Raw genomic sequence first — 72,089 nt, forward strand, 5'->3', positions numbered from 1 at the left:
ATGAAAATCTTAAACCACCTTTGGTAGAAAGCGAGGATGAGGGCACAATACCACTCCATACTTGTGCATGATTAAATAAGGCTCTTTACAGGAAAGAGCTGCTAATTCTGATACTCTTCTAGCAGAAGAAATGGCTACCAGAAAATTTACTTCCTTGTCAACAGGACCAAGGGAATTTTACATATTGGTTCAAAAGGCTGTTTCTGTAAAACTGACAGAACCAAAAATTCAAGTCGCAGGGGTTTAGGGGCACCTTAACCGGAGGATTAAGACGTGTTACCACCTGCATAAAGTTTCGGACTAAAGAATGTGAAGCAAGTGGCCGTTGAAATAATACTGACAAGGCTGGGACCTGGTCCTTGATGGTACTCAAGGCCAGCTTCATTTTTAATCCCATTTGCAGAAAGTTAAGAATTCTACCTATGACATATTTTCTGGGATGCCAACCCCTGGATTCACACCAGGAGACATAAGTTTTACAGACTCTATTATAAATCATTCTGGAAGCTGGCTTCTTTGCATTGATCAAGGTAGAGATCACAGGACCTGAAAGCCCACGACTCTTCAGAATGTGGGTTTCAATAGCCAAATCTAGCGTTTGTAAGGCAGGATGGAACACTGGACCTTGGGATAACAGGTCTGGACGTGACAGTAGGGTCCATGGGGAACCTACTGTCATTTTTACTATTTCTGCATAACAAGCTCTTCTGGGCCAAGCTGGGGCCACCAGAAGTACCGACTTCTTTTCCTGCCTGATCCTGCGAAGAAGTCGTGGCAGTAGCAGAAGAGGGAATGCATAAATCAGTGAGAACCGATGCCACTGAGTCACCAACCCATCTGTCCCGCATGCAAGAGGATCCTTTGTTCTTGCCACAAACGTGTCGATCTTGTTGTTGAATCTGGATGCAAAAGAGATCTACATCCGACACCCACCATCTTTGGCAAATGGCCAAGAAGATGTCGGGTTGACGAGACCATTCCCCCTGGGACAAAATGTCGGCGACTCAAGTAGTCCGCCTGCCAGTTCTCTATCCCCAGAATGAAAATTGCCGATATGCATGGCACATGCTTTTCCGCCCAGATTAAAATCTGGTTCACTTCTCCCTGAGCTGCACGACTCCTGGTGCCTCCTTGATGATTGATAAAAGCCACTGCTGTGGCATTATCGGACTGGATCCTGACAGGGCAACCCTGTAGCCTGAGTGTCCAGGCCTTTAGGGCTAGATACGCCACATGGATCTCCAGAACATTGATGGATAGGGTCCTCTTGGTTTTGGACCATCTCCCTTGGACAGTTGACTGTTCCAGAACTGCTCCCCAACCTGAAAGGCTGGCATCCATTGTTACCACTGTCCAGGTAACCGGTAAAAAGGAGTTTCCTTTTGCAGATTTTCAGGTATTAACCACCAACTGAGGCTCTGACGCACTGTAGGAGACAGACGCATCAGAAAATCTAACGCCTGCACCTTCTTCTTCCAGGCAGACAGGATACTGTGTTGCAGCAGTCTCGAATGAAACTGAGCATAGGGAACTGCTTTGAATGAAGCCACCATATTTCCAGGCAGCCTCATACAAAGGCGAATAGAGGGACCCTTCTTTTCCCTGACTACCTGAATCAGTTCCTTTATGGCACTGATCTTTGCCTGGGGTAAAAATACCTTCTTCTGGCTTGTATCTATGACCAGGCCCAAATATTCTAGTCTTCATATTGGTTTTAAAGAAGACTTCTCTAAGTCGAGAATCCAACCTAGGTATTCCAGGTAGACTGTGGTGACCAAGTTCTGGTCCAAGCGGCCTACTGACCGGTCTATCAAGAGCAGGTCGTCTAGGTATGCTATTACTGTTATACCTTGGGCCCTTAACCTAGCCAAAAGGAGGAGCCAAGATCTTTGTAAACACTCGAGGTGCAGTAGCTAGCTCGAAAGGCAGAGCTATAAACTGAAAGTGGCGTTTTTCTACAAAACGCAAGTACTTTTGATGAGCAGGGAAAATAGGTACATGTAGGTACACATCCTTGATGTCTATTGACGCCAGAAGTTCTCCTCCTTGTAGGATGGAGACTACAGATCAGATTGATTCCATGCGAAAGGACCGAATCTTTAGGAATCGGTTTAGATCCAGAATGGGTCTGACATCTCTATTTGGTTTTGAAACCGTGAAAAGGTTTGAATAAAACCCCAATCCCTGCTCTTACATGGGAAAAACCACGATAACTTTTTTGCGACAATAGTCGCTCCAACGCCAGAAAGAGAGACTTTTGTTTCTCTGAGAACATTTGATCTGAGGAAACAAGGAATGGGGAATTCTCTGAACTCTAGTTTTTAACCTAGAGTTAATGTGGAGATCACCCATCTGTCCTGGAAATCCTCCTGCCAGAGCCTTGAGAACTGTAGCAGTCTTCCACCCCCACCCGAGCGAGCTAGGGCGCTCCTTCATAAAGAGGCTTTAGCATCTTGTCTAGTAGGCTTCCTCCCCCAGTACTTCTTTTGTCCCTGGGGTCGACTCTGAGATTTATTTCTTGAGCCTGAAGGAGGAGGCCGTCGCGACTGCCTGGAGGCTGATGCTCCTGGCACTGGGGACAGAGCCCGTTTAAAAGAGGGACGTTTAACTCCTTTTCTTCCCACTAGAGATCTTTTGGATATAATTGTTCAAATCCTCTCCGAACAGCCTTGCACCACGAAAGGGAAATCCAGCCAGAAGCTTCTTACATGGTGATTCAGCTGACCAATTTTTCAACCATAAGATTCTACGCATATGCAGCAACCCAAGCGTAAGACGAGAGGTTTGGATGATAAAATCTCTGATTGCGTCAACAGCAAAACACAAAGCCGCTGTTAGGTTGGCAAACTCCCGGGCTTATTGTTCAGGTAAAACTTTGAGGATCTGTTTAACATGGTCTCTGAAGTATTGACAAACTCCGATTGCTGCCACTGCAGGTTGAGCCACTGAACCTGCCAAGGAGAAAACATTTTAACAGGAATTCCAATTTCTTATCAATTGGATCCCTAAGCATCTGAGCGCTGTCGACAGGTTAAGTCAGACTTTTATTTACGGAGGAAATGGCGGCGTCAATTGCCGGTATACCCCACATCTTTGTAAATTTTTCCTCCACAGGATAAAGTGTTGAAACTTTTTAGGTGGGAAAAAAAAAAAAAAAAAAAAAAAAGTTTATCGGGTGATCCCTCTCAGAATAAATAAGCTTTTCCAGTAAACTATGAACAGGAAAGGGATGTGTAGTTTGAGGAGGCTTCAGTGAACCCAAACAAGAGGAGGGTTCTTTGACTCAGATACAGGTAACTTGAATGTGGAGCGGACCAATCCAGCAAGAATTTGCACTAACACCTTCTCATCCTGAGAAGCTGAAGAGGGCCCTTCTCCACTTGACTCCTCAGAAGAGGAATCATTAGTCTCATCCCAATCCTCTGAGAGGGATTCCTCTCCTCCCTCTCCGCTCAGCGCATCTTTACTCGTGACCAACACCCAAGACACTGGCGAAAAAAACTGAGGTATTCCCAGTAATGGGAGGGATTATATAGCGGGTTGAACTTCCTGTCTAGGGTGTGCCAGTGTCCAATCACCTAGTGATACCCTATATAACCCATCAGTAATTACTGAGGCTCTTTGTCCCGTGACTCCCGGAAGTGTGAACAGGATACCTGTCTTTGACAGGTATCCTGTCTCCCCCCCCCCCCCCCCCCCTGAAAAGGTGCCAATTTTGGAGGGGGAGGGGAGACAAGTGAGTAGAAGTTCCACGTTTGGGTGGAACTCCACTTTAAGCAACCGCATTGTGCTATGACACCTGACCTTCTGACATTACTAAATAGGGGATAGAATTTGCCTTCTAAAGCTTTTATAAAGGTTACCTAGTAGACTGACAGAATTGATGTTGTTCACAGATGAACATGGTTTTGTATCAAAACAAAGATCAAAATCAGTAAGAATAAATGCATACAAGCACATGGCATTAAAAATATCAAACTCATTTTGTAAAGGATGACTTTAATTTACAGTTTTTGATCAAAATTCTAAGTTCTGTGACAAACATCTTTGGAACTACAGTGGCAGAACATTGTAGAAACCCTTCTGTTGAATGCAAGGCCCTTAAGTGGTTTAAAAACAAAAAACAAAAAACAAAAATTTGAGAACATTTGTTTCTGCAGATGGTTTGTAAGCTTGTGGAAGAATATAACCCGAACAGAAAAGTTAATATAAAAGCTTTGTGAAGAAAAAAAAAAATTAAAATATAAAATTCTCAAATAATGAGCACACTGCAGGTCAATATGCACCAACAGTCACTATGGCATAAACCTTTTGCATACAGGTTATATAAAAAAAAAAAAAAAAAAAAACACCACAACAAGCATTACATTGCATTTGTGTGACAATGACTATTTACAGGAAGCAATTCAGACTAAATCTGAAACAAGATAGGGAAAAAAAAAAAAAAAATCTATTTCAGCAGCAACAGGTTTAAAAAAAAAAAAAGGTGGCCAGGTCAATGTGCAAACCATTAACAGACTCTCCAAAAAACACTTAAAGCAGGGCCAATTCCACTCAACAAGTGCATTTATGGAAAGTCTTCCCTGAAAAAAGTTCTCAAAAATAGACTCCTCATGGCAAAGAAACCTTGTGCCATGAATATCTCTGCCTCTGGTATTACGATGCCCTGAATAGAAAAGGTTATACTGAAAGGGCTTTGGGGATTTTTTTTTTTTTTCCTTGGGCGGGGGGTTGGAGGGAGGCATCTTAAAAACTCAACCACATAATATTTGTACTACATGGACAGACAGATCAATTGGAGAAACTGTTAAACAAGCAGAAAGTTAAGTATGTGGTAGTTGCACTCTACTTGCCGCCATGCGCACAATTAAAAATAAAATGATGTCCAGAGCACGCACAACCATAACACCTTCCATGTGCCAATGTGTCAAAGTATCTGCAAGGCCACTAAATATGATGCGCACATTATGTTCCTATGCTTTTTAGGACACTGTATACACCAATGGTGTAATGTTAAGATAGAAAAGATATGGACGGAAGCATTCAAAAGCGGGTCCTCTGCGAGGCATGAGGAAGAGCACAATTGAAGTCTTGTGGTTATATGTAAACTTACAGAAGATTTTTTTTTCTTTTTTATATAAAGAGGGTGAAAACTACAATCCAGCATATGTTCTGATATTTATGTGAAGGTCAGGCCAGCCTCATTGTAGACCTTGAACACTTTCTCAATGGCATTCACATAGGCAGCGGTTCTCAAGTCCAAGCCCAAGTTGTACTTCATTGCAGTGCGCATAATTTGCTGAAATAGAAAGTTACAGATTGTTAAATCACAATATAGGTTTTCAGGTCACACGCAAGACAGATGGGTATCCAGACAAGATAGTTAAAGGCTAAAATTCTAGGATTGCAAGAGGCTAATACAATGTCGAGACGTGAGAGTGCAGGAGAGCGAGTGCTCAAGAGTGTTTAGAATACAGAGCTCCAGTAATGAGTCTTTTAGATGCTCCTGGTGTTAACCTAGAGCAGGGGGTAGGCAATCTGGGGCCCTGTAGCTGTTGTGGAACTACATTTCCCATGAGGCATTGCAAGGCTGGCAGTTACAAATTACTCCCAGAGGCATGATGGGACTTGTAGTTCTGCAACGGCACCCCAGGTTACCTACCCCTGAACTAGAGCAAGGGTTGTTGGCATCTAAAGTGGCACAAAATATATATACACACACACACCTCTCATACTGTGTCTTCCCTGATAGGCCTTTCATGTGTACAGTGAGGTTTATGGGCCACTCTGAGTGCCTCATCTGATATTATGAAAAGTGTTGTGTGCAAAATCATTGTACACGACTAGTTCAGCTGCTTTGTTGTCACTTTATCATTAGCTGCTGTCTATGTAGTTTGTATCCCTTCTGCTTTATCACACTGTATGTATAGTCAGTAGTTTTAGTGAGAATAGCGATCTCCTGCCCAACAGTTATGTTTCAGCATAGTGTATAAGACAGCATCTGAGGAGCAGGTATTGAGGCAATTAAAACCACTGAACACCAATGCTGAGTTATTTGATGCACCAATACCAATCCCGGGGGTGGTAATGGTGATGGGAATGTTTGCTGCACTGACACCAATACTGGGGGGGGGGGGGGGGGGGTACTATTATTGCAGTAAATAGCAATGTTAGGACTTCGTAATAAATATACCCTTTTTTCTTCTCTATTACTGTAGTTTATAGCACAATTTACTAACATTTCATTTTGTGATTGAGGGTGTGAGGTAGGCATTTTGTTTTACATATTTGGCAAACTAGGATCAAGAGTCAACTTTCCAAGAAAAAAAATAAAATAAATGTGTTAAATTTCAACAATCCAAGGACACATTAGGCAGGTAGCGATTTGATATACAACTGAAACTGTAAATAAGATTCCAAAAACCACCACAAAAAAATATAAAAATAAAATTATATATAATAACCCACAGTTGCTACAGTGAAGTCACAGAAGACATGGGTCTAGACCTTTGGGCCCAAACTTTTTTTATAAATCAATCATACTTTAGAAATGCATACACGCAATACAATTTAAAAAAGGCACACTTACTCTTGCTGATCTTTCCATGGTATATGCCAAGCCAGAGTGGACAATATCTTTTTCAGAAGCACCCTGTCAACAAAAGCAACCATTATAAAAAAATCACATTAATGAAAAGTCATCTAATCCTTAAATCCCATATGCCCAAAAGCAGTTTTGTCAGCTTACAACAGGAAGCTTAAAAGCGGTTCCGCCAAAAAATTATTAAAAAAAAAAAAAAAAAAAAAAAAAAAACACTACAAAAAGCTACAAACACTGCAGCTGCTGACTTTTAAAAATATGGACACTCACCTGTCCAGGGCGCCCACGATCACCCAAAGCCAATCTGTCCCTCAGGTGGAGGCGCCGCCGTCTTTGGTAAGGGAATCAGGAAGTGAAGCCTTATGGCTTCACAGCCTGGTTCCCTACTGCGCATGCGCGAGTCGCGCTGCACGTCCTCACTGGTCCCTGCTGTCTTCTGGGACCTTTGTGTCTCCCAGAACACAGCAGGTGGGGGGGGGGGGCAGACATGGCAGAGCCTGCAGTTATCTATGCCCAGCTGCGTGAGCAATAACCTAGATTATACAGGCATCTGCTTCCCCCTCCCCCTGAAAGGGAGACAAATGTGACACCGGAGGGGGGGGGGGGGGGGTTGGTGGAATCTGATCAGCGGAAGTTCCATTTTTGGGTGGAACTCTGCTTCAAAAAAGGCGAAGTCCACCTTTTACAAAATAAATGCACATGTATCTGCAGGAAAAAAAAAAAAAAAAAAAAAAAAAAGTGCATGTATTTGCCCCCCAATCAGCCTGCAAAGCATTGCACCTGCAATCAGTAATTACAGGTGTAATGCCAGGCTTCTGCAGACTGTCTCCAGCATACAAACTCAGGAGCGGCTACGAGTGCAGTGAATGAGCTTGTATTACATTAAGAATTAAAAGTCTGTATGATGCCGTAGAAGAGGGGACTTTATTCATTCCAAGATATCTAAAATGAGCTACACGGCTGCATGGGGATGGAAGCCTCATTTGCACTAGGCTACACCCTAAATACAAGTATAACATGGTGCAAAAAAGGGGCGAAGTTTGACCATCTGGATTGGCCACTAACATCTTACACTTCAGTTTGTTGGTTAACGACTCCTTTACACGCAGTATTGCTTCCTGAAATTAAGAAAGATTTTTTTTAAAATTCCATCTGCAACAATAGGATAAGCAAACTGCAGATTAAAGCAGATTTCCACTCAAAAGTGGAACTTCCACTTATCAGTCTCCTCCCTGGTGCCATATGTGGGGGGGGGGGGGCGGCGGCTGTTTGATAGGTACCCATTTACCACGTCCGGGAGACCAGGCCATGCTCTCTCGGAAGTTCGGCCCCCTCCTCCTTCGCCAGACCAATAAGAAAGTGCAGCGCGCTTCACGCATGCGCAGTAAGGAACTGGCTGTGAAGCCAAAGGGCTTCACTGCTGGGTTCCCTTGCCAGGAATGGTGGCGGCTGCACCCAACAGCCGATCCGAAGATCGGCTGGGGTGCAGACATCGCGGGCTCCCTGGACAGGTAAGTGTCCATATATTAAAAAAAAGTCAGCAGCTGCAGTATTTGTAGCTGCCGACTTAATTTTTTTCGTGAGGGGGCTAAAGCTCCACTTTAAGACAGACAAAACTCAGGTATGCCTTTTACCAACACATATTGACAAACTACTTTGAAAACATAGGTCAAGAAAAAAAAAAAAAAAAAGCCACCACCACACACCCCACAGCCCCAACCATTCTGTAAGATTAGAAATGAGGTTTCTTTAAACCACCTATAGCCGAATGACCGCTACAGCGTGGACCTGCTTTGCCGGGACTACGTCCATTGACGTCGTCCCATGCACGAGCGGCCTGCGCAACCCCTGCAGGGCGTGCGCAGAGCTCTCTGTGATCAGGCAAGTCTATGAGACTCGCCTGATCACAGATCAGAGTAAGGGGTCGATCCCGACCCCTTACCACATGATCAGCTGTCAGCTGATCATGTGATGTCAACAGAGCCGGTAATCGGCTATTTTTTCTCCTCGCGCTGACAGCGCGAGGGAAAAAAAAAAAAAAAAAAAGTCGTTCACCTGCGGCCGTGAGAAGGACATCAGTCCAGATCACGGCAAGCTGCTAAAGATCCTCAGTGCCCACCTGTGCCCCCTGCCAGTGCCACCTAGCAATAGGCAGCAGTGCTGCCTATCAGTGCCCAGTGCCACCCATCAGTGCCCACAATCAGTGCTGCCCATCAGGGTCACCTACCAGTGCCCATAAGTGCCCATCTGTGCCGCCTTAACTGTGCCCATCCGTGAAGCCCATCAGTGCATATCAATGAAGGAGAAAAATTATCCGTTTATAAAATTTTGCAAAAAACTATGAAACATGATTTTTTTTTTTTCAAAATTTTCCATCTTTTTTTTTTGTTTGTTTAGCAAAAAATAAAAATCCCAGCTGTGATTAAATACCACCAAAAGAAAGCGCTATTTGTGGGGGAAAAAAAAAAAAAAAAAAAGATAAAAATTTCATTTGGGTACAGTGTTGTATGACCACGCAATTGTCATTCAAAGTGCGTCAGCGCTGAAAGCTAAAAATTGGTCTGGGCAGGAGGGGGGTTTAAGTGCCCAGTAAGCAAGTGGTTAAATAAAATAGGAAGTGGTTATGGGACACATGACAGCTCTGAATTTGAGAAGATTACATTGTTTTTTGCATTTAACAGACAAAAAAAAGGAAGCCAATAATAAGAAAAGGGTTCATTGATGGGGTTTACACTTTAATCACTGGTCATCCACAGGCGGTGTATAAAACAGGCTGGAAAAACCAACTCGTGGCTGCAGCAGCCTGCAAGCACTGCCTGTGCAACTTCTGGTTTTATGACCTAAAACATGGGCACTGCCAAGACCTGCTTTACCCTGCCATCCCCAATGTCTGCCTACACAGTTACTTTAACTTTACCCATAACATCTTGGTAAAAAAAAAAAAAAAATTCTTTAGCAACGAACATACATCCCATATCAATGCCATCAAAATATGTGTGCTGTAAATTGCCTCCAGTATTGTTCCCATTTCCTCTTGCTGGAGACTGCCATTTTGAAAAAGCCCAGAGCAGCAGTAACTTTTTAGGCCATCAGCAGATCAGCCTCTACAAATGCGACAGTGCCTAAAAATAGCAGCTGACACTGCTCTGCACATGCTATTACTGGATTTTAAAAACAGTATAGACACTTTAACATTTTACATAGCTATACCTTCAAAACAGACCAGCCTGAAGTGATCTAGTAGGACTTTATTTCCTTGCAAAATAAAATGAGAAAAAGCTACTACCCCCCCCCCCATTGTGTAAACATGTGCACAAGTAAGAACAGAATATGGCTTAAAGTTGTGGCAAACGTTATTAAAGAATCACATACAGATATCCTAGCCTGAAACTCTGCTGTTGGCACCACTGGAATAGCTCCACCATGTTTCCCAAACTTCCTCTCCAAGCTCTCCTGGACAGACACTAAAAAGAGAAATTAAGAACTTAGTAGAACAGTTTGATGAAAAGAACAAATAATCTGTTTTTGAGAATGTATACATACTGAGTAAATGATAGTTTGAGTCCCGCTCATATTTGAAGGTTAAGCGACCATAGCTCACATGATTGAGATTCTTCAGCCACTCAAAATAAGAAACTGTTACACCACCAGCATTCAAATACAGGTCCTGCAAAACAAAAAGGCATGTGTTCAGGACAATTTAAAGGTCCTTTAGCCCAAAATTTTAAAAGCGGAGCTGCACCGAAAAGTGGAACTTCCACTTAAAAGCACTCCTCGGCCTCTGGGAGGAGTGTACTTTTTTTTAGTGGGATTTCCTGTCCCACTTCCTCCTTCCTCTTCTTGGCCACCTAGGCGGCTCCTCCCTGCCAGCGATATTCTGGGACAGATCACAGGTCCCAGAAGAGTGCCTGGCCAATAGAGTGCATCGCGACTCACGCGCCGGCCATGAAGCAGTCATGGCCGGGTTCCTACAGTTGCTATGACAGCGCCGCGGAGAGGGGGGTGAGGGGCGAGGCTCTGGCCACCCACATCGCAGGACAGGTGTCTGTTTATTAAAAGTCAGCAGCTACAAAAAGTATAGGAGGACTTTTAATAAACAAAAAAAAAAAAAAAAAAAAAAAAAGTGGAACTTCACTTTAAGAAAAATAAATGTCAAGTTTAACCACTTCAGCCCCGGAAGATTTGACCCCTTAATGACCAGGCAATTTTTTTGCTATTCGGCACTGCGTCATTTTAACCGATAATTGCGTGGGTGTGTGACTTTGTACAAAAACATAATTGATGTCTTTTCCCCCCACAAAGCTTTCTTTTGGTGGTAATTTATCACCTCTGCAATTTTTATTTTGCGCTATAGAACAAAAAGCGACAAAAAAAAAAAAAAAAAAAAAAAAAACTGTCCTAGAACCGAAACAAATTGCCTGAAATTTCATTTAAAGTTTTTTTGTGGGTCTGTAGTAGATTTCATCTTCCCATTTTTACACCAAGGGCCTGAATTTATTTTTTTCTTAAAATTTTGTTCAAAGTCAAATTGGCATAATAACAGGGTATGCCATTTGCTTGTCCTGAAAATACTGTTTCCCTTTTTTCCTCCCTACCAAAGGTCGCCAAACTTTCCAAGTACAGTGCCAGTTTACGGTCCTTCACAATTTAGGGGGGGGGGCAGACTGTGGCCATTGGGAGTAGAAATTGTACTGGCCTCAGTGGGAGTAAACAATGCATCTTTGGAATTAGGGGGAGGAATAATGCCCCATCGTTTGTTTCAATGTGAGAAATTTGATGTAAGGAACAGGAATTATGCCCCTTTGTTGGTGTCAGTGGGAGGGAAAAAAAAAAAAAAAAAAAAAAAAGGGCCAGGTAAAGGCAAACAAATGGCCATATCCAGCTGCCCAGTTTAGAGACCACTGTTCTAAGCTATTAGATTCAGAACTAAAAGTCAGTAACCCAGGACAAGTTGCCAGATCAGGAAAATCAGATGTTCTTTATTTACACAATTGTTCCAGTCTGCATTTGTTAGTTGTAAAGCAAGAGTCAGCATGAAATAATTAGCATTTTCGGAAGTAGAAGTTAGTAAATGGTAACCTGGTGTTCACACACGACAGGTTTCTCTTAACTTTTCTGTGCAGTGATAGCTTAAAGCATTTAGAAGTAAAATTTATTAAAAGCATCACTTACTGGAATGACCATTATATTTCTCTCAAGGAAGATTTTGTCAGCTTCTGGGGTTGTGGGACCGTTGGCTCCTTCAGCGATAATCTATAAAATAGTATTGTAATACAAATGGTGAAGCAATACAAGAAAAATAAAAATGCAGTTTTGCAGTTCTCATTTGTAAAACAAGATATTGATTATACCTTTGCCTTGATTTTATGTGCATTAGATTTTGTTAGCTGTTTCTCACTGGCTGCTGGAATTAGAATATCACAGTCAGCCTCCAAAATGTTTCCATCATAAGCCTGGGCTTTTGGGAATCCAACTATTGTTCCATGTTGCTGTTAAAATAAATTGAAAGACAAAAAGTAAGCATAAGATAATATAAAAAAAAAATAAATAAAAAAATATTATATTGCAAAATAAAAATGTATATATAATTTTAAAATTAAACCTATACCAATATGCATGCTCCGAAGTTTTAGCTGTAGCACTGGTTCCCAGTGATTGCTTTTCCACCAAATATGTAGAAACCGTACCAACGGAAAAGGTTTGAAACTAGTGCCACCTTGTGGTGAACTGCACACCTTACACACCATTTTCAAGGTCAATACAAAATAGCCATTATGATTAGGGTGATACCGATATCAGTATAAGTGCCGATGCTGAGCATTTGCACTCATGCAAATGCTCCAATACCTCTGTGGTGTGATTTGAGTCCATACAAAATTAATGGACTCAAATCGCACTGCAAAGAAAACACAAGCAATGGTTCAATGCCTGTCAAAATCGCATGCGGTTTCTCCCACCACTCCTGTATGAACCCAGGCTTGTCAGTGTAACTTCAGTGTGGGTTCACACAGGAGCAGTGATGGAAAGTGTATTGGTGCAAACCCCAATTATGATGCATGAAAATGTAATGCATAGTTTTTTTTCCAGCAATTGTATTTATGTCCACAGAACAGGAACCTTTCAGTGGTTCATTCACACTCACCTCATATTCAGAGCACCTGAGTATCTCAAAATCCCAAGTACTCTATCAAGCAAATATCAACCACAGCTTCCAAGGTTGACCCCAGACTCCTCTCTATCAACTAGTGAGGCTGTGTATTACATTTTGTAGACAAAGGAAAACATGACAATAACTAAGTGGGCCAGACTGACCACAGAAGCTGTGGCTGATATTACCATAATGGAAAGTCCAGGTTTTATGAATACCCAGGAGCACTGAAGATAAAACAAAGAATGTGAGCAGGTACCTGCTCAGTGGACCCAAGAAAACCTTTGACTGTAAGATGGGCCTACATCTGGCCTTCCCCAGTCATTAAAGAGTTGATCATTTAAAAGCCAAGGTCACCTTTTAGAACATGTTACACCCAAAATATGGGTGTAACATGTTCCCCCCTAACCGCTTCCCCTGTGACAGCAGATGTAGATTCTATCCCAGGAGCTATATGCAAACTCAAACCTGTTACAGGTGACCATGCAAAACTGTAAAGAATGGAAACTGAGTATATGAGATGTGACCAATTCATTTTTACAGTAACTTGCAAGTGATCCCCTCATTTTAGGGAAAAATCTAATTTGTAAAAGGTAAACCACAACTAAAAATGTTTATAACTTAGGGGGTTCCATCCTGCAATAGTGCCTATTTTGCCATTTTCAGTCACTCTGGACCAAAACACAGTGGAATAGATTTATCGCAACTGTTGCAGTGGTGCAAAGTAACCAATCAGCTTCTAGGTTTTATTGTCAAAGCTTACTGAACCTGTTGAAGTTAGAAGCCGATTGTTTGCCGTGAGCAGCTGCAGCAAATTCTGTGTGCTCCCGTTTTAGAAATAAAAATTTTTATATATTATAAAAACACATACACTTTAAATTTTTTTTTTTTTTTTTTTTTTTTTTTTTTATAGAAGACTCAATACAGACCATAATTGTGGGTGGCAATCAAGGGAATTTAGTACATACAAAAACGTTTGTACAAGCATCAGAAATTGAATGTACAACATCAAAACCATAGAGCAGCCCAGATCCTCCACTTCTCAGGTCCCTAGCTGGCGCTACTGGCCCCTCCCTCCTACCGAGCAAGCAGCTTGCTATGGGGCACCCGAGCCGCTGCTAGGTGTGTCCATTCAGACCTCAAGCTGCGATTTGGCCCTTCCTCCACTGGCTCACTGATTGACAGCAGTGTGAGTGAGCCAATGGCACCCTGCTGCTGTCTCAGTCAATGAGGAAGGAGAGTCCCAGGCAATGGAGACGCTCATGCAACATCACTGGATCGAGATGGGCTCAGTGAAGTATTAGGGGAGCTGTGACACCCAGAAGTTCTCTTCATCTTCATGCATAATGATAAAAAAAAAAAAAAAAAAAAAAAAAAACACAAAAAAAAAAACAAAAAAAAAAAACAAAAACACACACCACACACACACCAACCCTTCTGACTTTAGAACCACTTTAACTGTTTCAGCCCTGGAGGATTTTACCCCTTTCCTGACCAGAGCACTTTTTGCGATTCAGCACTGCGTCGCTTTAACTGACAATTGCGCAGTCGTGCGACGTTGCACCCAAACAAAATTGACGCTCTTTTTCCCCCATAAATAGAGCTTTCTTTTGGTGGCATTTGATCACCTCTGCAGGTTTTTTTTCCTACTAGTAATGGCAGCAATCTGCGATTTTTATCGGTACTGCGACATTATGGCAGACACATTGGACAATTTTGACACATTTTTTGGGACCATTGGCCTTTATACAGCTATCAGTACTATAAAAATGCATTGATTACTGTAAAAATGTCACAGGCAGGGAAGGGGTTAACACTAGGGGCCAATGTGTTCCCTAGTGTGTGTTCTAACTGAAAGGGGGAGGGGGGGGGTTGGGGGAAGAGATGGATCACTGTTCATACTCTGTATGAACAGACGATCTGTCACTTCTCCCCTCAGACCCGGAAATTGTGTTCTCCGTGTGCCCCGAGCGATCGCGGAAGCCCATCGTTGATCGCGACCGCCGGGCACTCGCATCGGCTCCGTGGGCGAGCAAGGGGTACACGCGCCCCTAGTGGACAAAAGCGGAACCGACATAACATGACGGAGATTAGCGCAGCCGGGCCATGTTGCCGCAGTACAACTGCGGCGGCTGGTCGGCAAGCGGTTAAGGTCTCAATCACAATGGCACCAAACCTGTGTTTATATGCGTTTAGAGGACATTTCTGAACACACAAGTGCATGTAATGATTGTCAATGGTGCCAGTCACACTGTTTACAGTTGTGCTCACAAGTTTACATACCCTGGCAGAATTTATGATTTCTTGGCCATTTTTCAGAGAATATGAATAACAAACTTTTCACTGATGGTTAGGGTTTGGCTGAAGCCCTTTATAATCAACTGCGTTTACTCTTTTTAAATCATAATGGCAACGGAAACTACCCAAATGACCCTAATCAAAAAAGTTTACATACCCCAGTTCTTAATACCGTGTATTGCCCTCCTTTAAAATCAAATGACAGCTTGAAGTCTTTTGTGGCATTTGTGGACGAGGCCCTTTATCTTCTCAGATGGTAAAGCTGCCCATTCCCCTTGGCAAAAAGCCTCCAGTTCCTGTAAATTCTTGGGCTGTCTTGCATGAACTGCACATTTGAGATCTCCCCAGAGTGGCTCAATGATATTGAGGTCAGGAGATTGAGATCGTCACTTCAGAACCTTCACTTTATTCTGCTGTAGCCAATGACAGGTCGACTTGGCCTTGTGTTTTGAATCATTGTCATGTTGAAATGTCCAAGTACGTCCCATGCGCAGCTTCCTAGCTGATGAATGCAAATGTTCCTCCAGTATTTTTTGATAACATACTGCATTCATCTTGCCATCAATTTTGACCAAATTTACTGTTCCTTTGTAGCTCGCACCTCCCCAAAACATCAGCGATCCACCTCTGTACCTTTCATCGTAGGCCTTGTTGACTCCTCTGTAAATATAGCATTTATGGTTGTGGCCAAAAAGCTCAATTTTGGTCTCATCACTCCAAATGACTTTGTGCCAGAAGGTTTGAGGCTTGTCACAGTGCTGTTTGGCAGCACATGTCCCATGATGTACTTCAAAAGAAAAGGATTTTACTTGTAAGCCATTATAAAAATCCTATTTTCTTTAATCGTACATCACGGGACACAGAGCCATAGTAGTTACTATGTGGGATGTCCCATAGCAATGCCAACTGAGGGGAGGGAGACAACCCTTTTAGGACCTTCGGGCAATACGAACAAAACATTCATTTTCCGAATCTGATCAGTTGCCTTTACGTAGACTTTGACTGCTCTCACCACATCAAGAGAACGTGGCGATTTTTCTTCCATAGAACTGGGTTCTGGAAAAAATGAAGGTAAAACGTTAGGATAAGGACGCAATACTACCTTATCCTTGTGAACAATAATATGGCTCTTTTTGTAAAGAGCAGCCAATTCTGATACACTTCATGCAGCAGATATGGTTACCAGAAAAAAAATAGTTTCCTTGTCAAAAAGGACCGAGGGAATATTTTGTATCGGCTCAAAAAACGAAACAAAAACGGCTGTTTTTGTAATGCCGACAAAACTAAAGTCAAGTCCCAAGGGTCCAGGGGTGACCTAACCAGAGATTAAGCCATGTTACCCCCTGAATAAAGTTATGAACCAAAGAATGCGAAGCAAGTGGTCATTGAAATACCGATAAGGCCGAGACCTATCCTTAGAAAGTACTCAAGACCAGCTTTATATCTAACCCCATCTGCAGAAAGTCAAGGATTCCACCTATGACCTATTTCCTGGGGTGCCAACCCCTGGTTTCACATCAGGAGACATATGCTTCCCAGACTCCATAATATACAATTATGGAGGCCGGCTTCCTTGCATTTAATCAAGGTAGATACCACTGAACAATACAATAGCCAAACCGTTAAATTTAGCATTTGTAAGGCAAGATGGAATACAGGACCTTTGCGAGAGAAGGTCTGGACGTGGTGGTAGGGACCATGGGACCCCTACCGCCATCCTTATGATCTCTACATACCAAGATCTTCTGGACCACACGAATCACCAACTTCCCTTAATGCTTGATCCTGCAAAGAAGTCGTAGACGCTCGCAGAAAAGGAGGGAATGCATAAATCAGTAAAACGGATTCCATGGGAACACACCTGTTCCGCATGCTAGCGGATTCTTTGTTCTTAACATAAAAGATGTCGAACTCTGTTGAACCTGGATGCAAACAGATCTACGTCTGGGATCCCCCATCTTTGACCTTTTGTCAGAAAGATATCAGGGTGAAGGAACCATTCTCCCGGGAACAACTACTCGTGACTCAAAATAGACCGCCTGACAAATTTCTATCCCTAGAACGAAAACCTGCCGATAGGCAAGGTGCATTGTTTTCTGCCCAAGATAGGATATGATTCACCTTTCTCTGAGCCGCACAACTTCTTGTGCCCCCTTGGTGATTGATAAAGGCCACTGCTGTGGCATTGTCGGATTGGATCCTAAGAGGATAGCTCCGTAAATTAAACGTCCAGGCGCTAAGGACCAAGCGCTCTGCCCAAATCTGTAGAATGTTAATGGACAAGGTAATTTCTGATCTGGACCACTTCTCTTGGACAGTTACCTCTTCCAAGACTGCTACCCAACCTAAAAAAAAAAAAGGTTGGTGTATGTTGTTGTATGCAAGATCTGAACAAATTAATGGGGTGGGCAACTACATGGCAAATGAGGTTCAATATAGAAAAATGTAAAATAATGCATTTGGGTGGCAAAAATATGAATGCAATCTATACACTGGAGAACCTCTGGGGGAATCTAGGATGGAAAAGGACCTGGGGGTCCTAGTAGATGATAGCTGCAGCTTGGTATTGCATGCCATTGCTGAGCCTAACAAAGCAAACAGAATATTGGCATGCATAAAAAAAAAAAAAAATAATCAACTCCAGAGATAAAACGATAATTCTACTACAAGACTCACCTGGGCACCAGTCCTCCGGAAGGATGTACTGGAATTGGAGCGAGTACAAAGAAGGGCAACAAAGCTAATAAAGGGTCTGGAGGATATTAGTTATGAGGAAAGGTTGCGAGCACTGAACTTATTCTCTCTGGAGAAGAGACGCTTGAGAGGGGATATGATTTCAATATGCAAATACTGGTGACCCCACAATAGGAATAAAACTTTTTTGCAGGAGAGAGTTTAACAAGACATGTGGCCACTCATTAAAAGAAGAAGAAAAGAGGTTTAACCTTAACCACTTCCCGCCCGGCCCATAGCAGATGGCGGCGGTTCAGTTATCCTGACTGGGCGTCATATGACGTCCAGCAGGATAACATGCCGCCGCGCGCTCGCGTATCGCGAGTAGAGGAGTGCAGATCGGCGGCCCTGACAGGGGGGGCCGGGTTGTCTGCGCTGATTGTTTATCAGCGCAGCCCCCCCTCAGATCACCACGCTGGACCACCAGGGATCACCACTAAGACCACCAGGGAGAGGGGCAACATGTGGATGCCCAGGTATGTACCCCATGGCCATCCACATGTGCCCAATCTGAGCCAGTGCCCACAAATGGGCACTGATTAGCACCAGTATATTGCAGTGATGCCCAGCAATGCCAACCTTAGGGGCATCAGTGCCAACAATCAGTGTCACCATATCAGTGCCAGTCATTGAAGAAGAAAACGTACTCATTTTCAAAAAATTTTAACAAACAAAAAGGAAAAAACTTGTTTTCAAAATTTTCGATCTTTTTTTTTTATTTGTTGCGCAAAAAATAAAAACCGCAGAGGTGAGCAAATACCACCAAAAGAAAGCCATTGTGGGAACAAAATGATAAAAAAAAAAAAAAAAAAAAAAAAAAAAACTTGTTTGAGTACAGTGTAGCACAACCGCGCAATTGTTATTCAAATTGCGACAGCGCTGAAAGCTGAAAATTGGTCTGGGCGGGAAGGTGTCTAAGTGCCTGGTATTGAAGTGGTTAAACTACGTAGAGGGTTCTTTACTGTAAGAGCGGCAAGGATGTGGCATTCCCTTTCACAGGCTGTGGTCTCAGCGGGGGGGCATCGATAGTTTCAAGAAACTATTAGATAAGCACCTGAAGGACCGCAACATAAAGGGATACACAATGTAATACTGACATATAATCACACACATAGGTCAATCAAGCCCAACCTGTGTCTTTTTTCAACCTCACCTACTATGTAACAACTTCCCAGGTAACTGTACGAAGGATTTTCCCCACTGCAGATTTTTGGTTATTAACCATAAACTGAGGCTCCGGCACACCTTTGGAGTCAGACATTGGAAAAACTAGAGCTTGAACCCTCTTGTTCCAAGCCGATAATATACTGTTTTGTAGCAGTCTCGAATGAAACTGAGCATAAGGAACGGCCTTGAATGAAGCCACCATCTTTTCCTCGTGCAAGCTGAATAGAAGGATTCATCTAGCTTCGACCACCTTAATCAGTTCCATTATGGCCCTGATCTTTGCCTGGGGCAAGAATACCCTTTTCTGGGTGTACCTATGAACAGACCCATAACCTCCTTAATGGTTATAAGGAAGACTTCTCTAGGTTGAGATTCCAACCTGGGTATCCCAGGTAGTTGAATGTGGGGACCATACTTTGGTCTATCAAGAGCCGATCGTCTAGGTAAAACTATAATCATTATAACTTGGGCCGTTAATCTGGTTGGAGGAGGGGCCAGAACCTCTGCAAACACTCAAGGTGCAGTAGCTAGACCAAAAAGCAGGGCTACAAACTGAAAATGAAGATTTTCTACCTTGAAGTAGATAATACTGGTGAGCAGGGAAATATGCCCACGGAGGTATGCATCCTTGACGTCAAAAGTTCTCCTCTGTGTAGGATGGAGACAACTGATTGGATTGACTCTACGCAAAAAAGAGAGGATATCCAGGAACAAGAATACGTATCGGCCTAAACTGAGGAAAAAATTTGTTTAAAAAAAAATAAAAAAAATTTAGATACTTATTATAGCAAAAAGTAAAAAATATTGTGTTTTTTTCATACTTGTCACTCTTGTTTTGTTTATAGCACAAGAAATAAAAAACGCAGGGGTTATCAAATACCACCAAAAGAAAGCTCTATTGGCTTGGGCAGGAAGGGGGTGAAAATGCCCTGTATGGAAGTAGTTAAACACCTTTTCCCTCCATAGGATAAAGTGTGAAAAACTTTTTAGGAGGGAAAAAAATGCTTATCTGGGTGATCCCCTCAGAATACATAAACTTTCCCAACAATGAATGGACAGGAAAGGCATACACAGCTTTGAGAAGGCTTTAGCGAACCCAAAACAAGAAGTGGACACTCAGTTAAGGGTAGCATAAAAAGTGGAGCGGACCAATTTCAGTAAGGAATTGCACCCACAATGTGAAGCTGATCCTTTTGCATCTGACCCCTCAGAAGAGGAGTCATCAGCCTGTTCACGGTCCCCTGAGAGAAAATATCTTCTCCCGCCCCCAAATCCTCAGTTTGAGGGTCCTGTCGCATTCTATCCCAATCTGGGATGCGATTAAAACCACCAACCTTTTTCCCCATGCTATCATGGCTGAGGAAAAAGACCTTTTTAGAAATATAGGCAGAGGCTGCAGTGTTGTAAACAGTTGCAAACATTTCATGGCCCCTGAAGGCCCACTCTGACCAGTCACCCCATCTCAGGGGAAGATGCCATTGTAGAGATGAGTTTTAGGCTTTCAGAGCTTGAGGGAGATCCCTTTAGCCCTCTTTTGGAGTGTTTCTACCTCCCCTTCTGACCATAGCCCGATACATAAATGCAGAGGTACTACCAGAAGAATCGCTTCCACTGCTTAGAGCAATAGTCCAGCCACTGCTATTAACGCTCAGCCTGATGCCAATAGTAAAAGTGTGAATAAGAATGCCTGTGTCACCAAACCTTTTACATGCCCCTCTTTGCTCGTGTCCCTCCAACAACTTGCAGCAGCAAAAATGGAGCTTTTTAAAAACCACACTCCAACGCCGTGCTAAGCCCTGCCCCCTCCATCGCATGCACCCCCCCTCTCGCTTTCAAAAGATTTTTCCCGCACGAGCGAGGGATGGAGAGGAGGAGATCCAGACACGAGGCCCGGGTACCATTCAATTCGGCCTGAAAAGACAGTTTGAACGGATCCGGCTGCATGGCTAGCCCCAGCAAGGATTGCTCCAGTGGAGCTCAGCTCAGCACATCTTTACTCGTGACCAACACCTTAGACACTGGTGGAAAAAAAAAAAAAAAAAAAACTGAGGTAATCCCGCTATGGGAGAGGTTATATAGAGGAGGCAACTTCCTGTTTAGGGTGTGCCAGTGTCCAGCACCTGAAGGTGGCCTATAACCCAGATAATAACTACTATGGCTCTGTGTCCCGTGATGTACAATTAAAGAAATTCGCTTTTTTTTAACTGCTTCAGCCCCGGAAGATTTGGCTGCTGAATGACCAGACCATTTCTTGCGATTCGACACTGTGTCACTTTAACTGACAATTGCGCGGTTTAGGCCAATATGTATTCTTCTACATATTTTTGGTTAAACAAATAAGTGCAATAAGCGTATATTGATTGGTTTGTGCAAAAATTATAGCGTCTACAAAATAGGGGGATAGATTAATAGCATTTTTTTTATACTAGTAATGGCGGCGATCTGCGATTATCGGGACTGCGACATTATGGCGGACATCTTGACACGTTTTTTGGGACCATTGGCATTTATACAGCGATCAGTGCTTTAAAAATGTCACTCGCAGGGAAGGGGTTAACAATAGGGGGCGATCAAGGGGTTAAATTTGTTCCCTAGTGTGTGTGTGTTCTAACTGAAGGGGGGATGGGACTGTAGGGGAGATTACAGATCGCTGTCCATACTTTGTATGAACGCACAGTCTGTCTCTTCTCCCCTCAGAATACCAGGATCTATGTGTTTACACACACACACAATTTCCGGTTCTTGCTGTGTCACAAGCATCAGCTCCGGGGGCGAGCGTGCCCCTAGTGGCCACAAGGCCAAGCGACATAACGTCGTTTCGCACAGCCGTGCCATTCTGCCACTGTAAAACAGCGGAGGCTGGTTGGCAAGTGATTAAAAAAAATAAGGGATATTTATTATAGCAAAAAGTACAAAATATTGCGTTTTCAAAATAGTCACTTTTTTGTTTATAGAGCAAAAAAAAAAAAAAAAATAAATAAATAAAATTTTGTTTGGGTACAGCGTCGCACAACCGCGCAATTGTCAGTTAAAGCGACGCAGTGCCATATCGCAAACAATGGCCTGGTCTTTGAGCAGCCAAATCTTCTGGGGCTGAAGTGGTTAAAAAGAGTAGAGTTGATAATAAATGGCTTCAACCAAACACTAAGAAAATAAATGTTTTTGCGTTGGCCATTTTTCAGAGAATATGACTAAGAAATCATAAATTCTGCCAGGGTGTGTAAACTTATGAACACAACTGTACCTGCATTTAGTTGCACTCAGTTTAGATTGAGTCGAGAGAATAGAATTCTGTGCATCCAGGATCCAATTAGACACACACTAAACACAGCTAAACCTGTTTTATTAGGAGCAGGAACATCTAAATGCATGGAAAAGTGATCTGGGAAGCATAGAAGTGGTTTATACTTCCCAGAAAACGAGATGTAAACATATGAAATTACTACTCACCAACTTGTAATCTTCAAGTTCTTTTGGATCAATGCCATCAGGATTCCAGATTGTTCCATCTATTTCACCAATTCCAACACACTTTGCACCAAAACGATGAAGGTAACGCATAGAATGTAGACCTACATTGCCGAATCCCTGGGAGCAAGGAAAAATAAGTAAAAATAAAAAAAATTAACACCCCCCCCCCCCCTCCCCCAAACTTTACGAATGGTTTACTCAATTTAGGATTTACACTGCTGGTATCTTATTTTTCGTCATTGCAAAAAACATGCATTTTAGGTTTAGCCAGAGTATACAGGCCCAGCACACTGGCTGCAGTGAAAACTGCTTAATGCTTCCTACAGAATATCACTCCAAGAATAAAAATTTATTGCACATTAAACCTAATCCATAAAACACATTTTCACCATAATGGCCAAAACTTATAACCTAATCCCTACAGTAAAAGCACATCTCTACTGTTCACATTTAAAACAATGCAAGCAAATACTAGGAAACGCAGTTCATAGACATCTTTCTAAAAGCTACTGCAGCAGCTCTTTAGCATGCCACTTCTGTACTTTCAAAAATATATGTCCAATGAATACTTACAATAGAAGTTTTTTGCAGTATGGTAAAAGCTACAGCATGGAGTGACCCAAACTAATTGAGCTTTACAAAGAATATAAAAATTAGACAAACAAAGCCTCAACTAAGATAAATATATCCTTCAATAGAAAATAAAATACCTGGATAGCAAATGTTTTATCACCGAACCCAGGAGTCATTCCCAGCTGGCTCATGTATGAAGCCTCATTGATGAAGTTCTCAATGCCATGAAATACACCTCGGCCAGTTGCAGAAACACGTCCATGGATGCCACCTTGGCTGATGGGTTTCCCTGTGACACATGCATGTGCATTGATATCCTAAAAAAAAAAAAAGAAAAAAAAAAAAAAAAAAAAAAATAATATATATAATATAATATATACACACACACGACAAAAACATACGACAAAAACATACATGAAAGCATTCCAACTAAACAACCCCCCCCCAAAAAAAAAAAAACAAATTACTGGATCAATGTTCCAGTAATCTTATTCTCTAAGCAGAAAATGCATATTTGAGTATAAAAACAAAAATAGAGCAACCACCACAATGAGTCCAACTTACAGTGTGCCCAATTGTGTTGGCATACGTGTCTGCAATCCAAGACATCTCCCTCTCTCCTGTGCTCATATCCGGGGCAGGGACATCAATTCCGGGTCCTGTGGAAAAAGGAGGTAAAATACAGCTACATTAACTCACCCACAGTGGATTTCCCCAGAATAAAAAGCAAGAAAGCTGGGAAATACTTACCTTTTTTCGATCTGGTCAGACACGTGATCCTGCATCTCTGGTGCACCTGTATTAGTGAGTGGCTGCTGCAGGGGACGCAGACAACGGAAGAGTAATAGGAGCCTATGGGTGAAGTCATGACTCTGGAAACTCAGTGTTGTTGAGTCCTCCCTAAGAGCCAGTTCACACTAGGACGACTTCACGTCCTGTTCTATGGAACCATTCTAATAGGAGCGACTCAAGTCGCTCCAACTTAGAAAAAGGTTCCTGTACTACTTTGGGGTCGACTTGCATTGACTTCCATATAGAAGTCGTTTTGCAAGTCGCCGCTGCTGTCGTGTGTAGGTCGCCTGAGGCAGTCATGCTGCAAGTCGTGCTGCCTCAGTGTGAACCGGCTCTTAGGACTCCTTCACATGGGTGGCTGGGGAGGTTGAGGCAGTAAAAATGTTGGCTCGCAGTTATCCACAATCTGAAAAGAAATCCATTGTGATCACTTTTTGGAGGGCAGCAATAATTGCTGCCAGTGTGAAAGAGCCCTTACACGGTGAAACCAGAGCTGCAGAAGCAGGTGACCGAACTACAAAACAGCAGGTAGATTTTTTTTTTTTTTAATACAGGATCTATAGCAGCAGGGAGGGAACAGTAGTCATCAAGTCAGCTTTTACTATGGCCACACTTCACAGCTCTCATTGGTTCCCACCACCTACTTTGAAGTCATCATTTTTTTTTTTCTTTAGTGTCATGGAGGTCAGCAGGAATATAATAGTTCACGTTAAGGCCTGGTTCACACTACTGCAGCTCTAGGAGTTGCGTTTGTGTGGGCACAGCAGCCCATTCATTTGACTAGGCTGCCGTGCCTGCATTTCATGCAGGAAAATTTCCTGTACCAGGTTTAAAACACAGCAGCAGGAAAATTATATGGTGCTTTTGGTTCCCCGCACCCCCAATAGTGTAAACCAGGCCTAAAGCAAAAAATAAAATAACCCACATCTACATAAGACCAGTTTGTGGTAGCCAATAAAATACAGAAAAGTAACTTACCAATAAATCCCTTCTTTGCTAGCTCTATCGTAAACCTTCTGGTAATCTTTTCAAGTTCTGCATCCTAAGAGCAAGAATATAATAAAAAATATAATAAAAAACGTTGCACACCCAAAACCATGTAGTATAGATTAGCACCCATAAGAAGGTACCTGATGTGTGCAAATGTAAAAGGCTGTCAATTCATATTGGTCAGAGTTTTGGCAACAAGAACAGATAAGTATCGCATCACTATTTTTTCATGGTTCATTTAAAGCACCCATACTAAAAAAAAAAAAAAGGTCATTAGTGTTGTGGTACAGTTCTCAGTCAGTGGTATCTGTAGGAGGGTCCATCCATCAAATTAAAGGGGTACTTCTACCCACGGCTATCACCTATCAGCACCCTAAGAGCCATCATACCAGAGTCTGGATGCTCCATTATGCAGATTTCAACATCACTCAAAAATTTACAGGAGTTGTTCAGCTTTAAATCTCCCAGTAGTAAGATCATTTTTGAATTTTTCCATTTACAGGTTTTAAAAAAATTAAAATAAAATATGATGTTGCGCAAGTAGACACCTACAAATCTTAAAATTGCGACAAACTTCATTACCCTATATTTTCCATAGGCGACACTTTAAAAGCCCCTGCAGGTCATCAGTTTAGAGTTAAAAGAGAAGTATGGGTTTGGTTTTTCTGTTCAGTTTCATACTTACCTAGGTGGATGCAGCATTGTTCCGATGCTGCATCTGTCCCCCAGCGCCTCTACACTGAGAACCAAGCAATCGAACATCGCCGATGGCTCGGTTCTCACAGCTGTCCGAGCAGAGGGCTGATGACTGTCAGTCAGCAGCTCTCCACTCCCTCCTTACTCACTGGAGCTGTGGAGGGGCGGAGAGCGGCCATCTCAGGCTCTCAGCTCCTTGCTGAGAGGCTGAGACGGGTGTCAGTCCAGGCACCTGGCGGATCCAGACTCCCACTGTTGGGATGACACGGTGCCTGTACTGACAGTGGTGACATCAGCAGAGGGCGGACTTCAGTCCGCTCTCTGCTGAAAATGGGTCACAGGAGTGCAAAACAAATTGCACACCTGTGATCCATAGGAGAAGCTCAGCCAAACAAGCTTTGGCTGGACTTCTTCCTTCAACTGTAAATAAGGGGCCTAAAATTATTGCCCCCACTCTGGTGTTTACCAAAATATGTAACATGCATGGGGCATATGTTTTCATGCGTAGGAACCCCCAACCCATGTTTACGTCCATACGTAATGTGGAGATTTCTTGGTGGGTATAAAACTTTACATTTTTTTATCCCATAGGGGGAAAAAATGCCTTTATGCAACGATTTTTTGGTGACAGGTGCTCTTCAACAAGACATCAGGGATCTAAAACACCTGTCCTCCAATGACGTTGATGGCACACAGATTCCACTCCATCAGCTTCTTCCCCAGCCAGTATAAAGTGAAATGAGGACCTGAAAATGACATTTTACATGTTGCTTCTGGGTCAGTAACAGGAGAGGGCAGCAAAGGGATGTTCACTAGCTTCCCTCCTCTGTACCGGCCAGCACCCGCCATGCTTGTACTGGGCCCACTGATTAGAACTCGAAGCCTGGGATACATTGTGGAGGTGCACGCGTGGTGGGGGCATGCTGCAGAGGGTGGTGAAGTGATCAGGCTGCCGATCAAGCATGCATCTTTGCTGCTTAGTGCTCTTTCATACGATCAGCGGTGGACTGCTTTTCATAGAAATTGACAGGTGGTGGGAAGACAACACGCTACCTCCTACTGCTTATTTCACCTCTGCAAATACCCTATATACAGATGGGGCATAGCCCCATGCAATCAAATAGTACAAAACAGATTACAGCGCACACATTCAAGAATGACATTTCCTGCAAGGCTAGTTAAAATCACCAGAACATATTCAAAAAAATACAGGGGTTTGGTCACACTATATGGTCATATAGTGCTAAGCCCACTTACTGCAACAAAGTACCCCGAATACGTTCAGGTGTTTTTAACTAGCCTTGCAGGAAATGTCATTCTTGAATGCGTGCGCTGTAATCTGTTTATGTACTGTTTGTTGGTCCTATAGCAGCACCATCTTGAATTTAAACGCATTTTAGGGTGTGGCTCCCAAATATGTTTTTGTATAATGCAATCAAATAGGTCGCATTCATTGGCAGTACCACCGCTGCATGCAACATGCCGTTTAACCTTTGCTGTGACCATATAGCATAGCGGCAGGTGTATTGCCCTGCGTGGCTGAATGCCATTCTTTAGGAGGCTACAGGTAAAGAAGCTCAATCGCCTGCTTTTAGCACCTGGTCACACATATGAATGAGCCCCGAGGACCATGTCAGATGGGCGATTCTGTTAAAAGCAACACATTCCCTTCATGGTTCTCCCTGTAGCAGAGTCAACGATTTTCCTAATGAAACCACCCTCCTCATCAGCTCAGAACGCTGCAGAATCACAATTGCTAGGGAATGTCATCTCACTGGTCCAGTCAGCAAGCGAGCAACTCCCTATGCAAAAAGGTATGTAGTGTTTTAGTGATCCTGTCACTAGTGTTGTCAAGCTTGCATGTCTGACATTGGCCTTACACCGCATCTCACCAGGCTCTTAAATTCAGAGAATACTTACTGAATAATTCTTCGTATTGATTTTCACTCCAGCTTTGGCACCACCAAAAGGCACATCTTAAAAAAAAAAAAAAAAAAAAAAACACACACACACTTAACTTTAAAGCTTATGGTAGTACATGACAAAGTAATGGAAGCCTATCACGAGAAAAATAGAGTCAGCCATTGCTGCCCTATTTCTAAGTCACTGATTTGGAATAAGTATTTAGATCTGTTTTTGTGACTTTGCTTGCTGCATGCTTGTTCTAGGTCAGGGATTCAAAGTATTCAAGCAAGACACAGCCAAGCAGTTATTTTCAGAAAGCAGTCAGCAATGTCATTCCCTGTATTTTTTATAGTCCAGGTTTACAAGTAGTATTCGCACATTACATTTTCAGTCATTTTTATCAAATGCCAAATTCTGCTTATAAAAAGGTGTGAAACCAACCTAAAAAGGAAGTAACATTTTTGCCATGTTCAGTTTTCTCCTTTGTGAGGTCTCTGACTTCATTAGGCAATCCTAGGTACTGCAGTAATACTATAAAGCATGTATCTTACCCTGTGATACTACTAAGCACTCTATCATTCATTTAGGATGACACCACACTAGCCAAGTACTATAGGTACCAATGAACCCAGGGATGTTTAGTGCAGGTTTGATTTTTGGTCCTTACACTGGCAACCCGTTGCACAATTCTATATGACAATACTGCAAAAAAACTGGCCAGGTGTAAAGGGGCTCTTACAGATTAAGATTTCCTCAGAAGATCAAAGTAGGCCTGGCACCAATATGTAGGACTAACGCCTTGTACACACAATGAGACAATCAGCCAAAAAATACCACTCTGAGCGATCGTCGGATAATCTGATCGTTAGTACACAGCGTTTGAGAGCTGATCACGACAGTTCATGCAAAGAAAATTTCTTGTACGATAACAGAACAAACAAACAATGTTTGTGCAACTAGTATGGCATTTGTATGAAATAAATTGTGTGACCAAGACCACACATGCTCAGAAACAAAATATATGTTACATCATTTACAAAGTTGTATTCTGTCATACAAGAATTTGCCGAACTTTAGTAACCCTTCATATTCAAGCAAACCACACGGACAATTTGTCCAGTATTCTTATGGTGTGTATGAGGCATAAGTGAGGATATGCTCACCAAAAACAGCCAGCAAGTACATGAGCTAGGAGGGAGAAGTAAAGAATGGACCAGCTGAGTTTTTGGAAAGCAGTATATGTAGATCAGCCAGTGGGGTATGCATGGTTAGGGAAGGTATACCATTTCTAATAAGCACACATTGAGTTATATTGCAGAGTTTAAAAATATATATATATCACATGTGCCAATTAACCACTATATTTTTGACGCAATATTAAATTAGCCTCCTAGCTTAAAGCAGAACTATACCAAAACAGCACCTATGTAATTACAAATAGGGTACTGCCACTTCCCAACTTTTAATCAGTTTTGTATTCTACTTCACACATCACATTCATAAACAACTTCCCACCTTGTCTGGTCCTCAGCTTCTCTGTCTCTTGCTATTGGGAGAAACTGAATGTAAAAGGGAAGTGCCACCAGAATAGTCATGTGATTGCTCAGTTCTTGGACTTAGAGCTGGTGGGGGACAGGCTCAGCATCAGACCGATACTGCAGCATAGAGGTAAGTTTTTTTGTTTTTTTTTTTTAAATACATGCACAAAAAAAAAGAAAAAAAAAAAAAAAAAAAAAACCCCCACACACTACTTTAAAATTCACAATTTTTTTTATTGATTATTGAAAACAAAACGAGCAGACTTACCTACAACAGCACATTTGTAGGTCATTAAAGATGCCAAGGCTTTTACTTCATCAACACTGACATCTGTGCTGTAACGAATACCTAACAAGAGAATAAGGAAAAGGAAAATAACAGCAGAAATTTTGTGCAGTAAACTTACTTTCACACAACTTTCCTGGCACAGTAGGAACAGTACAATTTAGAAACAAAAATAACCCCCTGAATGACTTTAAAGCCCAACACAATTTTTAATGTCCCTATAACTATTTACTGCACTAATAGGTGCACTTGCTGGGCGCTCTGTATAAACTGTTCAGCTTTGTTTCAGTAGACGTACGCAAACTTCCTGTCCACTTTCGGAACAAAATAGAGTCAGAGCGCTGCACAGCCCTTCAGGATTGGCTGAGGTGGAGATCTGATATCATCCACCTGCCTCCCTGCCCCAGCCAATCAGAGGAAGCTTTGTATTCTATAAATGCCTGCAAATAGCTGTGCAGTGCTCAGCATGGCTATTTGTTTCGAAAGCAGGACGGGAAGTTTGTGTCCCAATGCCAGATTGCAGTGCTGAGTTTACATTAGTTGGCCCAAACAAACTAAAGGGGGCATTAAACAAGTTCTATTATGCTTTACTATTTCCAAACTGCAAGTGTTTTCTTCAACTTCGGGGAAAATCCCATCTTTGGCTGTGGTCAAGGCAGACAGTGAGGGTGAATATCCAAAACCGAGGCCCTTTAAAAAGACATTTAATGGCAGCAATCAGTACCATGCACATCGATTGTGTAGAAAGATACACAGCCATTAAAATCCATAAAAGGATATGTGCTCAGAACTGGAAGCTCAGGGTTGAGACGAATGCAGTCAACTAATAGGTCAGTGTGCGCAAAGCTGGGGGTACCACATACAGCCTCAGCACACAGCAGACTGAAATACTCATTCTTTTGAAGTGAAATCCATAACAACTTCGCAGGGAACACAAAAACACCAAGAAAATCCCTGCCAGTGCTGCATGACTCATTACTTGTTCATTTTTTCAGCACTAAAAGTTTCCATTGGATGAAAACCAAAAAGCTTGCAGAATGAAGTCCTGCCACTCCCTAAATTCAAAAGGAAACCACAGTTTATAAAGGAAAAAAAAACAAACTTTGCTGCAGTATAGATGTTAACTGCCTGGATACTACAACCCTTTACTAAGAAAGACCAGATTGTTAGTAGAAAAAAAGAAAAATAAAACCCACACAAAACCAGAAAAGAGACTAGTCTAATAAATACAAGTTGTATGGTTTAAGATAGTCATGCCCACCTGTTAACCACACTGTCTGGAATGGTACACATATACAACACCTTCAGCAATTTACATTCATCAGCTGTAAACCCCCCTTCATGAAACTACCCAGCTAAACACACCCATCACACAACCAGCTTCAGAAAAAGCATATGAACAGTAATGTATGGCACAGATAGCATCATGGGTAAAAAAAAAAAAAAAAAACCCACACACACACACACACACACGTGAAGAATGATTCCTATATATTGCGTAAACATATCACCAGCAGGACAATCGGATTAACAGCATTTAGCCCTGGTTCACATTATTACGATTTGACATGTCAATTGCACCGTCCTAATCGGTGAGATGCCGCATCTGCAGCGCTGCACCGATTTCAAAAAGTAGTTTCTGTACCATTTTGCGATTTTGGGCTGCGATTGACATCTGTGCAGAAACCTGCACAGATGTCTCTGAAATCGAGACGGACACGCGGGAGTGAAATTGTGCGAGTTCAGATTCATTCCTGTAGCTCAGTGTGAACCTGGGCTAAAGGATAATACTTTGAATCCCCACAATCCTATTCCATCTGAAGCTTTCAATGCTGGTTTCATTTTCTAGCCACTTCTACTGGACAAGACAAGTCCACAGGATCACTGATAAATGCAAGGCACCCCTCACTAAAATGGAGGTGGTTGATAAAATTACCAAAGACTGGGAATACTGGTAAGGACAGGAGACCACTCGTGTGATAGTGGGTCAGGTTTGAATTACTTAGATAAAATAGCTGTCCAAAATACCAAGCCATTGACTGATTTAAAGCACCTGTGCAAGATAAAGGAAAACCTTCAAACATGGCCTGTTGGGGGTACTTGAGGACACGGTTGAGAACCACTGGTCTGAGACATCCAGAGGCAGCCCAGAACATTGGTCTGCAGGTGGAAGATGTGGGTAATGGTGTGGACAGTAAGTAGTGCAAGCAAGCTGAAAGGAATACAACAAAACAAAGGGGCCCAATCTCCCTCACCCCATGGGTACAGCTACCCTGTTAAGGAGTGGGCTACGTAAACTGACCTTGCTATGCATTCCTGGGAGGCAATTTACCAGGCAAAATTGTCGACAGGACAGCAGCTGTTAGATTTCAAGTGACATCTAATCTCTACAGCCAACCTAAAATGTCACTCAGAAAATCACATGAAGCAAAACAAAAATTTGGGGCAAATATAAAATCTTATTAATAAACCTGCATAAATTTATAAAGCCTAAATATTATAATTCTTGTGAAATCCCAATTGTAACTGTTGTCTTTAAAGGATACATAAAACACCAAGAATAAACTTTTATTTGGTCCTGTTTGGTCTGTTAAAGCCAAAGTTTGGCATTAAAACACATCAGTATTGTGCAATAGTGTGTATCCCATTACCTGCAGGTGGCCGATTCTGGTAAAACTCTGGTGTTCAGTGTCTCCTTCAGAGCCACCAGAAGGTGTCTTGAGTGGACGTCTGACACTTAAGGTCAACAGCAGTCGCTACCGAGAAAAGTTATGCCACTCCCGTCCCCTTTGCCCGCTCCACTATTTATAGTGCTAGCTTTATTAATTTCACACAATGCATTGCATTCTAGAAAGGTAGTGGAGGTCTGTCCTTCAACCACTCCATCTCCATTCATAAAATGCAATGTGGGAGAATAGTAATACAAGCAAAATGAATGGCAGAGGGCAGCTGAGTGGATCACTATTCTCTAACAGCAGCTCCTGCAAAGTCTGCTGTACACACTGACCAAAAGTCATCCAGTTCCTGCTGAACGTTTCTTCTCCACATATACAGTAATCATATCCAAGAACAGAAATTTGTACTGCATGATGTGTTTTTGAAGGACAAACTGACACTATAAAGTGGACCTTGCACTAACATGCGAGCTCTGCATATGTGGGTCCACCCTCCTTGTTCATAAAACACTTCATTATGCATTAACCGAAAAAAGAAAAAAACCCACCACACCCCAGGAGGAATGCATCAACACCACTCACCTTGCTCTCTGTATTAGCATATACTGTTGCAGACCTCACAAGGTGATTATGGGAAAGCTTAGGATCCCAATGCTTGTCACCTCACCTAGGCGAACTACCAGAAGCGTGTGAGCAAGGCAAGTATTTAAGATTTTCTTCCAAAGGGTCCCCCCCCTATAATACCACATTCAATAGCAATTTATGTAGATATTATATTTTAGTGCAAGGTCATCTTTAAGCTACATACAGACTTTAAATTGTGGTCAGGGTTGCAGGCAAGATCTAACCACCAAAAGATCTAAGGCTGGGTACACACAGGCCAAAAAACAGTCCGTTTGGCCTGTGTACAGATCCCGCTCTGACAAAAGCCAGTACCATAATGGTTTTCTGTCGAATGAGCATGCTGGGGGACCGATGCCGGCCGAAATGCAACCTGTCTGTACCCCACAGATTAGTCACACCTGACTCTATTCCCTCATCCACACACTCGATACAGATGGGGGAATCCTTCCCACTGAGCCATTGTATTCTGACAGCGGGGAGACTCTTCCGCCATCTGACTACATTGATCAGCGTGGCAGGCTATAGCCTGCCATGCTGATCAAGAGGGGAAAAATTCAGGGGCGGTTTTCCAGAAGCTGATTTGTAGACTTCTATATAAAACCTGGTACACGCACTATTTGTTTTTTGTTCAACACAGCGGGCAGAACAATCCACCCCCACACCACACACACGCTTGGAAGGAGTCACTGTATTGCAATGTTAATGGCAATAGCTCAGCAGGGCGATCGCTGCACTATGTTCTGACAGGGGGCCTGCACCCACCTCCCCCACCATGGGTACCAATGGACTGGGGTGACTACTCAGCTGCAAAGGAGAGTTTGCTGAGGTTAATAAGGTGACCCTTTTATTAAATCAGAACTCCAAGTCAAGTTGTGAAAAGAACATGGAAGAGTTAAGTCGACCATAGACTGTCCAAATCTCAGCCTGTTCAGCAGGGACTGGCCAAGATTCCAACCATGTATGGGCAGGCTGATTGCACCAAGATCAACTTGGGTACAACCTGCCTGCTAGATTTTACATGCGATTATTGCTAGCAGTAATCATGGTGTTCTCCCAACCCATGGTTGCAGAAAAGAAAATCACTCCATCTATGGCTGGCTTTAAAGCTGGGTTCACACCATCGCCGCATGCGGCTCACAGCAGGGGTCTGGTGCGTCCTGGTTCACTGTTTCAGGTCCAATTTCAGCCCGAATTTTGGGCTGAAACGTACCAAAAGACGCACAATGTTTTTTGTGCAAGACGCACTGCACCTGCTGCGGAGATGTGAACCAGCTCTACAGAGAGCCGGTCGAAATCTCCTGCTATTACCAATTGGACGCGGGGAATCCGCATCCAATCCGCAATGGTGTGAACCCAACTTAAAATATGACAGTTTTTAATTGCCTATCTTCTAACTCTCCAAGCTTCAAGCCAAGGAAAGTCCCCTCACCACCTGCCCCAGTTACAACTAGAGCTGGCCAGAAAATTTTTCTTAAAAAATTGGTTTTAAGAACATTCACCCAATTTTCTAATCATTAGCATGGGTCATACCAACAATCGCTTCTGACTGCAGAGGAAGAATTTTTTTTTTTTTTTTTTTTTTTTAAAAAAGGAGCATAATGGAAATTTTCTTCTAATAAAGCGCTTTCTAAACATGGATGGTTAAATTGCCTTAACATTAAAACGTATTTGTAGTACTTTCAAAACATTTGAAATCGTGTCATCAAATGTACTGATGAGAATGTTCGCACAAAAACATTTTTTTTCTCCAAAAGTCTACTAGTATATGGCCAGCTTAAGGGCGAATTCACACATGCCTCAGTCGAAACGCACAGCAGCTGGAGCAACTTAGCTCTCTGGCCACTCTGTGTTGCTAGCTAAGGGGCAATGTGGCGCACGTGTCACAACACCATCCTTTTGTTTTTGTACAAGCTTTATTTGCAGTGTACAAAACATACACTTCATTCACTGTAATGTTGGTGGCATGCTGCACAGTCTGGCATAGCAGTGCTGGAGCGCTGGGATATAATGCAGCATGTCTGCATTTTATTGCAGTATGAATGGGACACATAGGAAACAATTGTTTCCTGTGTGTCCCTGTGGTAAAACATCTTCATGCAGTAAAACATCTGTCACCGCTTATAGTGCAAATTGGCCCTTAGGCAAGAAGTGAGGAAAAATCTCTTCAAAAACAACTTCAGACTTATCCACTGTGTCGATTACCACACGTGCGTTTATTTGCGGTATTTCCAGCACTGACTTATGACAGCCCATTCATTCTGAGTGGGATGTCCAAGCACCACAACACAGATTTGAATGCACCCAAAGCACTTTTCCCACCACAGTGCACGGGTGCCCCACATCTGCTTGTTGTATTGAGTTGGCTAATCGCATTGAGCTGCTATTCAATGATGGCAACGTACTACACCACCGTGCCAACATTACAGTATTGCAATAAAAGACAAAACATACAGATGTAAATACAACCTAGCACAGAACCAGATGAGGGGAAGAAAAAAAAAAAAAAAATTGGTTTCCCAACCTACCACCCTCAAGTGCTGGTGGGGGAAAAAATAAAAATAAAAAAATCCACATCTGTTCCTTCAGATCATGAACAAGGACAAAATGACAGCAGCATAGTCACACCAGCTCCCCCAATTATCTATACCCAAGGAAATTACCAATTAAAACAAAGACTACACTGCTGGGGTAATGGAAGCAACCATAGCTGCTAATGCAAAGCATTATTAAAAAAAATAAAGAAAATAAAAAAAAAAAACAAAAAAAAAAAAAAAAAAAACACCCACGCAACACCACACACACACACACACACACACACACACACACACACAATAGCCCTGTTAATGAATCCCCAATGGGATATCATGGGGGTAGAATAGCAAGCTGCACCTAGAAAAACAACCTAAAGATGAAAAGCTTGCATTAAGACCTTTCAAATATAAGACGCCTAAAGTCTTTGAAATAAAAGGGATCAGTAAGGAGGTTACTTTCACATAAAGACATGACTGTGTCATATTCTCAAGAGCAAAAGATTCGGAATCACAGACTGTACAAGAATGTAGGAAAATGGGCAGACAGGCCATGGACTCATGTCACATACTGCATGGGGTCAGCTGCATGAAGTGTTCACTCACCCCATCTCACCCAACCTACTGACCCAGGATGGCACAAGTCTGGGCTTGACATTTGCTTCCCTTTCATGTCACCTAGCCTGAAAAATCCAGATGACCACACATCTTGGCTGGGATATGTGTATGCACCCCCAACATAACCTAACCTAGAGAATCCAGATTATATGCACTTAACGACCCCCCCCCCCCCAATGTCACCTAACCTAGTGAACATATTTTGGCCAGTACATGCGCTTTACCCCAATGTCACCTAGTCTAGTAGCACAAATCTTGGACGATACCCATGCTTCCCCATGATGTCACCTATCCTAGAGAATCCAGATGACACATTTTGGCTGCTACATGTATTAGACCAATCCCATGTCTAGTAGCCTACATGTTTTGTCTGGTATATTTTCCTGTCCCAATGTCACCTAGCCTAGAGAACCCAGAAGACAAATCTTGGCCGGTGTCACATAACCTAGCAACTCCAAATGACACACATCCTGGCCAATACCTGTGCACCCTTCTGATGTCACCAAGTATAAAGGATCCAGATGAAAACTTTTGGCTGGTACATGCAATAAACCCCCCCCCCCCCCCCCCCCCCAACATGTCAACTAATGAATTCCCCCACTCCCCATTGGTCAAAAAGTTTTGGCTGGTACATGTGCCTTTCTCACTGTCACCTAGACTACAGAATCCAGATGACCGATCTTAGCTGGTACGTGTGGTGGTGCCCCCCTCCCATGTCATCTAGTGAACCCAGAGGACGTCTTGGCTAGTACATGTGCTGATGTCACCTGGTCTAGAGACACTAGATGACACTCATGTCCGGTATGTGTGCTTCACCCCAATGTCACCTACTCTAGGGAACCTAGATGATGTACATTTAGAATGGTACCTGTGCATCCCCCCACGTCACACATCTTGGGCAGTATATGCACTTCCCCCTTGTCACCTAATGAGGAGTGGACACGTTTGCTCTCCTCCCCTTCTAGTTGTTGACCCTGAAGTGACAAGTAACATTACTTCTGGGGCCCTGTTGAAAGTTTCCCCGGCCATCAAGGCTGGAAAAGAATGTAAAGGTGTGCATTGCATTACATTAAGTGGACCCCGCATGTCTCATTAAAGAGATCCTGTCACACACAAAAAAAAAAAAAAAAAAAAAAAAAAATGTAAGAGTGTGCAAAAGTGGCTCTGGCTGTAAAAGGGTTTAAGGATAAGTTCACCTTTGGGAACATGTTACATAGATAAGGTTTGTTAGTTAAAAACTGGCTCCTAACTTTTTTTAGCTGGCTCCTAGATTAAAAGTAGATTTGCCAAGCAATGTAGTATCCCCAGAAGGCACTTATCTTGGTTGGTGTTACTTGTACTGTCAACAGGCAGTGTGATAACTGTTAGAGAACTTCAGCAACTGCATGTCACCCATATCCAGGAACACAGTCATAAGTCACCATAGACATTGTTGTGCAGATAGTAGCACATGTCCCTGGTAGGCCCAGGCCCAGAGCTGTACAATGACCCCGGGGTCATATTGGGGAAGGTCTCCCAGTTGTGACAGGTAACAGAGCAGCAGACATTGTCTTGGTCAGTCCCAGCTGGGCCAGTGACAGGATTGTACTGATCAGTTCTAGCTTTGGAAGGGACATCAAACATCCTGATCAGCAAAAGACCCCTACCTACCAAGGGGGGGGGGGGGTAGCGTTGCCCTGATGGCGCCTACCAAGGGGGGGGGGGGGGGTAGCGTTGCCCTGATGGCGCCTACCAGGGGGGGGGGGGGTAGCGTTGCCCTGATGGCGCCTACCAGGGGGGGGGGTAGCGTTGCCCTGATGGCTCCTACCAAGGGGGGGGCAGCGTTGCCCTGATGGCACCTACCAAGGGGGGGGGGGGGGCAGCGTTGCCCTGATGGCACCTACCAAGGGGGGGGGGCCAGCGTTGCCCTGATGGCGCCTACCAAAAGGTGGGGGGCAGCGTTGCCCTGATGGCGCCTACCAAAAGGGGGGGCAGCGTTGCCCTGATGGCGCCTAACAGAAGGTGGGGGGCAGCGTTGCCCTGATGGCGCCTAACAGAAGGTGGGGGGCAGCGTTGCCCTGATGGTGCCTACCAAAAGGGGGGGCAGCGTTGCCCTGATGGTGCCTACCAAAAAGGGGGGGGGCAGCGTTGCCCTGATGGCGCCTACCAAAAAGGGGGGGGGCAGCGTTGCCCTGATGGCGCCTACCAAAAGGGGGGGGGCAGCGTTGCCCTGATGGCGCCTACCAAAAGGGGGGGGGGCAGCATTGCCCTGATGGTGCCTACCAAAAGGGGGGGGCAGCGTTGCCCTGATGGTGCCTACCAAAAGGGGGGGGGGGGCAGCGTTGCCCTGATGGCGCCTACCAAAAGGGGGGGGGCAGCGTTGCCCTGATGGTGCCTACCAAGGTGCCCTGATGAGGAAGGAGTGTGATTGTCCTATACTGACCTCCCTTGCAGGGGGTGCGGTGCTGGCTGTGCTGGGCCCGGTATCCCTCCACCACCTCCCAGTCTCCGTTGTCCCTCTTGATGGGGAAGCTGACACTGAGGACATGGTTGCACGGCTTGATGATCCGGAGGATCCCCTTCACCCTCTTCCTCTTCTGCTCCTCCGTCTCCCGGGTCTTCAGATCCTCCACCAGCTTGTCCTCCACAATGCCAGCGCCCCGGTCGAAGAAGCCTTCCACCATCTTGAAGAAGTTCGGGTCATCCTCCGGGTCCACGGCCTGGCTGTAGCGGCGGAGGAAGGGGGTGGTGGTGGCCGGTAGAGCGGAGTCTACAGCACAAGCCAGGGCTCCCCCTCCCCGGGACACGAGCTCCCCAAAATAACGATACATGGCAGGCACCGGAGCTGGGACACTGACAACAGGCGGAGGATAGACGAGGACGGCCCGAGCAGACAACTATATACGGGGCCGGAGGGGCGGGGAGCGCGTGCGCAGGGCGGGGGCTCTGTGGAAACCCTTGTGCGCGGGCACGGGAGGGGAGGTTGTGAGCGCGCACTGAACATTGGTCTCTAGTCTCCACACCCTGAGCTAGTGAGCTGTGTCCGGTGCAGTGTGCAATGTAGTACACCGGGGATGTGTGCAATGTAGTACACCGGAGATGTGTACTGGTCTAATAGCAGCAATTACCAGTCATTTGTAGCTTCTCATGTATTCATTGCTACTGGTTACACGGATATTATATCATTAGAGTGGTGTTCTCTGCTACAAAACACTCTCCTCAGTGCTGACTGCCTTCGTTACACCCAGCAAGTGCTTATAGAAACATTTATACTATTTCTCTGTGTTTTCCATTACTATACATGTGCCTAGCCATTGTCTTATACACCGCCATACTTTATTTCCTCCATGTGCTTGTCCCACTACTGTATATGGGTGCCTTCTGTCACTCACTAAGGATTGTAGGGGCCCCTGAGCTCTAAGGAGAGGATTTGTGGCCCTTAGAGGAGAAAGGAACCTATCTGGGGGTCGGCCTTCATGAGAGCCCCTAACCCAGTGTGGTCAACTTTCTTCATATGAGGGGCCTCAAGTGCGGCCCTCGAGGTCACCGAAGGGCCACGCAGAAAAGTCAGTAAATATTCATCATCAGAGGCTGCAGTCGTGATACAAGAGGCGCTCAGAGGCTGCAGACGTGATACAAGAAGAGACGGTCAGAGGCTGCAGACGTGATACAACAGGCGCTCAGAGGCTGCAGACAGGATACAAGAGACGGTCAGAGACTGCAATCATGGTACAGGAGATGGTCAGAGGCTGCAGACGTGATACAAGAGATGTTCAGAGGCTGCAGACGTGATACAAGAGACAGTCAGAGACTGCAATCATAGTACAGGAGATGGTCAGAGACTGCAGACATGATACAAGAGACGGTCAGAGGCTGCAGACGTGATACTAGGGACGGTCAGAGGCTGCAGACGTGATACTAGGGACGGTCAGAGGCTGCAGACGTGATACAAGGGACGGTCAGAGGCTGCAGACGTGATACAAGGGACAGTCAGAGGCTGCAGACGTGATACAACAGACGGCCAGAGGCTGCAGACGTGATACAACAGACGGTCAGAGGCTGCAGACGTGATACAACAGACGGTCAGAGGCTGCAGACGTGATACAACAGACGGTCAGAGGCTGCAGACGTGATACAACAGACGGTCAGAGGCTGCAGACGTGATACAAGAGACGGTCAGAGGCTGCAGACGTGATACAAGAGACGGTCAGAGGCTGCAGATGTGATACAAGAGACGGTCAGAGGCTGCAGACGTGATACAACAGACGGTCAGAGGCTGGACATAATCCTGCAAATGGCAGACATGATACAAGAGACGGTCAGAGGCTGCAGACAGGTTACAACAGATGGTCAGAGACTGGACATAGTACTGCAAATGGCAGACATGATACGAGAGATGGTCAGAGACTGGACATGCTAAAGGAGTTGTTGGAGACTGGTGACATCCTTCAGGAGACATATTACATGAGACTGCTTTAAATATATAACTATATCAGTGCTATAACAGGGCAATAGGGAAACACAGATTAGTGTCTGCAGGGACCCTGAGGGCTGCACAAAAATGGCCACATGCGGTCCCTGGGCCATTGGGCACCAGGGTTTAACCCATTATGCAGTGGTCAGCTTCAGCTAGATATGAGGAGAGGGGTCTGCCAGGCCTTTTGTGCCATGCCCCATCAGGATTCTTATGCCCTGTGGGGGGAGGGGGGAGTCCTTCCTCTTCAGGAGGGGACCAGTGACGCATCCTGTGGACTTCGTGTCTCACATGCACTTTATTGCTTCACTTGGTGATTTGTTTTTTGTGCACTACATCGTGGGCTAGAAAAGCACGTGTTGTACAAGTGTTTGTGCACATGTATGCAAACTTCTGAGTGAGGGAGAATAGAGGACAGTTGTTCAGGTGCAAAAACGCTTGTCTTACGCATTCACAAACGCTTCCATTGAAGTCTATAGGCACTGATGACATATGGCACTGATACGTGGCACTGATGACAGATGGCACTAATACGTAACACTGATGACAGATGGCAATGATGACAGATGGCACGTGACACTGACAGGTGGCACTGATGACAGATGGCACTAATATGTGGCACTGATAACAGATGGCACTTATATGTGGCACTGGGGACAGATGGCAGTGGGGTACTGAGTTCACTTTTTTTTCCTTTTTTTTTTTCTGACACTCACGCTGCCGTTAGCTCTCCCTCCTCACATGCTGTCTCTGTGTGAGGAGGGAGAGCCGGCGATGAGAGATGATGTGATTGGCCATTTACAGCGATCTGTGACTGGCTGTGTCCAAGGGACACGGGCAGCACAGAATTTCCCCGATGCGTGTCCTCGGGAGCGTGCATCGCGGAAGTAAACAGGAGGACGTCCAGGGACGGCCTCCTGGCAATTGGCGTCCACGCTGTAGCCGTCTTTCTAATATTAGCGCACGCCCAATACATTCAATTAATTTCATCTCATTGGATGTGTCTTGTTAGGCAATTAGTAGGTGTTCTCAGTGAATTAACCCTTTTGATGCTAATCTCATTCCTATTACTTCTAATATAACTTTGAAATGTGTTTTTTTTTCCTATTTTTACCCAAATCTTTCAATACATTACAAAGAAGAGAGAAGTGTTTCTAAACCCAATAAATTAATATTTTCCGATCTTGAAAGGTGACCATACACCGCAATCAGATCTTAAAAAAAAAATAGATTTAGTGCAAGAGCCTGTTTGATTTCCTATCATTTGAATTAATTGTTCAAGTGCGTCTTCCTATTATCTATTTTGCCAAAATATCGAGTGCATGACCATCTTAAGTGCCAAATTTGGAATGTAGATGTGCCATGACCCACTTGTATTTTCCTAACAATATTTCTTGGGCATTATACAAGGCACATGAGAAACCACCTTTTTTCAAGGCATGCTAGAGTGTCAGGAATCTTCAAACTACGGCTCTCCAGCTGTTGCGGAACTACACATCCCATGAGGCATTGTAAAACGCTGGCATTCACAGACATGACTAGGCATGATGGGAATTGTAGTTCCTGAACAACTGGAGGGCCGTAGTTTGAAGACCACTGTGCTAGATCATTATTATGCCTCCAGAATTGGGAGTGTGGCATCTACCCAACTTCTCTCTTCTGGTGGGCACAAGAACCTACATCTATAGATATATATTTGGGCAGCACAGTGGTGTAGTGGGTAGCACTTTCACCTAGCAGCAAAAAAGGTTGCTGGTTCAAATCCCGCCCACAACACCATCTGCCTGGAGTTTGCATGTTCTCCCTGTGCCTGTGTGGGTTTCCTCCGGGTACTCGGGTTTCCTCCCACACTCTAAAAACATGCTGGTGGGTAAATCGGGTCCTGTCTAAATTTGCCCTAATATTTCTGAATGTGTGTTAGTGACCCACACAAACACCACCCCATGTTAAAAAAAAAAATCTTAATTTGCAAATAAGGATTATCTCTTCCTCAGAGAACAGTGAGCGGGGCATGGTGGTGGGAAAAAATTAGCAGCAGTACAAGCAACTTCCTGTAGGGGCATGATGTCATTCCTGTGTGCTGTCTGCCGCTTTCGGGAAATAGATATGTGCCATAGGACATTCCTATGTGCACACAGCACTCGTGCATCTAGGTGCATTTAGCTGCAGGAATCCATATTTTGATGTAAATAGTAAAGCAGATGCAGATTTCCAGGACTGGACTAACAAATGTTTTTAGTGAAAGGCAACTGGTGTTTTATATTAAACAAGGTCTAAATGGGCCATTGACATGCATCACAGTAGAACTTAGGAATGTGTCTTTGCAAAGTTAAACTAAATGAAATACTTTCTTATTTTTGCTTGGGGATAGAGTGCAGAGGGATTAGAAGTCTTGTCAGTTTTTGAGGATGTCTGCACCCCTGATGGGATGAAAACGTGTCCCAAGTTTTGCTACTTCAAGTTTATTCACTTCCTGTCACATAGCCAAACAGGAAGTTTGGGTAAAACCCTACCAATGTCTTTCCTTGGGGACACACGTCAATATAGTTTCCCCATTAGGTAAATTGCACTTGGACTTTGGGGTTTATTTACTAAATGCAAATCCACTTTGCACTACAAGTGCACTTGGAAATGCAGTTGCTGGAGATCCGAGGGGGACATGCAAGGAAAATAAAAAAACAGCATCTTTGCTTCAATATGATTGGATGATAAAATAAATCACCAGTGCTTCCCCGCAGATTTATAGTGAGTACACTTGTATTGCAGAGTGGATTTGCCTTTAATAAACCCCAAAATACCTAATAATGTGGGGTGTACACAACATAGAGTGCAATGTGCCTAATGGGGACACTAGTTAGATTGACCTGTGTGTCCCAAAGGAAAGACATTGGTAGGGTTTTACCCTCACTTCCTGTTTGGCTACGTGACAGAAATAAAACCCAGTAAATTCTGCGCTGCCCCTAAATAGCAGCTAACACACCACATATGAAATTAATGGTAACAAAACAAATATAGCAAAAGTGTAGCGCTAAATTGACATGCCTAGTGCGTCCCATGGGGACGATCCTCACTGTTGCCTGTATCGATCTTGTATCAGCGCTGTTTTTACCTTCAATCATGTGAGTGTCATTTCATTTTAATAAATTTTATTTTATCAATGGAATTACGCTATGGTCCCTTTTTGCTTTCTTTTTTGATGACTCTTCATATCTGAGGACATCTGAGTTTCGGTCCGTTTGCTGTATTACATCCCAGGCGATTCTAAATTCATTTTTGAGGGACGCCAGCCTGAGGACACTGATCCAGAGTCCAGTTCCAATATATACAAGCTAGTTTGATACGTGGAGTATATGCTCTTACATGTTCAAACTCTCTGGTAAGCCTCCCCTTCACTTGGTGGTGGTTTTCGTCACAATCTGGTCTATTCACTTATTTACAAGATTAAGTCTCAACTTTACCTACACGGAGAACCTGTTGCACTTAAAAATTGTTTTATGGACACTTCTTGTTATTTTTTGTTTTGGTTCGTCACAATGTATATCGGATATATAGTTTGCAAATGTAATTAGAACATAGTTATATGTATTACATTTTTATAGGCAATTCAGAATGATTTGTTATATTTAACTTATTTACTTTAAACTAATTTTTCGTTTTCATTACTACTGAAATTCACCTATGCATATCGCACTAGGCATGTCAATTTAGCGCTACACTTTTGCTATGTGACAGGAAGTGAAGCCAATTCTAAGAAAAGGGATACAAATCCCAACCTAATGTAGCGCTGGTAGATTTTCATCTACCGCTTATAGGTAAATTTAGTGGGTTATCTGTTTTATACATAGTCAGATTTAGCCTCTGTTCCAGTTTGGCTGTGTTGCATGTAGTTTCACACTGTGCCTGTGGGTGTCGTTGTCGCCATGGGTCGGTGTTTGAAAGGCAACACGTTGAAGCTTATGAGTGCTCTTCTGTCCTGGAGATAACTCGGTGGGGGTGGTCCTCCGAGTTGCATTCTGGGAGAGGGTATTTATGGGACAGACGCCATGTTTTAGGGCTCTTTCATCCCACCTGCTGGCCCTCCTGGCCGACAGGTATGTGTTAGGAGTACTACCGCGTGGTCCTCCGACCGGGAGGACCACGTTGCTTCAGCGTGTGGGTAAGCCCAGAAGTCTGTCTGGGGCCTACCACAGCAGCAAGGGAATGGTCCTGTGCTGTCTGTCCTACGGGAAGAAGAAGCTGGACAACTGAGAAGATCCCAGGGGAGGACCCGTCATGGAAGGATCATGCAGAGTGCTGGTCTGGAGACTCAGTTGGAGGACGCATCCTAAAGTTAACCTACCGCATAGTACTGCCGGGTCGGCTTAAAGGTTCTAGTGCTGTGTTTGCTATCCTTTGTAAACCATTACATCCTGTGGCAGACAATCGTACGGGTTTCTATTCCATTCAAGGCTGTGGCAGAGACTTTTGTTCGTGCTGCGTGCCGGTTGCTAGGTTAGTGAGAGAAACCTATCCGGGCGGGCAAAGATTTAACTCTAAAAGGAGAGTACATTCATCTACAAGATTCCAATTCCTAATATTACATCTAGAAAAGTTCCCTGCAACTTCCCTTCTACCTCTTTTCTGCTACTTCATTCAGTTACTCTTTATTAAAGCATTGGAAAAGATACTCAAGTGTCTGGCGTCTACACTGTTTGGCATTAAACTCAACGGGACCCTAGACCCGGTTCCGGTGAAATTGAGGTAACGAAGGTGACGGTAACAGCCCGCTTTAAACTAGGAGCTCCACCGTGAGTTAGTGCTACACTAAAAAAAACACAAGCAGGGGTTCTAACACTCACTTTCCCTCAAATGCCCACAATTAGAATGGGATTGTCTGGAGCTCGATTTTTAGCTTAGTGCTCTAAATCAATGCTTTTCAACCCTGTCCTCAAGTACCCCCAACAGGTCATGATTGCAGGTTTTCCTTCATCTTGCCCAGATGCTTTAAATCACAGTCAATGGCTTTGTATTTTGGGCAGCTATTTTAGCTAAGATAAATTCCCAAAACATGTCCTCTCTGGGGTACTTGGACTGAGGCTGAGAACCACTGTGCTAAAATGGAAAATGTAATACTTACCGCTCTGTAATTTTTCTTTCCTGGTGACTACCCATGGCAGCATACGCAAAATTCACGCGTATGCTACCATGAAAGCACCAGGAAAGTAATTTGTAGACAAATCACACTTTTGTTTTGCCATGCCAATCAGCCTAGTTAAAGCGGAGTTCCACCCAAGTGGAACTTCCGCTCATGTGATTCCTCCCCCTCTCCAGTGCCACAATTGGCACCTTTCAGGGGGGAGGGGAGGTGCAGATACCAGTCTACTACAGGTATTTGCACCCACTTCCTGGAATAGACTCCCGCGGGAGTCACGCCCCTTCCTGCACCCCCGCTGTCTCCTGGGAAACACACAGGTCCTAGGAGATAGCGGGCACCACTTAGGACGCGCAGCACGACTCGCGCAAGCGCAGTAGGGAACCAGGAAGTGAAGCCGCAACACTTCACTTCCTGATTCCCTCACAGAGAAAGGCGACGGCAACAGTTGAGAGATTGATCGGCTGCCGACATCGCTGGAATCCAGGACAGGTAAGTGTCCATTTATTAAAAGTCAGCAGCTGCAGTATTTGTAGCTGCTGGCTTTTAATTTTTTTTTTTTTTTTTTTTTTTTTTTTTTTTTTAGGTGGACTCCCTCTAAGCTGCAGCTGGGAAATCTGTTGCATGAAAAGTAACAAAACAAAAATTTGCTACAAAATTTTATTGGTCAATAAAACAGGACTTGGAAAAGAGCAAGGAAAGCAAAAAACACATGTATGTTAATTTGAGACACTAACAGAATATGGTTTTTGAGGCCTGACCATTTTGCATCAACAGGAGTTAAAAGGACTGCACCCACAAATGGATATCCATTAAGAATTTAAACATTAGCCACAACATCTTGAGAAAGAGTTTGCAAAATAATGCAGCACAGATGATTAAATCAAAGTGAACAACCTACAAACACACATTGACAACATCAAAAATATTTCAGGGGGAAATTTCCCCCACCCAAAAAAATACTATAAACCAAAGTAAAAAAAAAAACTTGCTTGAAAACACATCTGTTTTGCAAAGACATAACAAACAAAATACAAAGCAAAAATACATGTGTTACAAACCCAATAAGGACACCCAAATGTACTCTCTTGCCTCTTTTCAGGGCGAGGTAAAGAATGCTATCTACAGGCTTTATATAACATAGGTTTGTGTGCTAATTTTAACTTCAAAGTGGGTACACCTGTTAAGGATGTCCTTAAATTACTAACCCAAAAAACACACTCTCTGGGCATGCTCAGAAACATCCAAGTGCTGTTCACACACAAAAGAAAAAACAAAGTCCCTGACCATGCCCAGACCAACCCAAATGCAGCTAGCACAAAATAAGCCACCCCCTGTCCAAAATTAAGCACATCATCCAGCATGTCCTTATTTAGGGTTAAGAAAAAAGAAGGTGGAAAAAAGTACTGGACTGCATCAAAAACGTATCATAAATGCACTGAAACGCATCAAAAACGTGCATGCAGAAAAGCCTCTGGAACGCATCTGGGCTGTGTTTCTATGGCGTGAACTAGCTCTTAAGCTAGTAACTTGGGGGGTGGGGGGGGGGGTTACTCTGCCTGTAAAGTGGTGCATTTGTAGCATGTATCCAAAATGCTGCTTCAAAGATGTACAGCTTTAGAGAAAACTTACAAATCGACATTGCAGCTGCAAGATTTTAACCCAAAACAATAAATAGCCTGCCCCCCCCTCCCATTACATACAAGGCCATTTGGGTCTGTAAAGGCTTAAAATGAGAACCCCTGCGTGAAAAATACCACCCCAAAATAAATAAATATTGTGCCCTTCCCACACACTAACAAACCCCTAGCCAAACAAACAGCAAGCCAACCCATGAAAGGGGGGTGCTTGGGGGCAGGAGGAGCTCGGGCACCCCAAAAGTCAACCACCTTGTTTCCATATTCAGGGGACAAGGGCCTCTTCTACACAACCCTAGGCTGGGGTTGTGGGGGGCTGCAGACAGGGGGGCTTTACAGAATGTGGAAAGCCCTTTTAAACTATTGGGTACAAGGTGCTTTGTGGTTGGTATTGGGCTGAGCCCAACATGCCCCAAAGGCAGCCAGCTATGTTGAGTGCATGTGGCCTTGTATGGTTCAGGAGGGGGGTTGGGCGATCGCTCTTCTTGCCCCTTTCCTAGCTGGCCCTGTTGTATGCTCTGAAAAAGGAGGTGGCTTGGATTGGTGAAGGCAGCTCACAGCCTTTTGAGAATGGAGTGGAGTGTGGAGTTCCCCTTTAAAAGCAAAAGCTAGTCCAAGGAAATCCTATGCATTAGAGGGGGAAGGTTAAATGCCCTTTTAGGAGGAGCTAGAGGAGCGAGAGTCTTTTTACATAATTTTAACAAGGTGCATGTCACATGTTGGCAACGTACCATGCTAACATGACCTGTGTGCAAATATCCTTAAAAAAATACATAAAGGTGAACCAGCGTAAAAAAAAAAATGTCAAGTTTAGAGGTGCGCCCGTTCAAACCACGCAATTGCATTTGCGTTGCTTAACATTTACTAAGATTTTGGCCGTGCAGTGAACAAACGCATTTGAACAAGCGCAAGAGCCGCTTGCGCATGCGCAGTGCTTAAATTGATCTCACGCAGTTCTAAACGTACTTGCAGGCACAGCAGGCTTGCTCTGAAAAAGTTACTTTTTTTCATTCTATTTTGGGCATATTTGTTACTTGGGCAGTTGTTATTATACTTCCTCACATACCCCACTTCATCCCATAATATTGGCACCTCCATCTTCTGTTATTATTGAATTGAAGATGCTGTGCGCCATGTCCATAGTGGCGCACGGATTTCATTCTCTCGTGCGCTAAGATCGCAATAGTAAATGGGGATTAGAGCTCTGTTAGTGGCGCACACGTTTCGTAAATATGAAAATGTGCATTGCGCCTCGCCGTGCGTCTCAACTCACGGGCATGGCTTTTGTAAATCAGCCCAATTATATTTCAAGGATTCTCAGGGTAGTCCGGTGTCAATGAAAAAAAGATGGGGCCACATGGCTGTTATTTTTTCAAAGAACGTAGAACTCTGAGGAGAACCCTGACTTCATAGTTTAGCTTCCAACTGCCTCTCATTTAAGCAAATCAAAAACTTTGGATTTAACGGTTTCCCGAAAACAACTACATTAAAGGCTTGCTGTGAATGAAAACTGTCACATTTTCCTGTGCTGTCAACTAAAAGTAGAATTCCAGGCTAAACCTAACTAGTCTTAAAACTGTCTCCTCACCCTTTTAACACCTATGCTGACTAACCTATGTAAGAAAGATGTATATACTTACCTATTCGCATCATGTGATCCCCTGTGTCAGCCAGTGGCGGATGCAGGGGAGAGGAGAGTGTGCTCTGACAATGGCTGGTAAAGACTGGATTGGTGACATCACTCATAGGTTCCCATGGCCCATCCATTGATGGCGCTCCCTCCTTTCCCCTTCAGCAACTACTGACTTATAAAAGGGAGCCAGGTCACATGACTGGACCAGAGTGGGATGAAAATAGGCAAGTATGTGGGTGGGTGCAGCCTGGTGTGGCAGTAATAAACACACACTTAGTCCAGATGCAATTGAAAGAACTTGTATTGAAGTCAAAGTACAATAGTTCACAACAAGCCTGGTGGAAGGAAGCCCAACCGGGAACACTCACAGATGACAGCAGCGTGTTGCGGAGCAGGTCTCAGCTTACCTGACAGCGTCTGTCGTGAGAGGCGGAATGCAGCCTGGCCGGTCTGAGCCCAAGTGGAAAGGTTTCCAAGAAGAGTGGCGGATCCCTACGCTTTTTCTACTCATTTGGAACCTTTCCCTGCTGCTAATACTGTCCCTGATAGATGGGTGACCTGTCCCTACACTATCCACATGTGCGCCAAACCCAGCAGTCAGGGTCCTAAGTAGACTCTGCCTGACCCCAAGGTGGCCACCAGAGTCACATGGGCTGCCGACATCCAACCATATGTTGGATGTGTATATGCCAGGGAATAACCAAATAAAAATTGCATGCCTGAACCCAAATTGGTTTAGGAAGGTGTTTCCAAAGCTCAATTGCAAACCAAAACAAAATAAATATGAATCCAATACCTACCATAGGCTATTACAAAAATATTTATTAATTTATTAACATAAATATTTAACAGTTCCAATACAAAAAAAATCCCCAAGAAGCCGCACTCCCTCATTCCCTCCCAATGATATTGGCTCACCCTCCCTCCTGACCTATATCCCATCTAACCCCTCTAACTTCCTCCCCTAGAAAACCCCCAGAGCCTATGTGGAAAAGGACACCTTACTGGGACTAATGATGAATAAAAGTCTCTTGGAGAGATACAATGTAATAGCAGCTTATAGTATAAACAGTATGTATAGCCCAGACTGGCCGCTTTTGCACTATTTCTCCTACTGACACCAACGATGGGGCACTATTCCTCCCACTAATATCATTGACGGGGCAATATTCCTCACACTGGCACCAATGGGGCATTGTTTCCTCCACTGATACCAATGATGGGTAATATTCCTCCCACTAATACCAATGATAGGGCACTACTCCTCCTCCTACTGATCACCAAGCCTGAGGCCATGTTTATTTTCACTGATGCTGGGATCAGGACATTTTCTACCCCCCACTGGCCACAATCCGGACAACTCAAACACTGAAGGACAGTAAACTGGCCCTTTGAAAAGTTTGGAGACCCCTGATCCATATCAATCTGCGTAGACCAACACAGGCTAGCACTAGACATGTGTGATTTGTTTCATTATTATTATTATACAGGATTGTGAAACTAAATTCGGACAAAATTTTCGTTATGCGGAGATTAGGATGTATCTGAATCTCCAAATCACAATACTAGAATATTTCAACAAATCCGAAATAAATTATAACAAAACAAATTTATTTGTGTTCATTTGTTCCTTTTAGATGTTTGAAGCATCCAAAATAACGTAAAGACGTAACAAATTATCCAAATTGATTCAGGTCTATTTTGTTTTTATGTTGCATTGACATTTTTCTTTATTATAAAAAAAATACTACATATGAAATGGAAACATATTGCAATAAATACAGTAAGGTATAAAAGTGAAATAAGATTATGATGATTCCTACTTATTGCGTTTGGGTTGGATGGAGGTGGATCCATCAGAATCTCCAAATCCTAACATTACGGATGAATCCGAAATTTATTTTGTTCCATTCATTATGTTATGATTCAAAGATTCTGATGAATCTACCTCATCCAACCCAAACAAAGTACAGTACAGTCTCCTGAATATACAAAACTAATTCCAAAAAAGGATCATTTTAACATAATGAATGTGACCCGGATCCGAAAGGAAACAATTTTTTTTTGTCGTGCACACCTCTTGCAAGCACACAGCATAACACAAGGGCACATAGAAAAACTATTGTTATCTATGCAGCCTGTTCACATAATACCACTCGGTTAAGTTGCAGTGCAAAGCAAAAAAATGCAGCAAATCAGAATTTTTATGCACCTCAACGCATGGCATTGCATGTCACAGAAGCACATCATAATACACTGTAGTGAATGCACTTGAATAAGCCCTAACATCTCACCACCCCTCATTGCTTATGTAAACCACCCCCTAATCTAAATGCGGGCGCCAGACGCATGGATTTTTTTTTTTTTTTGAAGCACATGGTTAGAGCTTGAGGCTTTAACTGGTTTCAAAAAAGGTTGGGCTCGGGGCGCAGAGCCCACCCACTTGTGTGACAATAGGGAAATATTATTCGCTATTGTCTTCCTGATTCTCCTCCTGGCCAATCAGGAAGCAGTTCCTGAGACCAGATTGGCCAGGGCGTCCGACAGACTTTCGACAGACTTTCAACGGACTTTTGGCGGACTTTCAACAGAGTTTCTAACCACCAGACTTGCCTACACACGATCACACCAAAGTCCGACGGATTCGTACGTGATGACGTACACCAGACTAAAATAAGGAAGTTGAGAGCCAGTAGCCAATAGCTGCCCTAGCGTGGGTTTTTGTCAGTCGGACTAGCATACAGACGAGCGGATTTCTGGGTCCGGCGGAGTAACGACGTAAAGATTTGAAGCCTGTTCCAAATCTAAAGTCCGTCAGATTTGCGACTGGAAAAGTCAGCTGAAGGTCCGGTGAAGCCCACACACGATCGGATTGTCCGCCGGATTTGGTCCGTCAGCGTCCGTCAGACAAGTCCGGTCGAAAAGTCTGACCGTGTGTACATGGCATTAGGACTCCCGGCCAATTGAGTCTCAGTCAGGACCCGCTTCCTGTTGGGCCTGGAAGCGAACCGATGGCCCCAAAGCGAGAAGCTGCAGCCCGGATCCATGTCTGCCTGATCTGCCTCTTTCCTAAGGTAAGGGGGCCTCTGATAGCTGCCGCATTCCGGTCCGTATCCCGCGGGGGAAAATTGCAGCATTCCCGTCCGTTTTGGCGTTGGTTTGCACAGCAAGCAATCCAAATCCATAGTTTCCAACCTTCCCCCATTTGAAGGGACTACTGTCCCTTTCTTGGAACCAGATCCTTCTGTCCGTCATCCCTCCTCAAATATCCCTCCTTCAGCTCTGGTGTACAAATATAAATGTTAGGTTTCTTTTGCACCTTTTCATCCATTCTTACATTGTTTTTGTTTTTTTATTTTTTTTTAGCCCTACTGAGGAAAGAGAGGAGATAAAGCCCTAGTGGCTTTAAGTGACCATTGTTGCATTATTCATCATATTATGTGTGATTGAGTCATGTGACATTGATGCGTACATTGTCAAAATATTTAATGATAAAAGGTGTCACTCTTTAGAAGGATGTGAGGGATGTATTATTCTGACTTTAGTGAACTAAATTCTGGTAGGCTATGGGATTGTGCACTCTGCACATTGCTTTTTGTTCTGTTTACTACATAACCCTATAACTATTAATTGACTTCATTGCAACCAGCCTGTCAAGTTTTTCTTGTGCGAGCCCTACCGGCGGCTATAGCCACCAGCAGTGATCATTGTATTCTGATGGCTGGGAGACCTTTCCTTTAACCTGTGGTTGAAGGAAAGAAACATGCAAAATCTATGGCTTGCTTTAATGAAAATGGGCACTTTGAGAAGAATGGAGAGAAATAGAGAAAAAGGTATGCAAGAAATAACAAGCCTTCAATTATCTATATCTGTCTGCAGACTGCCAATACTAAACATAAAGGTGCTCTTGTTGTAACCTTTTCTTTATTTTCTTTTTTTTTTTTTTTTACTGCACAATATCTGGTACTGTAGATCCTAAAAACTATGCACAGATGTTTGTTGTAACTTTTAAAGTTAAGGGTGAAGTTCCTCTTTAGGAGAAAAGAAAACGTAAGAGTGCTTTGCAGTGTGACAATGCAGGGAACCTTCCCTTGCTGTCGCTATACAATGGACACCAGCCCACATGCTACAAAGGCCTTATTTGGACCTACATTTACTAGATTTCATGGTGCCCCTGTAGGCAGGTGGCCTACTGTATGTTTAGTCAGCTTCCTTACTGCCTTTCCTGTGTGTGTTTGCAGGCTTCTTTGCTTTTGTCTAGCCCCCCTCCTGCGTTGTAGGGGGGATGAGGTCTGGATCCCAGGGGAGCCGGGACCTAAAGAGAAGTAGGAACATCTGCAAGGGTTCTCTGGGACCAGTGGTTCAGCATTGGACATGACTCATCTGGACATCTCAAGGACATGGACTTCTCCACATGAGCCTTTCCAAAGAATGGACTATTCCTGATATTACTTCACCTGTTCAGGTAACCTGGGGCAGCCTCAGTTAGGTATAGTTAGGTTGAGAACATTTAAGCATGTTATATATGTTCTACTGCACTCTGTAAAGTTGTTTCAACTGTGCTAAGCCTGATCTGAAGTTATTCAAGGGGTGCATGGCGTATTCCTAAAGAATATACAAATAAATGATACTGCACTTAGGTTACAAAGACAATAAGCTGACAGCAGCTAGCATAGATTATGAGCAACAATATACAAATTTAAAGTGAAGAAATGCAGCGCTAAAATGTCTGTAGCCAACAGCGGACTACAGTTACAGTACCTGGCACTGCAGACTCACACTCCTTTCTTAGACCGTCTCCTGTGTTCCTCTAGTGCTGGGCTTGAAAGTACTTGCATTATCTTCCTGAGCCCAGCAGAGAGCAGTGTGGGGACTGTAGTCTCCTGAACAGATATCCTGGATCTACAGAACTATCTCTGGGCTACACTTCCCAGCATGCCATCTGCTACAGAGAAAGAACTTTGGGAGAGGCTTTAAAAGGGTCAGCAGACTAGGCCCAAGCTCTCTTGCTTCCTGGGGTTCATTAAGTAAACACCCCTCCACTGCTGTGCGAGAGGACTGCGGCCTACTACGCGGCCAATCTGCGATCCCAGCTCTGACCCAGGTGGGTCCCATGCCACACAGGGGGCATCACTGAAGCGACACTGTCACCAGCCAGGTCCGACGACTCACGCTTCCCGCAGCCAATCCGGCATCTCTGCCTGTTTTGCAGCAGGATGCATCAACTTGGATTGCTCACCAGGAGGTTCCTATGCTGTTCTTCAGTTTGGTGAGAGGGCATCCGCCCACCAATACAAGCTCTACCTTATCCTAGTTCATAGAACACTGTATATGACACCTCACAATTGCCTTATCTTATCTCAAAGAACACTGTATACAGACACCTTACACCTGGAATTACCCTAAGGATTACAATTAGGCACAACTGCTTGCTTTGATTATACCTCACTGTGCCATACTCAGGATCCTTGCTCTATGAGCTCCAACTTGCCGGTGAAGATCATTGCAAGGCCTTGCATCCTGGACACTTATCTTATTGCTATTTAAAAGGGACATACTCCTAATATCTATAATACCCAGTCTCTCATTAGGATTAAAGGTATAATATGCCACCTAGGGGTCCTCTTTTAACAGTGATAGTGTGTGCAGCCATTAGTAGCTTTCCCTTAGATATTCATTCATTTGTTGCACTGGGAATTGTGCTATGTTTGCAGATTCTCAGGATATGTATATCAAAATTTTTCAATAAAAAGAAATTAAAAAAAAAAAAAAAGATATTCATTCATTTATTGTCTGTTTCTATGTACATTGCCATTTTATATCTGTGATTCCAAGGTGTTATTTACTTGCCTCAGGGAACTTTTTCAACTGAGTTTCGTCCATTTACCCAGGACTTAGCTGACCAATACCCTGTTTCAGGACTCCCCCTTTGAACAAGTAAAATCAGAGAGAGCTAATCTGCATTGTGTCGGTGTATTATTTAAAGGTACATACAACATGTCTGAACTCAGAGTGTCAGGAGTGCTGGAAAGTTTACAGGGTCAAAGTGGCGCATATGAACATGTAATTCTAAGCAACCCCCAAGTGCAGTGCTAATTAGTTACATAGTAGGCGAAGTTGAAAAAACACAAGACAAAAGTCCATCAAGTCCAACCTATGTGTGTGTGATTTTATGTTAGTATTACATTGTATATCCCTGTATGTTGTGGTCGTTCAGGTGCTTATCCAATTGTTTTTTGAAATTATCAATGCTCCCCGCTGAAACCACTGCCTGTGGAAAGGAATTCCATATCCTTACCGCTCTTACAGTAAAGAGCCCTCTATGCAGTTTAAGGTTAAACCGCTTTTCTTCTAAATTTTAGTGAATGGCCGCGGGTCATATTAAATTCCCTTACGCAGAAAAGTTTCATCCCTATTGTGGAGTGACCAGTACGGTATTTGTACATCAAATCATATCCCCTCTCAAACGTCTCTTCTCCAGAGAGAACAAGTTCAGTGCTCGTAACCTTTCCTCATAACTAAGATCCTCCAGACCCTTTATTAGTTTTGTTGCCCTTCTCTGGACTCACTCCAGTTCCAGCACATCCTTCCTGAGGACTGGTGCCAAGAACTGGACAGCATACTCCAGGTGCGGCCGGACCAGAGTCTTGTAGAGTGGGAGAATTATCATTTTATATCTGAAGTTAATCCTCTTTTTAATGCATGCCAATATTCTGTTTGCTTTGCTTGCAGCAGCTTGGCATTGCATGCCATTGCTGAGCCTGTCATCTACTGGGATCCCCAGATCCCTTTCCATCCTAGATTCCCCAGAGGTTCTCCCCTCAGTGAGTAGATTGCATTCATATTTTGCCACCCAAATGCATTATTTTACATTTTTTCACATTAAACCTCATTCGCCATGTGTTTGCCCACCCCATTAATTTGCTCAGATCTTCTTGCAGGGTTTCCACATCCTGCAGAGAAGTTATTGCCCTGCTTAGCTTAGTATCGTCCGCAAATACAGAGATTGAACTGTTTATCCCATCCTCGAGGTCGTTTATGAATAAATTAAATAGGATTGGTCCCAGGACAGGACCCTGGGGGACCCCACTTTCCATCCCTGGCCATTCCGAGTACTCCCCAGTTATCACTACCCTCTGAACTCGCCCCTGTAGCCAGTTTTCAATCCAAGTACTCACCCTATGGTCCATGCCAACTGATTCAAAAAGTTGCGCTAAAAAACTGAGAGTGGCAACAAACAAGTGCCCAAAAGCCTCATAAAGATATGAGGATAAGTAGTGGTCACTGAGCAAATATTTCAATGCTAGTCAGTGTATGAATGCACCATAATATAAAAAAAATTTGTAGGACACAGATAATGCTTCCTATGTCCGTGAAAAAAAGAAAAAAGAAAAAAGAAAAAGAAACACTCAATAATGCGTGACTAGATGCAAACAACAAGTGAATGTCTCAAAACACTGAGGCAAAATATAATAATGCGACAAATATATATCTGTGCCAAAACATAAAATGAATAATCAGTGTAGAGATAAACAAAATTATAAAACCCAAAAAAAGTCCATGGCTGTACAGAAACGATAATGATTATAGTCCGTACATGCTTTGTAACACGCATGCAAAACAAAATGATAAGTATCCCCAAGTGCTGAGTGAATACTGGAACAAAAACTTGCTGTAGTGAAATAAGGTGCGTAGACAGACCTCCACCTCTCAAAAACTGCTGCCTCTTACCAGAAAAAATTGGTCTCTTAGTTATAGGAAACCTGAAAGGGCGGATGGCTACAACCCCAGCCAGGGATCTGTACAACAGGCACTTGTCATCCGAATCCAGGAACTCTCTCCACCAATCACATCACCATGGATAGGATGTGTTCCCATGAAAGAAATAAAGTGCTCCACATAGCATAAAATCCAAAGTTTTATTGAATAAAAAAGTAAAGATTGCACTTACAGAATCAGTAGCATAAAAAAGCGTATAGGAAAGCCGGCCGGCTCCAAGGCAACCCGTGTCTTCCGGGTGTTCGAATCGCGGTGTCGTCGGGACATAGCTCCTCCTCCGTCCCGACGACACCGCAATTCGAACACCCGGAAGACACGGGTTGCCTTGGAGCCGGCCGGCTTTCCTATACGCTTTTTTATGCTACTGATTCTGTAAGTGCAATCTTTACTTTTTTATTCAATAACATGTTGGATTTTATGCTGTGTGGAGCACTTTATTTCTTTCATGGGGACACATCCTATCCATGGTGATGTGATTGGTGGAGAGAGTTCCTGGATTCGGATGACAAGTGCCTGTTGTACAGATCCCTGGCTGGGATTGTAGCCATCCGCCCTTTCAGGTTTCCTATAACTAAGAGACCAATTTTTTCTGGTAAGAGGCAGCAGTTTTTGAGAGGTGGAGGTCTGTCTACGCACCTTATTTCACTACAGCAAGTTTTTGTTCCAGTATTCACTCAGCACTTGGGGACACTTATCATTTTGTTTTGCATGCGTGTCACAAAGCATGTACGGACTATAATCATTATCGTTTCTGTACAGCCATGGACTTTTTTTGGGTTTTATAATTTTGTTTATCTCTACACTGATTATTCATTTTATGTTTTGGCACAGATATATATTTGTCGCATTATTATATTTTGCCTCAGTGTTTTGAGACATTCACTTGTTGTTTGCATCTAGTCACGCATTATTGAGTGTTTCTTTTTCTTTTTTCTTTTTTCACGGACATAGGAAGCATTATCTGTGTCCTACAAATTTATTTTTATTATGGTGCATTCATACACTGACTAGCATTGAAATATTTGCTCAGTGACCACTACTTATCCTCATATCTTTATGAGGCTTTTGGGCACTTGTTTGTTGCCACTCTCAGTTTTTTAGCGCGACTTTTTGAATTTTATTAGATTATATGGTTTACTACTTTTTAGTCGCAGCTCATGTAAATTAGTGTAAGCGCAGTATTTATTTTATACCTTTCCATGCCAACTGACCTTACTTTGTACAGTAAATGTTTATGGGGAACTGTATCAAATGCTTTTGCAAAATCCAGATACACCACGTCTACGGGCCTTCCTTTATCTAGATGGCAGCTCACCTCCTCATAGAAGGTTAATAGATTGGTTTGGCAAGAAGGATTCTTCATGAATCCATGCTGATTAATGCCAATGATACCGTTGGCATTACTAAAATCTTGTATATAGTCCTTTATCCCCTTCAAGAGCTTGCAGACAATTGATGTTAGGCTAACTGGTCTGTAATTCCCAGGGATGTAGCTCTGCCTTTTTTTAAATATTGATGCTACATTGGCTTTTCTCCAATCAGCAGGTACCATTCCAGTCAGTAGACTGTTCATAAAAATTAGGAATAATGGTCTGCCAATTACTTGACTGAGTTCCTTAAGGACCCTCGGGTGCAGGCCATCTGGTCCCGGTGACTTATTAATGTTACGTTTTTCAAGTCTATTTCTAATTTTGTCCTCGGTTAGACATTGCAGTTTTGGTTACTGAAGCCCCCTTGATTCCCTCGTAAAGACTGAGGAGAAGAAAAAAATTCAATACCTTCGCCATCTCTCCATCCTTAGTAACCAGATTCCATTCATCATTCTTTATGGGACCAATATGATTTCACCTCCCTTTCTTTCTATTTATGTACTTAAAGAATTTCTTGGGTTTTCTTTTACTCTCCTCCGCTATGTGCCTTTCGTGTTCTATCTTAGCCGCCCTGATTGCACCCTTACATTTCTTGTTGCATTCTTTGTAAAGTTGGAATGCTGGTGATGATCCCTCAGCCTTGTATTTTTTGAAGGCCTTCTCCTTTGCTTTTATATGCATTTTTACGTTGGGATTAAGCCACCCAGGACTTTTATTAGCTCTGTTAAATTAATTTCCCATCGGGATGCACTGGCTAATGCCCTTATTTAATGTGCTCTTAAAGCACACCCATTTTTGCTCAGTGTTTTTTGTTCCTAAGAATTTTTTCCCAATTTGTATCTTTTAGCAAGGCTCGTCGTTTAGGGAAGTTAGCTCTTTTGAAATTAAGTGTCTTTGTATTCCCCTTATGTTTCCTATTAGTGTGATTTATACTGAAACAAATTGACCTGTGATCGTTGTTTCCAAAATTGCCCCATATTTCCACATCCGTGATCAGGTCTGTATTGTTGGTAATCAGTAGGTCTAGTAACGCTTTGTTTCTAGTTGGTGCATTTACCATCTGAGCCAGGAAATTGTCCTGCAAGACATTTTGGAACTGATACACCTTAGATGAATGTGTGGTTCCTTCCACCCAGTCTATATCTGGATGATTAATGTCCCGCATTATGATGACACTTCCCATCCTTGCCGCTAATCCAAATTGTGATAGGAGGTCTGCCTCCTCCCTCTGGTAAGGGGGCCTATAGCATACTCCCAGTATTACTTTCCCCTCAGTTTCATCCCTTTGCAGCTCTACCCATAAGGATTCCACCTCTTCCCTTGCTCCCTTAGTGATGTCATCTCTCACATTCACTTCATGTCCATAAAAGTAAAGCAAACATCCATCAATCCTGAGAGTTGCCCGATAGGTGAATAAACCTTGACCAAAAAGATGAACAGTGATCTTCCACCAACACCACAGTAAGCCAAGTCTCTTACCCTTACAACTGGACCACTAGATTATAGGTGGTCCGAAACGCCCAAACATCAATCCACCATGGACTGCTCCAGCATGGATCCAAGCATCACTCCACATGTTGAAAGGTGTAAAAACAAAACCACTTCATGGTGTAGTATATCAAAACTATTTGAATTTATTAAAACCACATCTATATACTCACACAGTGGTAGATATAAACAGGCATGTCATATGAAAAGTTCCTGATAGTTTCAAACCGACAGGATGGCCACGGTCCTCATACACAGTGACGCCACGTGTCCAAAAACTCCACCCTACGTGGTGTTTTGTTGTATCCGACGTCATCAGGTTGGGTCTGTAACAACTGTACATGTGACAGGTGTGCCTCTGCCAAGCAAATCTAGTCCCACCTAGCCACCTAACACCACAGTATCTATATTATTTCTTTTTAAGCAACCCTTTAGCGTAAGGACACAATAATTTAAAATAATACCTGCAATCCAAATAGACAACTAATTGAATATCCTATCTTATCTACTACCTCTCTAGCTATCAACATATACACCTATGAACATCAACTTTTGAGCCACCTTCAGGTATGAACTTTATTTTGCAAACCAACTTCCTTACTATATTAAAATAGGACCTCCTACTATATATTTATGTCATTACATTTTTTGCAGGATTTGCCTCTCGGCCTCAGTGGAGCCTCAAGCATTTAGTTTACGCCCACATTTCCTGGGCTTTTCTTTTCTTTTTGAAGAGAACAACATATATATACTCTTGGTGGAGTACAAAAACCCACTTCTACCTGTTTACATTATCTCCAACACATAGATGTTTGTTCAATTTGGAATCAAGAGCATACTGGACAGACAGACTTTGTCATTGTCGCTGTTTTTAATCACAATTTTTATGGAATGTCAAGTCAGCCAATACAGTGTTTAATGTAAGTGTATCAGATATGAAAATTACATTATGAAATGCTTTATTGATGGATACTCAGATATTGATTATTATCTTTTCAATATATCTTCTTTAACACAGAACTATTTAAAGCATACACTACCCCTGAGGAAGGAGTTTAATTGACTCCGAAACGCGTCGGTTGAAAAAGTACTGCTTCAAAACTCTGTATATACACGATTGTAATACTGATGGATTTACATTCCCAACTAATAGAGTTATAGTTGTTGTTATATTTTATTATGTTAATTCAAATAAATTATATTTGTACTAAGTATACCTCTTTTATGATTGCTACATGTGCCTGAAAAGTCCACCACTAGGGGACCCCTTTGCTGCAGTATGAGGTATGTGTAACACCACTACAAAGGTTGCCTTACAAGGCAAAGGAGAGGAGGTAGTTGCCATGGGTAATTGCACAGAAGAACAGCTACAGTAAACGGTCGTTTGACGTGGTACCTGGTTAGGTGACAGGTCCTCTGGTAGTGAGGGGGTCGGTGCTCTGACTCCCTCCCTAGCTGTCCGTCTCCTCTTCCGTCTCCTCTGGTCACCGGCAGCAAAGTAGTGTTGTGAAGATTTAAGACCTGATTACTAGGTAAGGAAAAATAAAAAGGAATATGCATTGGGACCGCTATGTGCTTGATGGGACCCCATTACTGGTAATGAGGTAACAGTTACCCTGAACTGGTGAATGGGGCAAGGGCTCTGCCTGTCCCTCCAAATGCAACATATACATCACTACAAGTGTGTAGTGACAGAACATCTTAAGAAAGAACACTGCACATTTAGTATTACACAGGTGGCTCATTTCTGAGTCGGGGACTGCCTTAATGTTTGATTCTTCACATAACTGCAGCCTCCGTCTGGTCCCAGGCATTAGTGAGCCTGACCTCAGTTGAGGTGTTACCACACATGCATGGACGCAGCCAGACCCTGCCCACACCCCAGTGGTCAGAACATTTTTACTGAACTGGAGGATATCAGTTGGTGGAGTTTAGCAATAGTCATGATGTCAGGCCCCTGTAATAAAAGAAAGGAATACAGAATAGGCTTTTCTGTGTAATAATGGTAACATTAGGCTTTTTTCTTTGCAGTGCCTGCTCTTGGGCAGGTGTTTACATGCAAAAGCTAAAGTGGAAGGCCAGGCTAAAAAACTGCTAAGCATTTGGAAAAGAAGGAACTCTTTAAAGATCCATATAGTGTTACTTTTCCATTGCTTTATTGTAATTTAAAAAGTAAAAAAAAAACGCAAGGATTATATTATAATTGCATATAAACCTCCACCATACACTTTAAAATGACAACACTGTTAATAGTTAAAAACTAAGTCCGGACAGGTATGACCTATATAAGTAAATAAATAATTGCCATTGCATAGTTAATCAAGACAAGGAACAGGAAAATAAATACAATTAATGCACCCGATAACCGGTCCTAAAGCTAGCTATGACTGCTCTTTCTAGAAAATCTAGCTGAATTTACTCCGCAAGGTATTTTTTTTCCTGTATAAAGGAGATTGACTTCATTAGCTATGCAATGACGAATATTTATTTACTTATATAGGTCATACCTGTCTGCATTTAGTTTTTAACAACGCTGTCTTTTTTGGTGTATGGTGGACGTTTATATGCAATTAGAATTATTGCTATTTTTTTCCTTTTTGAACTACAATAAAGCAATGGAAAAGTAACACTATATGGATCTCTAAAGAATACCATCTTTTCCATGGGCTCCCACCTTGGGTTCATATAAAGACTTGCATATTATTTGGTATTGGGATCCACACTAACAAATTATAGTGAGCCAGTGGACTGATAATTAACTTCCTCCTAATAGTTTGTTACCTTATTGGTAACATTATAGCTATTTTATAAAAAAAAAAAAAAAAATCTGCAGTGTATAAAGTTAAAGTGATTGTAAACGATCATCTTGTAAAATAACCCATTCAGTTTAAAATAGAAAGGAAAGGCAAAACATTTTTGTATAGATATAAAAGAGGAAAAAAAGGTATTTAGAATGTTTTTTTGTATAAGTGATTATATTCCCTCTGTTCTCAGCTGCATGCATAAGAGCTGCGGGGACGTGAAGCAGCAGCACACTGAGCTTCCCAGTGAATGGCTGTGCACCTGAGGAGTGTCAGAACAAGTCTGATCATTGGAAGGGAGCAGGCTGAGCATAGCTAGAGAACTGAGCGCGGTGTGCTCTCCTGCTTAGTGTGGTCAGTTTTTAATAGGAAAGCAGAGTACTAGAAGGAACACCAGGGATCTCACACAAAGGAAGCAAAACAAAGAACAGGATACTTTCTCATACAAGTACATGGTACAGCAGGCACATATCAGGAATATGAAATGCTGGGGTACAAATGCTTTACGTTTCCACATTAAGAACTGCTGTCATTTCTTTATACTTTCATTCATAGCTATTGCTATACTTCCAACCTGCTGTGGTTTTGAGAGTCTCACACACGGAAGCTGCAATGTTGTTTGTAGGGCTTTTTTTTCAGCGGGAACGTGGGGAAACGCAGTTCCGGCACCTCCAGCACTGAATGTATGTAATAGCAAGGGGTGCTGGGGTGTGCTGGAGGGTCCATTGATTCTGGCTGCCGGGGATCTATTGTTCCTGGAGGGGATCTATTTTTGCATGGTGGTCTATTGTTGCTGGGGAGGTCTATTGTTGCTGGTGGGGGATCTATTGTTGTTATGTTGCTGGGGGATCAATTGTTGCTGAAAGGGATCTACTGTTGAAGGAAGGGTTTATTGTTGCTGGAGGGCATCTATTTTTGCGTGACAGTTTATTGTTGCTGGAGAGGTCTACTGTTGCTGGTGGGAGATCTATTGCTGGTTGTGCTTCTGTTGCTGAAGGGTCAATTGTTGTTGCAAGGGATCTACTGTTGAGGGAGGGGTCTATTGTTGGGGTCCACTGTTGCTGGGGAGAGTCTATTGCTGCTGGCTGCGGGAGATCTATTTTACTGCTTTTCTTCGCATTAACAAATTCTATACAAATTACTTAGCAACACAAAATGATCCTTCTGTATCCTCGAATGATAGCTCTGTATTCTCTTAAAGGGGCAGCACTGGGAGATGGGTGGAGGGAGGATCCAAGGGACTGTGCTTGGAGGTGGGTAGGGGGCAGAGACCAGCTACTCAGAGGGGGGGAGTTCCTGGACTTTTTCTCTGTTTGTCTGCCTCCTCTCTGGAGAGGAAAAAACATTTTCCCCGGAGTTTAAAGATGAATTTCAGTCATGGTATATTTTTACATGGCCACATTGGTCCAGCTTGGATCAATGTAACTATGTATATACCATACCTGGGCGATACCCTGGCTATTTCAGTTATCTTCCGGGTCCCACGCTGAGTGACTGGCCTGATGCATTTTGAACGCAGGAAGTCGACAGCTCAGCACGGGCACTATTCAGAGAATGCTTTGCAAAGGGTTCTCTGATTGGATGGGGTGGAGAGGCAGGGTGGTGACATCAGCCAGGTATGGTATATACATAGCTATGTTTATCCAAGCTGGATCAAAGTAGCTATGAAAATAAACTTTTTCCGTAGGACGTCCATGGATGTCCTCGGGTTACAGTAGTTATACCGGGAAGATGCCCACACCTACAGGCATCATCCTGGTATGTAAATTTGCACCTGGTGATTCCCATTGTAGCAGAATTGAGTTAAAAAATAAAGTTTTGTATAAAATAAATAATAATAAAAAAAAAAATGTAACGCACCCCTGCCCCCTGTGCTTATGCGTGAACGCATATGTTACTCCCGCACTCATATGTAAACAGCGATTGCACCACACATGTGAGGTATTGCCCACAAACGTCAGAGCGAGAGTAATAATTCTAGCACCAGACCTCCTGTGTAACTCTGAACTGGTAACCTGTAAAGGCGTATAAAACAACGCCTATGGAGAATTTTAAGCACCAAAGTTTGCCACCATTCCACGGGCAGACGCAATTTTAAAGCGTGACATGTTCAGTATCTATTTACTCGGAGTAACATCTTTCACATTATACAAAAAATTGGGGTAACTATTGTGTTTTGCTTTTTTTTAAAAAAATTAATCAAAATGTATTTTCTCCAAAAAAATGCGTTTAAAAAAAACACTGCGCAAATACTGTGTGACATAAAAAATTACAGCAATCGCCATTTTATTATCTAGGGTCTCTGCTAAAAAAATATATAGAATGTTTGGGGGTTCCAAGTAATTTTCTAGAAAAAAAAAAAGTAGATTTTTACAAGTAGGAGCGAATTGTCAGAGTTGGCCTGGATGCAAAGTGGTTACATGTAGGCTGTCCATACATGCAGTTCCTGGCTAACACTCTGCAAACAATATCCTTTTTGACCCTCTTGTAGGCTCAGCAGTTTCAACCAGCTTTCTCCACTTTCCCCACTAATTAAACAAAAGAATACATCATTTATATACTTATGTACAGGGCTTTTTTTCTCAAACAATAGGTGCTGGAACTCAACCACGACCCCCCAAAACCCCTCCTCCCACAAACACCCTCCAAATCACATCAAATAGTGGGTGTGGTCAGTCAAATTTCACGAACAGTAGAAGGGTCTTAAAGGGGCATTAAATACCAGGATTGCATTACATACAGAGTGCAGAATTCAGGGGGGTCACACACAGAGTGCAGAGCTGTCACTTGTAAACACAGAAACTGGACTTCTGTGTTTACAGGTGATTGTGGTGAGCAGGCCCCCACAAGGGTCTGATGCAGAGGTGGTAGAACGGAGTTCCACCAAGTTCCCCCTGAAAAAAAGCCCTGCTTATGTAACAAGCCATGTCCTATACTAAAGACATACCCCACACCCAAATAATCTACATGACTAATGGCTAACTAAGCTATACATATCTTGTATTGCCAAAAGAATTGCGATTTTCAGAAATGAGAGCCAACAAGAGCTGAAAAAAACAATGTTATATAATACATGCATTATATAATTTTTGCCCTACAAAGTATAGGCCAATGCATCAGCCAAACCACATGATATACAACGGTATGTCTGATAAAAATAGATACACAATGTCAGAATAACATTGAAAGTGTAACTAAAGGCAAAACTTTTATTTATTTTTTGAGTAGAGTGGAGAAGGACTAGAACACCTGTCAGTTTTTATTTCTGACTGTGCCCTCCCCATTAGGGAGATTCACCCTCTCTATTTGTCCTGTTTCCCATTATCATTGAAAGTGAATCCCAAAGTTTGGTTGACATGTGAACACTAACAGAAGGGAAGTCTTCCAATGGAGGACTAGTTCTGATGAACCTTGTGACCCACAGGGATTCCTTCACTTTGGAGGGATTTCCTCTAACTTCCTGTTTTGGCTTTGGGACAGAAGTGAAGGAAAATCTCCCTAATGAGACACAAAAAAAAGCTGACAGGGGCTATAACCCTAACTTACTCTATCCAAAATGAAAAAAAATGTTCTTTCTTTAGTTACACTTCAAAAAAAATTCTTTCACTTCTAGTCTGTAACAATAACTTGAGTCAGACTAGGTTTATGCTTCGGTATGATTACAAGGGTATTTTTACCCTTTAAGAAAACATCACTGTATGTACATAATTTGTTCCAATTTACACGACATACTTTAAAAATAATTAAAAAATTCTAGGTGTTTGTTTAGAGGAGGTCTCTGATTATTTTAAAATAAAATAAAAATCAATCTGTCTCCGCTGACAAAGTGGAACACACAGCGTTTCTCCTCATTGACATATAGTGCAGAAGTCCAGCTTCTTTGCTAGTATATGCATGTAGCACCCTGGAGTTTAGGCAGGGTTGCTCCTCACCAATTTACTTGCCAGGAGTAGTTATCCTGGTTGATTGGTAGAGATCTATTGATTTCTCCCTAAGTTTGGCCTTGTTGCACTTTTCTCTTCTACCACTAGGTGACCGGGTACTTGGTGGTACTAGATACGAGAAGGGCAACCCAAGGTAGGGTTATGGGTATATGGGATATCTCAGCCAAAGGGCAGGGGTTTTCTTGAATCCCTTGGCCTGTTGGGAGAGCCTATATATTCGGGTGGAGTCAGGTGATCTATGTTCTGTGCCACATGGATGCCTGTCTGGGTGGACGTGTGTTGTATTGTCCGGGTTGCTAGGCCGAAGATGGGGCCTATCCCATGCACATCTGGCTGTTAGCCTGTCGGAGGGCCTATCCAGAAGCAAGGGAACAGTGTAGGGTTGGGACTGCGGCTTGCAGTCCAACCAAAAGTGACGGCTCTGCCGGACTAAGAACCTGTCGTGGTCGGAGGTAAAGTGGAAGCTGTTTCCAGTAAGGGACTATCCGCCTAATTACCAGGGACCACAGTGAGTAACCGAAGCAAGTACCGGAGCAGCATTCTCACCAAGCAGAGACGGTGAAGAATCGGGAAACTTCAGTGGGTATCAAGCCAGGGACCCAGCCAGTGGAGGTGATGCTTGCAGAGCAGCCTTGTGTGCCAAGCCAGCTTGAGAGGTATATAGAGTGCCAAGCTAGGGACCCAGCAGAGAAGCGGGGGTGACACTTGAGGAAGATACCACCGTGAAGATTGCAGGAGCTCATGGGATTCAGTGGCAGTGAATCAGTTGGTCTAGTAAGAGACCAGGAGCTCATTGTGCTGAAGAACTACAAGGGGCGATTGTAGTGAAAGTGAAGGAACTGTTAAGCTTTGTGTTTGGAATTGTTAAAGATTGTTACCATAGGAGACAGCATTTCTACACATGCAGATGTGGCATCAGGGCCGATCCTAGGGTCACCGGCGCCTGGGTGCAGAAATATTTCTGGCGCCCCCACATGGGCGTGGTCATCTTACCAACTCCACCCCTTTACAAATGATTCTATGGCAACGACTCAAATACAGAGCTGCTCCCCTAAGAAGTCTTTGTTACCCTGAAATCCTCCCATGATCTCTTAACAATAAAGAAAATACAGGAAGAGAGAACACTAATGAGACCTGGAGGGGAACCTCTCTGATGCACACAGAGAGGGCTTCTGTTAGAAAGAGTCCCCAGACATAATACAGGATACGGTCAAAGACTGCAGACATGGTACAAGAGCTGGACAGAGACTGCAGACATAGTACAGGAGATGATCAGAGACTGCAGACATAGTACAGGAGATGGTCAGAGACTGCAGACATAGTACAGGAGATGGTCAGAGACTGCAGACATAGTACAGGAGATGTTCAGAGACTGCAGACAGTACAGGAGATGATCAGAGACTGCAGAAATAGTACAGGAGATGATCAGAGACTGCAGACATGGTACAGGAGATGATCAGAGACTGCAGACATGGTACAGGAGATGATCAGAGACTGCAGACATGGTACAGGAGATGATCAGAGACTGCAGACATAATACAGGAGATGATCAGAGACTGCAGACATAATAAAGGAGATGATCAGAGACTGCAGACGTGGTACGGGAGATGATCAGAGACTGTAGACATAGTACAGGAGACGATCAGAGACTGCAGACATGGTACAGGAGATGATCAGAGACTGCAGACATAGTACAGGAGACGATCAGAGACTGCAGACATGGTACAGGAGATGATCAGAGACTGCAGACATAGTACAGGAGATGATCAGAGACTGCAGACATAGTACAGGAGATGATCAGAGACTGCAGACGTGGTACGGGAGACGATCAGAGACTGTAGACATAGTACAGGAGACGATCAGAGACTGCAGACATGGTACAGGAGATGATCAGAGACTGCAGACATAGTGCAGGAGACGATCAGAGACTGCAGACATGGTACAGGAGATGATCAGAGACTGCAGACATAGTACAGGAGATGATCAGAGACTGCAGACATAGTACAGGAGATGGTCAGAGACTGCAGACATAGTACAGGAGATGATCAGAGACTGTAGACATGATACAAGAGACAGTCAGAGACTGCAGACATAGTACAGGAGATGATCAGAGACTGCAGACATGGTACAGGAGATGATCAGAGACTGCAGACATAGTACAGGAGATGGTCAGAGACTGCAGACATGGTACAGGAGATGATCAGAGACTGTAGACATAGTACAGGAGATGATCAGAGACTGCAGACATGGTACAGGAGATGATCAGAGACTGCAGACATGGTACAGGAGATGATCAGAGACTGTAGACATGGTACAGGAGATGATCAGAGACTGCAGACATAGTACAGGAGATGATCAGAGACTGCAGACATGGTACAGGAGATGATCAGAGGCTGTAGACATAGTACAGGAGATGATCAGAGACTGCAGACATGGTACAGGAGATGATCAGAGACTGCAGACATAGTAGAGGACATGGTCAGAGACTGTAGACATGATACAAGAGACAGTCAGAGACTGCAGACATGGTACAGGAGATGATCAGAGACTGCAGACATGGTACAGGAGATGATCAGAGACTGCAGACATAGTACAGGAGATGATCAGAGACTGCAGACATAGTACAGGAGATGGTCAGAGACTGCAGACATAGTACAGGAGATGATCAGAGACTGTAGACATGATACAAGAGACAGTCAGAGACTGCAGACATAGTACAGGAGATGATCAGAGACTGCAGACATGGTACAGGAGATGATCAGAGACTGCAGACATAGTACAGGAGATGGTCAGAGACTGCAGACATGGTACAGGAGATGATCAGAGACTGTAGACATAGTACAGGAGATGATCAGAGACTGCAGACATGGTACAGGAGATGATCAGAGACTGCAGACATGGTACAGGAGATGATCAGAGACTGTAGACATGGTACAGGAGATGATCAGAGACTGCAGACATAGTACAGGAGATGATCAGAGACTGCAGACATGGTACAGGAGATGATCAGAGACTGTAGACATAGTACAGGAGATGATCAGAGACTGCAGACATGGTACAGGAGATGATCAGAGACTGCAGACATAGTAGAGGACATGGTCAGAGACTGTAGACATGATACAAGAGACAGTCAGAGACTGCAGACATGGTACAGGAGATGATCAGAGACTGCAGATATGATACAAGAGAAGGTCAGAGACTGCAGACATGGTACAAGAGAAGGTCAGAGACTGCAGATATAATACAGGAGATGGTCAGAGACTGCAGTTCCTATGGACATTAGTAGATAATGGCCGATTGGCCCTCTCACCTGACCCAGCGATGGTTCCTCTGATCAGGAGTAAGCTCACTCTGAATTGCCCCTGGTGACTCCGCTGGGTAGCACCCAGATCTGTATTCTGGCAATGACTCCATTCCTTTCTCCGCCAGGGATGGCACCAGGCTGTGTGGCTTTCCCTCTGGTGGCGCAGGGCAGCGGGGTTTCCTCTCTGATGGTGTTCCCTGAGCACTGCCCTCTCCCTCTGGAGTCCTGGGTGCACTTCCCTGAAAGCTTTCCCAGGCTCCTGTATCTCTCTCTCTCCCATTCAGCTGAGCATGCTGTGTGGACTGCAGTTTCCGTGTTACAGTGGGGCTGCCAGTCCTCGGGACTACATGTCCCACAATCCTCTTCTCCTTTTTCTATTCTATTTTTCCCTGGCTGATATGAAGGCGGGGGAAGAAACATAGTGGGAGGCTGTGCTGGCCAGCGCCGCTCACTAGTATAGCAGTGCACGTGCGGAGGAGAGGGAGAGGGAGGGGAAGGGGCGAAAGAAGAGCCTGCAGCTGCAATGACGTCACTAGGGTTGGTGTCACCAGGTGCGGTATAACATGGTGTCACCCTCCTTCCACCAACTTTAGTCGCCCCTCAGTACAGACCTCCCTCCACTAAGTATAGACCCCCACTAAGTATAAACCCCTCTCTCAGTACAGACCCCCCTTCATCAGTATAGACCCCCCCAGGACAAACCACCCCCCCTCCATTAGTAGACCCCCACCAGGACAACCCCCCCTCCATTAGTACAGATCCCCCCCAGGACAAAGCCCCCCTTCATTAGTACAGACCCCCCCAGGACAACCCCCCTCCATTAGTACAGACCCCCAGGACAAACCCCCCCTCTATTAGTACAGACCCCCAGGACAAACCCCCTCCATTAGTACAGACCCCCTAGGAGAACCCCCCTCCACTAGTACAGACCCCCACAGGACAAATCCCCCCTTCATTAGTACAGACCCCCCAGGACAAACCCCCCCTCCATTAGTACAGACCCCCCCAGGACAAACCCCCCTCCATTAGTACAGACCCCCCAGGACAAACCCCCTCCATTACTACAGACCCCCCAGGAGAACCCCCCCTCCACTAGTACAGACCCCCACAGGACAAATCCCCCCTTCATTTGTACAGACCCCCCACCAGGACAAACCCCCCTCCATTAGTACAGACCCCCCACCAGGACAAACCCCCCTCCATTAGTACAGACCCCCCCCAGGACCCCCCCTCCATTAGTACAGACCCCCTCCATTAGTACAGACCCCCCAGAACAACCCCCCTCCATTAGTACAGACCCCCAGGACAAATCCCTCCATTAGTACAGACCCCCCAGGACAAATCCCCCCTCCATTAGTACAGACCCCCCCGAAACAACTCCCCCCCATTAGTACAGACCCTCAGGACAACCCCCCCATTAGTACAGACCCACCAGGACAACCCCCCCCATTAGTACAGACCCCCCAGGACAACCCCCCCATTAGTACAGACCCCCCAGGACAACCCCCCCATTAGTACAGACCCCCCAGGACAACCCCCCCATTAGTACAGACCGCCCCCCCAGGACAACCCCCCCATTAGTACAGACCCCCCAGGACAACCCCCCCATTAGTACAGACCCCCCAGGACAACCCCCCCATTAGTACAGACCGCCCCCCCAGGACAACCACCCCATTAGTACAGACCGCCCCAGGGACAAACCTCCCTCTATCAGTACAGACAGACACATTAACACCCGGGCAGCAGCTAGAGAGGACAGTGTGCAGCCGCGCCGCCCGGGTGAAGAACAGATCGAGCGGGAGTGAGAGACAGCGGAGGAGAGAGAGAACCTGTGTCAGGCTGCAGGCACGGGCCGCCCCCCCTCCCCCCAGCGAAGTCACTGCGCGGCTGGTCTCTCTCAACACAGAGACCAGCCGCTCCGATCTCCGGCGGCTGCTCTCCTCTGACAGGAGGAGGAGGGAGGGGGGACAGGCTCGCTCTAGCAATGTAAAGCACAGCGGCGCCGGTGCGGCCGCTCCGCGGTGGTGAACTGCTGCGGACAGAGCTATTTCTGGACACGGAGGGGAGGAGGAGGAGGGAGGGGAGCACTCTGGCGCTTCAGCGCCCCCACCTCTCTGGCGCCTGGGTGCACTGCACCCCGTGCACCCGCCTGGGACCGGCCCTGTGTGGCATCTTGCTGGATGCCTTTCCCTGAATGGCTGCCCTCCTATTGAAGTCTCGGAGTCTGCCAATTAATCTTGCAACCACCTAAGGGTGTCCTAGCCCTAACCCTCTCTCCCCCAAACAAGTTAAGAGAAATAAAATTTCTTTTGCATTCAAGAAGTGTCTAGCGCCCAATAACTTTATCTACTCTACACCCACCATGCCTCACAACCCACTACATACAGAAGGATGTCAGATATCCCTGGCCCTGGAGGTTCTCATTAGATAAAAGGAGTCCTGGGACCTTGCTACATGCAGTATGTACATCTAGCTCACAACTGATAATAAGATCTGCCAGCACAGTAAAAACAGTTAATTATGGAAAACATTAATTCTCCAGTCCAGCAAAAAGAGAAAGTAAAAGTTAAGCAGCGATTTCAATATGGTTATGCATTCTATACTTGATAGATTCTGTAGTTGTAGGCTTCACCCCCAATTTTGAAAGAATGGGCAGAAGAATATACTCTCATTGATGTTTGAAGGTAGAAGCACCCCACCCATGGAGAATTCTCTTGCCATTCTGATTCTCATAATCATCATCCTATGGCACTGTATAAATGAGGGGCTCTTACATGTCTGGAGTAGGAGACCTAAAAAAAGCCAATGGGGAGAGAATACTTCAGTTGGGCCAGGAGGTTGCTACAGCAGAGCGTATATACGGTACATCTCGGACCCCGCGTCCTCTAATTTATTATTTTTTTTTT

At 43.8% G+C, this 72,089-nt stretch overlaps 1 protein-coding gene across 1 annotated transcript; it reads right to left on the minus strand.

The window, feature by feature from the left end:
* Positions 1-3,982: 3,982 nt before the first annotated feature.
* On the minus strand, positions 3,983-38,545 carry LOC141106199 (glutamate dehydrogenase, mitochondrial). Its single transcript, XM_073596747.1, has 13 exons — positions 38,066-38,545; positions 29,181-29,261; positions 27,390-27,445; positions 24,762-24,825; positions 23,556-23,650; positions 23,129-23,308; positions 22,398-22,535; positions 11,953-12,090; positions 11,774-11,854; positions 10,145-10,268; positions 9,974-10,065; positions 6,590-6,652; positions 3,983-5,299 (listed from the first exon to the last, which is right to left on the minus strand). The coding sequence occupies exons 1-13, from the start codon at positions 38,451-38,453 to the stop codon at positions 5,180-5,182; spliced, it is 1,620 nt and encodes a 539-aa protein (XP_073452848.1). The 5' UTR covers positions 38,454-38,545; the 3' UTR covers positions 3,983-5,179.
* Between the last annotated feature and the right edge of the window lie 33,544 nt (positions 38,546-72,089).

Source organism: Aquarana catesbeiana, linkage group LG08 (genome assembly GCF_042186555.1).
Source record: "Aquarana catesbeiana isolate 2022-GZ linkage group LG08, ASM4218655v1, whole genome shotgun sequence".
NCBI classification, from domain to species: Eukaryota; Metazoa; Chordata; class Amphibia; order Anura; family Ranidae; genus Aquarana; species Aquarana catesbeiana.

Excerpts from the sequence above, each read along its gene's own strand:
- LOC141106199 (XM_073596747.1), bottom strand. The coding sequence starts at position 38,453 with ATGTATCGTTATTTTGGGGAGCTCGTGTCCCGGGGAGGGGGAGCCCTG. Across the intron at positions 12,091-22,397 it reads AACTTGAAGATTACAAGTTG|CAACATGGAACAATAGTTGG; the intron begins GTGAGTAGTAAT and ends TTATTTTAACAG. Across the intron at positions 6,653-9,973 it reads AGTTTCAGGCTAGGATATCT|GGTGCTTCTGAAAAAGATAT; the intron begins GTATGTGATTCT and ends TTTTGTTGACAG.